The sequence below is a fragment of the Salvelinus alpinus genome, chromosome 6, assembly GCF_045679555.1.
Source record: "Salvelinus alpinus chromosome 6, SLU_Salpinus.1, whole genome shotgun sequence".
NCBI lineage: Eukaryota > Metazoa > Chordata > Actinopteri > Salmoniformes > Salmonidae > Salvelinus > Salvelinus alpinus.
In genome coordinates this window covers 17321318-17381092 of record NC_092091.1, presented here as the reverse complement: position 1 = coordinate 17381092, position 59775 = coordinate 17321318, and the positions used below count along the sequence as shown (strand labels likewise).

The 59775-nt window shown below is 42.8% G+C and overlaps 1 protein-coding gene across 1 annotated transcript; it reads right to left on the bottom strand.

Annotated features, from left to right (window-relative positions):
• Positions 1-263: 263 nt before the first annotated feature.
• Positions 264-51446, bottom strand: LOC139578266 (protein phosphatase 1H-like). The gene is made up of 10 exons (XM_071405657.1): positions 50748-51446; positions 32330-32501; positions 28208-28567; positions 19731-19843; positions 19210-19294; positions 18112-18230; positions 11388-11451; positions 9739-9846; positions 6561-6712; positions 264-4871 (listed from the first exon to the last, which is right to left on the bottom strand). Exons 1-10 carry the CDS (start codon positions 50978-50980, stop codon positions 4724-4726), a joined length of 1554 nt encoding a protein of 517 aa, XP_071261758.1. The 5' UTR covers positions 50981-51446; the 3' UTR covers positions 264-4723.
• Between the last annotated feature and the right edge of the window lie 8329 nt (positions 51447-59775).

Sequence of the window (59775 nt, the reverse complement as noted above, 5' to 3'; positions counted from 1 at the left end):
GCTCTACCCAGGAATCAATCACCACCTCTTGTAGCACCTTCCATCTGTCTAAAGCAAAACACTTAGTGCAGTCTGGGGATTGAGAGCTGAACACTCTAGACAAAGGCTTCCTACATCAGTATGTCTACTGTATCTATCTGATATATAGAACTATCTAAATCTGTTGTGGTAAATACTGTAGACACAATGGTACGTTGTGTAAATGAGTGTACCCTTTGTAAACAGTTCCTTATGAAACATTTACAAGAAAAAAGGCTTCAGAATCAGCTCATAGTATTTTTAATCCATTTGAAAAGCAATCCTTCAAATTATTTTCTTCTTTGTATTTTCCAAAACATTACAAATGCCTGTTGACTTAATTTCTTTTCTTGTGGCTTAAGAACAATGTAGAGCACATAGAGTAGTACAAAGGAGAGAATTGTTCCAGAAGTATCCTTTACATTTTATTTACACTTATGTTTACATTCTGCTTCTGCTTGAGGCTCTATTCAATACATACAGTTGAATTCGGAAGTTTACATACACTTAGGTTGGAGACATTAAAACTCGTTTTTCAACCACTCCACAAAATTCTTGTTAACAAACTATAGTTTTTGCAAGTCGGTTAAGACTTGTGCATGACACAAGTAATTTTTCCAACAATTGTTTACAGACAGATTATTTTGCTTAATCACAATTCCAGTGGGTCAGAAGTTTACATACACTAGGTTGAATGGCATTAGAAGCTTCTGATAGGCTAATTGACATAATTTGAGTCAATTGGAGGTGTACCTGTGGATGTATTTCAAGGCCTACCTTCAAACTCAGTGCCTCTTTGCTTGACATCATGGGAAAATCAAAAGAAAATCAGCCAAGACTTCAGAAAAAAATGTGTAGTCCTCCACAAGTCTGGTTCATGCTTGGGAGCAATTTCCAAACACCTGAAGGTACCACGTTCATCTGTACAAACAATAGTACGCAAGTATAAACACCATGGGACCACGCAACCGTCATACCGCTCAGGAAGGAGACGCATTCTGTCTCCTAGAGATGACCGTACTTTGCTGCGAAAAGTGCAAATCAATCCCAGAACAACAGAAAAGGACCTTGTGAAGATGCTGGAGAAAACAGGTACAAAAGTATCTATATCCACAGTAAAACGAGTTCTATATCGGCATAACCTGAAAGGCCGCTCAGCAAGGAAGAAGCCACTGCTCCAAAACCACCTTCAAAAAGCCAGACTACAGATTGCAACTGCACATGGGGACAAAGATCATACTTTTTGGAGAAATGTCCTCTGGTGAAACAAAAATAGAACTGTTTGGCCATAATGACCATTGTTATGTTTGGAGGAAAGAGGAGGCTTGCACGCCGAAGAACACCATCCCAACCGTGAAGCACAGGGGTGGCAGCATCATGTTGTGGGGGTGCTTTGCTGCAGGAGGGACTGGTGCACTTCACAAAATAGATGGCATCATGAGGCTGGAAAATTATGTGGATATATTGAAACAACATCTCAAGACATCAGTCAGGAAGTTAAAGCTTGGCTCGCAAATGGGTCTTCCAAATGGACAATGACCCCAAGCATACTTCCAAAGTTGTGGCAAAATGGCTTAAGGACAACAAAGTCAAGGTATTGGAGTGGCCATCACAAAGCACTGACCTCAATCTATAGAAAATTTGTGGGCAGAACTGAAAAAGCGGGTGCGAGCAAAGAGGCCTACAAACCTGACTCAGTTACACCAGCTGTGTCAGGAGGAATGGGCCAAAATTCACCCAACTTATTGTGGGAAGCTTGTGGAAGGCTACCCAAAACATTTGACCCAGGTTAAACAATTTAAAGGCAATGCCACCAAATACTGAGTGTATGTAAACTTGGGAATGTGATGAAAGAAATAAAAGCTGAAATAAATCATTCTCTCTACTATTATTCTGACATTTAAAATAAAGTGGTGATACTAACTGACCTAAAACAGGGAATTTTTACTTGGATTAAATGTCAGGAATTGTGAAAAACTGAGTTAACAATGTATTTGGCTAAGGTGTATGTAAACTTCTGACTTCAACTGTATTGATTAAGTTCAGCGTTACAGTGTGATTGAAATGTAAAGCCAATGTTCCCACGCTAGCGGAGACTGCATTCACGGTAAACACTGCTTAAATCGTCTCAATCTGAAAGTACCTTTACATTTCTATCACAATCTGTAACGCTTCGGCGATCCAGACTGAATAGAGCCCTGGGCCTCTTTCTGCAATGTTTTGAGCAGGTCAGTCATAGAGAAATAGATGAGTAAAGTTTGTGTTATCAGAACAAAAACACTTTGAAACAGCTTGAAAAGAAACATGCCAAATACATTAAAAGGAACAGAGACAAATTAACATGGATTAGGCCATGACTAGACTAATTTGATTGGACTCGAAACAGTGCGGTCTTAGTCAGCGACACACACATCAACACCTCCCTAACAACGGTTTTAAACAACTCAGAGATGAATCCACTTAAAACGACATCTAGCAAGTCCCAAGTTCTGACATCATTAGTGACTGTGTGAGTGTTTTTAGAGCGCCAGTGGCATCAGTAGAGGTCCCACGGCAGTAGGAGAGATGTGTACAATGTCCATTAGTGTAGTTCATGACTGGACATCCAGGAACATTGTCATCATACTGCATTGAATAAAGGAAGTGCACCTGGCATTACATCCTCTATTTTCTTATCCAGAAAATGGAAGAGGTGGAAACCCAAGAATACACTGTACATCCTTCATACTGTATCTGAACAGCAATCGATTCAGGTTAATGCCCTAAATGGTTAGTTTGCAGAGTATTGTTCAGCAAAGTGTAAATACCAGACTGCATAATAACAAGGATTCAGGATAAAATAAGAATTCCTGTAGAGCAGAGGAGGCTGGTGGGAGGAGCTATAGGACAGGCTCATTGTAATGACTGGAATGGCATTGAATGAACAGCGTCAAACCTTGTTTCCATGTTTGATGTGCTTGATACCGTTCCATTTTTCCATTCCAGTCTGTACGATGAACCGGTCCTCCAAAAGCTCCTCCCACCAGCCTCCTCTGGTACAGACACATTTTCTGTATAGCATCCGGCATGAGAATCGGTCACATAGCTCCCTGAGTTGTGACATGTTCAGTAAACTACAAGTAAAGATCACTTAAAAACAACAAAAAACAGAGAGCAACAGTTTTCATACCAGCATTCAATTTAATCTCATGTGTTCCTCCCAAGCACTTGCTAATCAATGTATCTGCTTAAGGGATGTAACTCTAGCCTTCAAGGACTGAATGTTCATTTGAGAGATCCACACTCGTAACTTGAACTTTTGAGTAAATCAAGCACGTCTCAATAAGATAAAATGACAACCATGTCTCAATTTAGGATTCAGCTGTAAGAACATTCAGTAAACCTGACCCATTTTACATCCTATTCATGTCGCTATACAGTTTCCCTAATATTTTTTACAGAGCTAAACTAAGCTATATTTGTATGAAAACTAGTGACAATTAATTAAGGAATGGCTGTTTCATATTTGAAAAGTAAACGAGCACGCAAACAGGATGATGCAAACAAGTATTTGACATATAGAAACATAAAAGGTTAAACGGGCAAGGGAAAACATGAGGTAGCTGTTTCACAATTATGTATAAAATGTGTTCCTTCACATCCTTTAAGTAAATCCACTTTCAGGGTCATCGCAATGACAAAGAAAAAACAAACCTATCAAAATTAAGAAAAAAGAAACAATGAGAGATTAACATTGTCACTGGCAATACAACGACCATAAAACTGACTTCATTCACCTTACACTTAGAGAGGAACACTAGTTCTGAAAGCTGAAGGCTATAGTTTGTCTGTGGTAGGATTGTACTGTCTAGGTCAGTGACTTATGTATGTAATGGATCATAGGGACAGGAGAGGTTTCATAACGTACAGTATATACAGACAACTCAAAACAGGTTCTTTACACTGTACAGCATGGATATCTAAAATCCATTCATTTTTAAGCATTTTTACCTGTTCATAATCAGTAATATAGTAACAATATCTCATCTAAAAAGGATAAAAAACAATCCCATAAAGCATTGCACTTTGAAAGAGTCCCTTTGTCTTTCCCCATGTGATATCCATAAGAGAAGTATTGCCTTTGTGAAAGCAATACTCTTCCATTGCATCAGAAAATATTTGGCTATGCAGAAGCCGTAGCCTACTGAAAAACAACAAAGAGTTGGTTATGAATTACTCGAAATACATGGCCCCGGTAGGCCTTTAAATCCAGAATTGTCCTTTGTTCCTTTGCAGCACAGAAACACAAGAAGAAACTGAAGGTACTGTATATTGGAACATCCTGAGATTTTCCTTCCTTTCACAAGAGACAAGAACAATCATGCTACCCTGTACTGTACAACAACCAGCAGCCATTTTGTTTCCTCAGGAAAACCGTTCGGGATGAAGCACTGTGAGAGCACCAGGGCATTGATTTTAGGACAGAGGGGATAGGATAGATGGGAGAGGGGGGCAGCCTGTCTAGAGTCCCATGGTGGGTGGTGAGCTGGTCCTTAGCTAGATCTGCCGGTTGGGAGAACACCTACAATTGCACCCTATTCCCTACATAATGCAATACTTGTCATGGCCTTGGCCTAAAGTAGTGCACTATATAGGGTGTCATTTTGGACACAGAACCTGTCTAGAGTCCCATGGTGGGTGGTGGTGAGCTGGGCCTGGGCTACGGCTAGGTCTGCAGGTTGCCGTACCTCAGAGGGATGATGTAGACAGAGATGTCGTCTCCGGAGCCCAGACGTTCGTTGGCTATCCTCCAGCCTCGGTCCTTCAGGACCCCCCGTGCCCTCATCACCAAGTCCTGAGCTGCCATCGTGTACCTGGGTCACAATGGAAGAGACAAAAGACAGTTAGAAGACACTATGGACAATATACTTTGACATAGGGCAGACAGTTAGTTGTATTCATCTCCATACAGTGTGTGAACAAAGAGCAAGAGAGAGATGACATTACAACCTACACTTTAGAAAGTCTCTACACTCTCCCACCAGTCATCTGGAGCTTACTTAACCCAGTGGTGGGCCGTCAGGGCCTGCAAGGCCTTCTCTGCTGGCCTAAACATCATCAGAATATAATTTTTTTTTTTTAAATATATTTTCCCACAAATATGTATTAAATTATTCCCCAGAGTAAGAGTTATACTCTTCATTTCATAGCTTTCCTCTTGGTTGCACTGCTTCCAGCCCCAGGTTGAGATTTGGAGGGCTGGTCTTTATGTTAGATCTTTTATCCAATCATATTCAGCCATCATGTGTTGCCAGGGGTCTAAAATCTGCCCTCGTGCCTTCAGAATCAACAGTGCGGGCGCTTTTAGCTTAAAGTGAATGGAAATGAAAATTTAGTGTCAACCAATCAGCTTTAGAGTTGGCTATTGTACGCCTGCTGGCTGGCTCCAGTGTTACACAGGAGCCAGCTAGCAGGCGTAGTGCGTGCACGTCTTTTGATTGGATTACCAATATTGAGAGGCAGGTCCTATGGGCAGGTCTATGCAGAACCTCAGAACTAGGAAACTGAATTTGATAAACTAATTAATTCGCGTACTACTAAGCTGTTTTTTCAACCCACAATGGCGGAAGGAGGAGAAGATATCGATTTGGTCGAGGATATAATTATAACGCCATTCTCAAGACAAACTTTTCAAGAAAAGTTAGACATTGTAAGGAGAGGTCGCCCGACGCCGACGCTACAAAGCCTGTCACAGGCGGGAAAGGGGTTCGTTCCCCACTTTCAAAGGTCCAACTACGAGCGCTATCAATGGCTCACAGGCTCCGAGAAGCACTGCAAACTGTACTGCTGGGAATGCCTATTATTTGCAAGTGATCGATTTGGTGTTTGGAGCCACACTGGCTTTGCAAACTTGAGTTGTCTAACCAAGGCAGCAACGAGACACCAAAGTACAGCTGGGCACTTACAAGCAATGGTGCTTTTGAAAACTTTTGGGGACACCCGAGTGGATCTACAGCTCAACGAACAAGCGCGCAGGGCAACGGAGCTGCACAATGAAAAGGTGAAGAAAAATAGGGAAATATACACCGTTTACCCACACTGTTTACCCAAAAATTTCAAGGTGACGCAACGCCTGGTTATACTGCGTTTCTGTCTAAATGTATATTGTCTAGAGCCATGGCATCATAATGATGGTAATAAGAGGTGGATTAATTCGGGTGGGACTGTGTAGGACCTCACTGAAGGCCCAGGCCCCAGGCACGCCACTGACTTAACCCCAAACTAAGAAAGGGGTAGAACATTTCAGATATGATTTCAATGTTATCACTTAAATCAACCACCATGCCATGGGATCCTCAAGACAGGAACCTTTACGTTACTAGTCTCACAAGCTCTTCATCGACTTCAGAGAATACTTTTAAAATGTGTGTAATTACGGCAAGATACTATAAGAAGCATATCCTCTCCAAATAAGAGCGAGGTGAGTGTGATTTGACCACAGCATCGGTCTGTCAGCAGCTGGACTACAGTAGTATGAGCGAAACATGGAACGTAGAACATGCCTATGCTGGTCGTCAGGGCCACAGTTGGCAAGGAAACCAGTGACTGCCTCGGCAACGTCCTGGTTGGATAGAACGTCCCACAGCCCATCTGTCCCCATCACCAGGACGTCATCCACCCCGTGTTCATACTGCGTCAGAGGGTACACTTTGACCTGTGGATGGGGAGAGAGGGAGGTAATAGTGATGTTATTACAGAGAAAATAGAAGATCACAGACACATCCGGTCTGCACTGTAGACCATTAATGGTGATAGAAAATCATCATCATTCAGAGGTATGCACTACACAATGTGTAACACCGTCTCCCTCCACACATTGTAACACCGTCTCCCTCCACACATTGTAACACCGTCTCCCTCCACACATTGTAACACCGTCTCACTCCACAAATTGTAACACCGTCTCCCTCCACACATTGTAACACCGTCTCCCTCCACACATTGTAACACCGTCTTCCTCCACACATTGTAACACCGTCTCCCTCCACACAATACTTTGGGATTTTGGCAATCAGGCGCTTTATCTACTTCCCCAGAGTCAGAAGAACTTGTAAAAAACATTTTTATGTCTCTGTTCCCAGTATGAAGGAAGTTAGAGCTACACACAATACCCCATAATGACAAAGGAAAAAATGGCATTTAGAAATGTTTGCAAATTGAAATAACTGAAATATCACATTTACATAAGTATTCAGACCCTTTACTCAGTACTTTGTTGAAGCACCTTTGGCAGTGATTACAGCCATGAGTCTTCTTGGGTTTGATGCTACAAGTTTGGCACACCTGTATTTGGGGAGTTTCTCCCATTCCTCTCTGCAGATCCTGTCAGGTTGGATGGGGAGCGTCGCTGCACAGCTATTTTCAGGTCTCTCCAGAGATGTTTGATCATGTTCAAGTACAGGCTCTGGCTGGGCCACTCAAGGACATTCGGAGACTTGTCCCGAAGCCACTCCTGCATTGTCTTGGCTGTGTGCTTAGGGTCGTTGTCCTGTTGGAATGTAAACCTTCGCCCCAGTCTGAGGTCCTGAGCGCTCTGGAGCAGGTTTTCTTCAAGGATCTCTCTGTACTTTGCTTCGTTCATCTTTCCCTCGATCCTGACTAGTCTCCCAGTCCCTGACACTGAGGAGTGTCTTCCATCTGGCCACTCTACCATAAAGGCCTGATTGGTGGAGTGCTGCAGATATGGTTGTCCTTCTGGAAGGTTCTCCCATCTCCACAAAAGGAACTCTGGAGCTCTGTCAGAGTGACCATCAGGTTCTTGGTCCTCCCTGACCAAGGCCCTTCTTCCCCGATTGCTGAGTTTGGCCGGGCTGCCAGCTCTAGGAAGAGTATTGGTGGTTCAAAAGTTCTTCCATCTAAGAATGATGGAGGCCACTGTGTTCTTGAGGACCTTCATTGCTGCAGACATTTTATGGTTCCCTTCCCCACATCCCACAATCCTGTCTATGAGCTCAACAGACAATTCCTTTGACCTCATACGGCTTGGTTTTTACTCTGACATGCACTGTCAACTGTGAGACCTTATATAGACAGGTGTGGGCCCTACCAAATCATGTCCAATCAATTGAATTTACCACAGGTGTTGTAAAAACATCTCAAGAATGATCAATGGAACCAGGATGCACTTGAGCTCAATTTCTGGTCTCCTAGCAACAGGTCTGAATACTTTCGTAAATAAGGTTTCTGTTTATTATTCTTAATTTGGAAAAATTTCTAAAAACTTGTTTTCGCTTTGTCATTATGGGGTATTATGTGTAGATTGATGAGAAAAAAACATATTTAATCAATTTTAGAATAAGGCTGTAATGTAACAAAAATGTGGAAAATGTGAAGTGGTCTGAATACTTTCCGAATGCACTGCATCTGCTCACCCATAGACTTCCAGCCATTGTGCTAACGCTACTTCGCTACTTCTGGGGAAGTAGATAAAAGGGCCTCCTTGCCAAAATCTCAAAGTATCCATTTCATGAACAGGCTATGAAGAATGACTCATCTGTACATACATTCTTCCTTTCCTTGTTCTTGATCTTGTCTTGTACCCCTGTCTTTTATGATAACAGACAGCTATAGCCTGCTGGTTCCACAAAGAGGTCTTCTAAATGCATAGATCAATGCTACTCCGTCTACTAGCACTGCTACAGCACACGCTCTTCAAGTATCTGGTATAATGAAAAGGCATCCTGCAGTATGTCACAATCAGAGAGCACTAAGTAATGCCTCTGGCTTTGGTCTTTGTACAAAGTGCCATGGTTTTGAAGTATTGTTGTTTCAATGTGCTGGTAGAGGGAGTACTGTTATGGCGATAACCATGGACATGTTGTTCCTCCATAGGAGGCATATCACGTCACCTCACACAAACTGGGAGTGCTAGTCAGTCACTGAACAAACACTACATGAAGACGGTGTTGTAATAATGGTTGTGAAAGAATCAGTCAAAAGGCTAAAGGCAAAAAATATTGTCTTATCAACCTCTGTCTGACTGGAATAATAACCAGCAATGGGAGACGCAATCTTAAGAATCTGTTTCACAATACAGTTCAAGGGAGATTTCGAAATGGAGACGTCATACTGTAAAACAGTGATGACTCTCCCACATCTTACTTTTGACCCACAACAGGAAGTGATTAACAGGAAGAGCCTTGACCTTCGGTTCACCCAATGGGAAGCAGTGGAAACCACTGACCGCTGGATTCCATAGCAATTTTACGACCTCCATCTTATATACATACTGTCTGCACATGTATTTACTGTGACTTTAAAGCAACAGTAAGGGCAGATAGACGGCAAGGAAAAAAGGTTCAAAAGAAGAGATCTTCAAAAAAAAGCTAATCTACTGTAGTAGTTGCATACTGCCTGAACCATGACTGAACTCAGAGGGTGATGAATTAAAGATCAAGAGAGTGTTGAGAGCTTCCTGACTATCAGGAGGCAGGAGGTACGTGTTCAGTGGAGGGTTGGTTGGGAGGTGAGAGCTTCTTTTAAGACTTGATGGGCCCTGGTCAAAAGCGGTGAACTATAAAAGGGATAGGGTGCCGTTTGGAACACAGGAATGGCTTCCTCTCATTGTATCATGATGATCTTGAGGTCAATAAGGATTGATGCACTGGAATGTGGAACTATTAAAAACCCACCAGGTTATTGATAGACAGGAAATAGAAAATGAGGAGTACCGTACTCTACCTCGGGACAGCAGGACAGGAAGGGCTTGATGTAGATGTTGGAGTCATGCACTTTGAGCTCGTGGTCTCCCAGGCCCCTGGTGACCCCGATAGTAGCCAACACACGGGCCTGTGGAGGGATGAGACCATCAAAGAGAGGAACTATAATCACCTCCCTCTGACCCCATGACCCTCATTCCCCAACTCTGTTTGGCAACAATAATTATTTCAAACCAATGTTTGGAATCATTTGATCTATTGAAGTCTTTTGATGTGTGTGGACCTCAGGGTCAATTCTACCGGTTTTTCAACTCGGCGGGATGGGGAATTGAAATAACAATCCTCATTTAAAATAATCTACTAAATTGAAATTCTATTTACCCTGGCGCAGATAAATCATACTCCCCTCTGAGATTCCTTATTCATCAGGGCAGAACTGAAAACTGGACCAATGATGGCCTCATGACCTTATAATGATGACCTCCAAGGATATGTTCTCTCAGAGCAAATCTGATCTTCATAAACACACACAATCCTTAACGATCTATCTCCTCTCTCCCTAGTCTGAGACGCCGGCACGGTCTACGGTCTCCCTCATTTGTACTCTGTGTGAAATTCCTTTTGATTGCTACTGTCTGCACATATCGCCTCTGTCTCTGAAAAGGACTATCGGCTCAGAGCTGGGGAGCAGTACTAATTGAATCTATATCAAATAGGAGCCATGTGAGGAGGAGAGGGAGAGAGAGGAGGGAAGCGGTGAGAGTGAGGAAGATGAGAAAGAGAATGGGCGACAGAGGGGGGCGAGGAAAGAAAGAGGGGGTAAGAGTAAAGGTAGAGGAGAGAGATTGAGGAGGCAGTCGTACAGTCCGTTGGCCTGACCGTGGATCAGTATGCAGTGCAAATGCCGCAACTAGAGAGCGATGAAAAGAGAGACTAGATAATGATGGAGAGAGACAGGGAGAGAGGGAGAAAGAGAGAGCTCCTCGGGCGGTTAAGGAGAAACATCCTGGGATTAATTGTTGAGCGTATGTACGGCCCCAACATGCTGTGCCGGGCTTTGAAGTGCTCTGGCGTTCCTCTCCAGCACAACCCATCTGCTCCCTTCTATCGCCATATCTACCCATCTCTCCCTCCCTTCTATCTACCCATCTCTTGCCCTCTCTCCCTACACTATTGCCCTATCTACTCATCTCTCTCTCCCCCTCTGTAAAGGAGGGACTGGCTTCGGCTGGCACTTGATGTTGTGGGAACAGCCAAATGTGATAGGAGGGTTTGTGTGGTGTGGTAACAGACTGCATTTGGGGGGGGATATCTTCTTGGTCCTCAACTAACGACACAACCCCCTACTGCCTACATGTCAGATGATGGGCATAGTAGCAAACTGTGATAGCCAGACTTTGGCTTGGCATCTCAAGAACCACATTAACATGATATAGGCTAGCAATCTTATCGTGTGTGCAGTGTGACTGTTATAAAGATGGTCTGTAACGCCACCATAGTGAGCCTTCCTGCAGGCTGAAACTGCTCCTTCCTCCAGTGTGACACTGGGTTGACTAATGGTGCCCTGGTGGAGCTTTGATTACAGCTTAGCAACACAAGGCTGTGGGAGTAACCCTATCAGCAGGCAGGGAGCAGGGAGAGAAGCAGGCAGTACGGCGAGAGTAGTCTTACCTTCTTCCCTTCGCCGTAGATTAGGGGAAACTTCAGGTCGTCGTCCTCAATGGTTTTATATGCCCTGCACACAGGAGAGAAGAGACTTTAATGGGTTTTTGTTTTATGGCAGCCAGGCAGGCAGTGGTTCGTACGCAGTGTGCCCGGGAGATACACCACCTCCCTCAGGGCCTGTAGACGAGACGAGCTGAGGAGACAGAGTTAGGAAGAAAAGAGAAACACCCAGACAATACAAAGAGAGAAAACATATCTTTACATATTATTATTTTTTTGCTGTTTTTGTGAAAATATACCCTTGACAAAGTGGGAAATACCAATGAATGTATGAGATGGTGTTCCTGTTTCAGATTGTGTGTGTGTGTGTGTGTGTGTGTGTGTGTGTGTGTGTGTGTGTGTGTGTGTGTGTGTAAAGAGGGGTGATTGATTGATTTTCCCCCCCTGTATAATCCTCCATATTCTCAAAGCAGTGTTTAAACAACCCCCACTCATGCATTTTTCAACAGCATGTGACTGGGAGTCGATGAAGATGCAGTACAAGAGATCAGACTGGAAAGTATTACACACGTGCTACGGAAAGGTCTTACATTTGAATCTGGGCATCTATAGTACATTCAATGTAAGACATCTATACTGGCTCCTTAAGAAAGCCAATGTACTAATGCACATGATGCCTACTGCCCATTCTTTTTCAGTGTTAAACGTTCCTTTCTAAGCAGCAGTTATGACCACATCGAAAGTAACCACCCCATGGTCACAAATCACACCATTTATACCAACTGAAAGGAGTCTGGATTTTCTATTCTAAATTCACACCTGGTCCTCCATGTGAATGTGATAAACACCAGCTTGGTAATGAAAGCCGTCCTACCATATGTTGTCAGATGCATTTCAGCTGTGCTGGTGTAGAGAGAGGAGGGTTAGACAGGACTGGAATGGTTTGTAGATTACTGGTTCCACTCTGAGACCATATGCTTCCACCCTGGGCCAGCAGGACTCACACACTCAGCACTTTCTGCAGCATGCAGAGCTAGATCTGAGGCCATGCTATCCATCCATCCATCCACAGTATTTATCTATTCATCTATCTACAGTATCCGTCCATCCATCTGCAGGTATTCCCAAACTGGGGTACGCGTACCCCTGGCCGTCGGAGGTACGCCAAATAAAAATGTGAGGCACATTTTTTAAATCACATTTTCAAAACAGTCCATTTATATTTTCCAATGAGGCCATACAGTTGGGTGGGTTTTTCCCCCCCTCGCCTGAGTAGCCTCGTTTCACTGCCAAAAATAAAATGAAACCATCTAGAGTTCAGAGAAATAACAACTATGTCAAATACAGGTAACCTAGTCAAATAATTAACATCCAATCACATTAACCGTTACTCTCTTGCGGGAATTCCACTAACCGTCCGTATGTAACCTAACATAGATGCTGCTCATGTTGGTATCTGTGCGGATGGCGCAAAAGCCATGACAGGGAGCATAGTGGAGTGGGAACTCGCATGCAAGCAGTTGCTCCCGACGCCACTTGGGTACATTGCAGAATCCACCGAGAGACTCTTGCTGCTAAGGGAATGCCTGACAGCTTGAAATACGTTTTGGACACTACAGTGAAAATGGTTAACTTTGTTAAAGCAAGGACCTTGAACTCTCATGCATTTTCTGCACTATGCAATGATATGGGCAGCGACCATGTAACACTTTTACAACATACAGAAGTGTGCTGGTTATCAAGGGGCAAAGTATGGACAATTGTTTTTAAATTAAGTGACGAGCTTAAAGTTTTCTTCACTGACCATCATTTTCACTTGTCTGACCGCTTGTGTGATGATGAGTTTCTCACATGACTGGCCTATCTAGGTGATGTTTTTTCTCACCTGAATGTCATGAATCTAGGATTACAGGGACTCTCCGCAACTATATTCAATGTGCGGGACAAAATTTAGGCTAAATAGTTGGAGCTCTTCTCGGTCTGCATTAACAAGGACAACACACAGGTCTTTCCATCATTGTATGATTTTTCGTGTGCAAATGAACAAGCTTACAGACAATGTCAAATGTTATATAGCGAAGCACCTGAGTGACTTGGATGCTCAATTATGCAGGTACTTTCCAGAAACAAAGGACACAAACAACTGAATTCATTATCCCTTTCATGCCCTGCCTCCAGTCCACTTACCGATATCTGAACAACAGAGCCTCATCGAAATTGCAACAAGCGGTTCTGTGAAAATTGAATATAAATCAGAAGCCAATGCCAGATTTCTGGATTGGGCTGCGCTCAGAGCATCCTGCCTTGGCAAATCGCGCTGTGAAGACACTGATGCCCTTTGCAACCACGTACCTACGTGAGAGTGGATTCTCAGCCCTCACTACATGAAAACTAAATACAGGCACAGACTGTGTGTGGAAAATGATTTAAGACAGACTCTCCAATACAACCCAACAGTGCAGAGTTATGTGCATATCCTCAGGAGGCTGAAGAAATTTGGCTTGTCACCAAAAGCACACAAACTGTTACAGATGCACAATCGAGAGCATCCTGTAGGGCTGTATCACCGCCTGGTACGGCAATTGCTCCGCTCACAACCGTAAGGCTCTCCAGAGGGTAGTGAGGTCTGCACAACGCATCACCGGGGGCAAACTACCTGCCCTCCAGGACACCTACACCACCAGATGTCACAGGAAGGCCATAAAGATCATCAAGGACAACAACCACCCGAGCCACTGCCTGTTCACCACGCTATCATCCAGAAGGCGAGGTCAGTACAGGTGCATCAAAGCGGGGACCGAGAGACTGAAAAACAGCTTCTATCTCAAGCCCATCAGACTGTTAAACAGCCACCACTAACATTGAGTGGCTGCTGCCAACATACTGACTCAACTCCAGCCACTTTAATAATGGAAAAATGTATGTAAAAAATGTATCACTAGCCACTTTAAACAATGCCACTTAATATAATGTTTACATACCCTACATTACTCATCTCATATGTATATACTGTACTCGATACCATCTACTGCATCTTGCCTATGCCGTTCTGTACCATCACTCATTCATATATTTTTATGTACATATTCTTCATCCCTTTACACTTGTGTGTATAAGGTTGTTGTTGTGAAATTGTTAGGTTAGATTACTCGTTGGTTATTACTGCATTGTCGGAACTAGAAGCACAAGCATTTCGCTACACTCGCATTAACATCTGCTAACCATGTGTATGTGACAAATAACATTTGATTTGCATCCTTTCAAGCACACCCTTCTCATGAACATGTGATGAGTTATTCACAATTTTCGATGAACAAATAAGGTTTTATATGTAAGATGGTTAAATAAAGAGTATAATGATTGATTATATTATTATTTGTGCCCTGGTCCTGCATGTGAGCTGGGTTGTGACAAAAACTCACACTCATTCTTACGTTTAGTAAATGTATCGTATAGTGTGTGTGGGGCAGGCTTACAATGATGGCAAAAAACAACATTTGAGAGTGCGCCGACCCTGGTGCTAGAGGGGGTACGCAGCAGGAGGTTGAACGTTTGAAAGGGTACGGGACTATAAAAAGTTTGGGAACCACTGATCTACAGTATCCATCTAGCCATCCATCGACAGTATCCATCCACAGTATCCATTTATCCATCCATCCATCCATCCACAGTATCCATCCATCCATCCATCCACAGTATCCATCCATCCGTCCACAGTATCCATCTATCCATCCGTCCACAGTATCCATCAATCAATCCATCCATCCAGTATCATCCATCAATCCACAGTATCCATCCATATCTACAGTACCCATCTATCTACAGTATCCATCCATATCAACAGTATCCATCCATATCTACAGTATCCATCCATATCTACAGTATCCATCTAGTGTTATACAAACTTGTAAGGCTGAGCACAGAAATACTGTCCTTCACTTTAGCACTTTAATATGATCTATGGTCCTTTCTGACTCATTCTGTGAGGTTCTTTTCATTCCATCATTTCACCTACAAAAACATAAAGCTTTATACTGAAAATCCCCAGCAGCCTTCATGATTTCAAAGGACATCTAGCAGACATCTTCAGACTAGTCCCTATGGGGACTGAGTCAGACTCCCAGTGAAGTTAGTGTTTTACCAGGACGCTCCCAGTCTCAGAGCGCGGTCTCTCTCTGTCTAGCTGGAGATAAAGCATGTGTGACAGCGTGACATACACACATTAATCCCCTTATAATACCTGCTCCCACTCATACCTCCGGGACTGTCAGGGACAACACTATGGTTGCTGCAAACAGCACCAGACATTCACAGGCTCATTTTCCTGACGAAGACCCAGCTTGGGGTTGAAACGTTGTCCAATGAACCTACCCCTGGGAGCATGTACCAGTGTGTGGATTTCATTGTTCATTAGACCATGGTTTTCTACAGTGTGGGGGTCTATTTCAGACAACCACACTGTAGTGTGTGACAGAGGAGAGGGGAGGAGAGGTGTTGGGTGTAGTAACTGCTAGCCTGTATCCTCCACTCTGCTGGTGATGAGAGATGGGCAGGAGAGCAGTGATCTCATCTCTTACGAGTGGGCAGGGCCACTGCTCAGTGTACTGGGGTGATAGAGAGAGACATTAGCTTTACGTGCTCAGTATACTAACCACGACTCAAACAGGCACTCACAGTGCACACACACACACACACACACACATCAATAAACTGTGGGGTGACATTGAGGGGCCGTCAGCAGCAGTCAGTCATGTATGGAGTCAGACAGATTGCGATATTAGAGAGTAAAGGCAAACCTCAAGACAACCATTTGCCCAAGTTTGATAGACTATAAATCGATGCAGTGTGTGTTCAGAATTAAAACAGGGCCAAAGTGGACAGGGGTGTGGGCCTACAGTATCTCTCCAAAAATAGACTATTTACATCACACTGCCATCGTAGGCAGGAAAGAGGGGAGTGCATACAGAGAGGGAGAATGAAGAGAGAGAAAGACAAAAGAGAGCAGTAAATAAATGTGTGACAATGATGAACGTTCTAGGATTAACCCCTCTCTCCTCTCCTTTGTCTCGGAGAACAGGAGTCCAGTGAGACAGCTTGAGTCCATTGATCTCCTGCTTCCTCTCTCTCCCTCCTTGTTTCCCTCCCTCCATCCACTGTTGGCTGCCGGGCTGTTTGAAAATGTAGAACATGCGTGCTGCTAAACATCCATCAACTGAACACGGCCCTGAAACACCACCGCCTGCCATCCTTAACAACCCCCCATCTGCACTATCAACTCACAGCCCAGCTCACTGCCAACTGGGCATGAGAGGGAGGAGGTGGTAGAGGGAGTGAGGGAGCACACAGACACACACACAAATGCAGTTACGTCTTTTTGTCTGTTATGGTACACTAGAGGCCAGTTGTAGTCCTGAGAAGTGGCCACTTTTAAAGGAATCTGTTTAAAAATACATCACAAGTGTAACCGATGTGAAATGGCTAGCTAGTTAGCGGTGGTGCGCGCTAATAGCGTTTCAATCATTGACGTCACTCGCTTTGAGACCTTGAAGTAGTGGTTCCCCTTGCTCTGCTTCGTGTGTGACTGTTGTTGATGTGTGCAGAGGGTCCCTGGTTCGCGATCGGGCAGGATCATTGACGTCACTCGCTTTGAGACCTTGAAGTAGTGGTTCCCCTTGCTCTGCTTCGTGTGTGACTGTTGTTGATGTGTGCAGAGGGTCCCTGGTTCGCGATCGGGTCGGGGTGAGGGGACGGACTAAAGTTATACTGTTACATTGATGCTGTTGACCCGGATCACTGGTTGCTGCGGAAAAGGAGGCGGTCGAAAGGGGGGTGAGTGTAACCGATGTGAAATGGCTAGCTAGTTAGCGGTGGTGCGTGCTAATAGCGTTTCAATCGGTGACGTCACTCCCTTTGAGACCTTGAAGTAGTGGTTCCCCTTGCTCTGCAAGGGCCACGGCTTTTGTGGAGCGATGGGTAACGACGCTTCGTGGGTGACTGTTGTTGATGTGTGCAGAAGGTCCCTGGTTCGCGCCCGGACGGACTAAAGTTAAACTGTTACACAGGCATGTCTGAGTCAGTGAGACAGATGGTCAGTTCTGGATTCAATAAGGAGCAGCACTGCTCTACATCGGCACATCTTAACAGCACACAGAACCGCATTGACAAAGCTCCAGCACCAATAAACCTCCCCTCAATCACCTCTTGCTCGTTCACTCCTCCCTTCAGTCTGCCTCTGTATCAAAGATGATGTGGAGCTGTGATGGGCCCTAGTTCTGTCCAGATCACTGATGAGCTGAATTGTCCCTGTCATTCATACAGACAACACAGTATGTCTGGGTCTATCAGAGCATTCCCTGTCAATCAGCTTTACTGAGTGCCGTGGATGAGAATGAGAGTTTCAGATAGACAAAGTGATTGCGGACAAAGGACATTATTTCAATAGTACTGTGTAGTTGCTTGTGAAATTGCAAACTGTAAAGTTCCAATGACAAATCATGCAAAGATGCCTAATTTGAATGATCTAATGATTATGGATCTCATGACTATGGTAAAATGGTGGGGTGGGATGATTTCCTAAATGCAGCATCTGTCTAACTTATTCCAATGAGAGGACCAAGGCCCTCATTACTTGAGTTCCAGTAATCAAACAAACCACTGGTGGAAAGAAAGACAGACACAGATAGACAGTTGGATAGAGACAGACAGACCAGACAGATAAATAGATACCCACCAGCCAGACATAGTGAAGTCCCGGTAAAGCATCCTCTTCCCCACCTCCTTCCTCTGTACACGTCTGGGGAACTCCAGATGTGTAAACTCGCCTCCTAACAGGTGCGGCTGCATGTAGGCCTTTACAGAGAGAGAGGAGAGAGAGGAGATTGCCTTCCTATCCACTGGGCATTTCAATCAAACAGTCTATTAAACCAACCAAGACACCAGGCAGGAGAGTTAAGCCTAGTAACTGTCTGTACAGGGAGTCATATGTTGTGATAACTGACAGCTGTGCTTAATAAGAACAGAGCAGACCTGGGTTCAAATACTATTTGAAATCTTTCAAATACTTTGATCGTTTTCTCTGCCTGGAATGTTAGATGGCTGGGGTTTGCACTTTTGCGACTAGTCTATTGGTTCCATTGCGCCAGTCAAGCACAGCTAAAGTTCGCTATGATTCAGGGGGTTGTAGTCGAGTTCCTCCACTTACCGGGAACTGTGGGAGCTATTACGCAGACCTGAGCAGAAAATATTAGTATTTTGTAGTTTATTTCCAAATATCAACAATACAATATTCAAAGTACTCAAAAATGTAGTCGAATATAGAAAATCAACTGAAGGCAATTATTTCCCTTGATATTCAAATAAAGGTCTCAGAAAAACAAATAACATTTAAAAGTAACCTGAATACTTCTTAGAAAAACAAATAATATTTGAAGGTATTTGAATATATGCAAGTTATTTGAAACCCCCCAAAAATTATGGCTGCTAAATATTTGATGAAGAACTAAAAAACTACAATAGTTTGTTTGATTAGTCTAAAATACTGTATATGATCATTAGGGTCGAGGTCAATAGCTGGATCTACACAACAAATGACCTGGGACATGGACTTATGATGTCCCTTTCAGGCATTTAGCTAGATCTAGGAAACCGTTTGTGAGGAACATTGACTCATAACAATAGAGCAGAACACTTTTGCAGTTTAAAATAATGACAAAAATACATTTACATAATGAGTGAGACATAAGGACACTTGACATCAAGTTCTTATACATATGTAGTGACTTTGTGGTCATGTGTTGTGATACAGTAGGAGTTGAATTCTTCCTCTTACCAGGAACTGCAGGCGCTGCCTCTCTGACTCTGGTGTGAACTCTGTAGACATGGGGATGACCTCTCCACCTCGGATAATGATCGCTCTGAAGGGCAAAGCAACAAAACAATATGTGTTTATTTCTGTTGGTGTGTGTGTGTAAATACAATGGCTCTCCCACACCACATGTCCCTGCAAGAATGACCTCAATACCAGTAGACAGCATTTTTTCTCTGTTAGCCAAATTGCAAATTAAAGGCTTTTTAAAATAACCACACATTTGTGAATCATTATATTAATCAAGTGTGCAACACTATGTGCAATGTGGTGTAGATGAGAAGCTCCTGTATAGTTTGAATTGGTATCCTTATTTTGTTTGTCTATATACTATTACAGTATGCTAATAGCTGAACTCAAACCTGAAGCCGGAATGTGGCTTCGGCCACACCACATCCAAGGCTAGCGTAAACAGAAAAGTTGAGAGAGATTGATCTCACCAGACATATTTTACTCATCGAAATCCACCCGTGTGCGTGTCTCACCTGCTGTCCCCGGCATTTCCAACATAGAGCTTTCCCAATAAAAAGAGTGCACACAGAGCAGTACAGCCCCCTGAGATGTTAAACACAGCCTTGTCTCTCTCAATCTGGGCATCCTGAAAACACAACCCAACAAACACATAAGTGTACACACACACACAGCAAAAAAACTGTGTCTCTAAACATATATTTTCCAGTTACAAAGTAGCAAGAAATAAGGACCTGATTTGGATTAAAGTCCTTGATACGGTAACATACCATATATAACATTTGCATTTTGTATTTATAATGGATCCCGATTAGCTGATGCCAAGGCAGCAGCAACTCTTCCTGGGGTCCAAACACATTAAGGACGACTCACAGGAAGAGCATTATGTCCAGGAGCAAAAAACAATAAATGAAAACCTAAAGACGTGGTGAAGTTTGAGGGAGTACTCGTTATTACACGGCTTAATTAGGTTGATTAATTTAGCACTAATTAAACCGAGAAAATTATTTTAAAAATACATGATGTTAATTCATTAATAAGGAGAATAATTAATCAGTCACTGAATTAATCAAAAAGCTAACAGAAAAAATGTAACCAACCAACCAACCTATAGCTCTACCAAAATTATGTACCATTTCACAAGTTAACCCTTTCTATTCTATACAATCGTGAGAGTCGTGGAGAAGTTAAAATGGTTTGAAGCACAAACCAGAGTATGTAGCCTTGTCCGAGCAAGAACAGCTCATAGGGCAGCAGCCAATCTTTCTGTAGCGTGAAGCAGCTTGATGTACATTGTACATCGTACATTGTACAAGGCTACATACTCCCCTGGATAGGATGCTCGTCTATCGCAGGGTCAACAATCCTACTGTGACGCTGGCTGTATGAATACGGGTCCAGACCAGGAAGTGATGAGTGGAAATGTGTACCCTGGGTTACAGCAATGTCATGAGTCTCTAGAGATATGTTAAGAGTGAAGAAATAATGCACGCTAATACATGTACTCTGTCCCTAGCATGTAGTCCGCTGTGGAAACACACAAGGTTAGTTTTACAAGACTGTGTGCGTGTGTGGTTTGTGTCAAATAAAATTGTATAGGGCCGAATACAACAGTAGACTTTACAGTGAAATGCTTACTTACGAGCCCATTCCCAACAATGCAGAGTTACAAAGTAAAACAAATATTTGCTAAATAAAAATGAAATAGTACCACAAAAACAAAGCTATACATACACTGAACAAAAATATAAACTCAACAGGTAACAATTTCAAACATTTTACTGAGTTACAGTTCATGAGAAAATCAGCCATTTTAAATAATTGAATTATGCCCTAATCTATGGATTTCACATGACTGGGAATACAGATCTGCATCCTTTGGTCACAAATACCGTAAATGGGATCACAATGGGCCTCGTCACTGTATTTCTGTGCATTCAAATTTCCAATCGATAAAATGCAACTGTGTTCGTTGTCCGTAACTTATGCCTACCCATACCATTGCCCCACCACCACAGGGCATTCTGTTGACAACGTTGACATCAGCAAGCTGCTTGCCCACATGATGCCATACACGTTTCCTCACAACTTGAGACATCTGTGGCATTGTGTTGTGACAAAACTGCACATTTTAGAGTGGCCTTTCGTCCCCAGCACAAGGTGTACCTGTGTAATGAACATGCTGTTCAGCTTCTTGATATGCCACAACTGTTAAGTGGATGGATTATCTGAGCAAAGGAGAAATGCTCACTAACAGGGATGTAAACAAATTTGTACACATCATTTGAGAGAAATAAGCTTTTTGTGCTTATGGAACATTTCTGGGATATTTTATTTCAGGTCATGAAACATCGGACCCACACTTTACATGTTGCATTTATATTTTAGTTCAGTGTACCAGGAGTACCATTACAGAGTCAATGTGCAGGGGTACGAGGTAGTTGAGGCAATACAGTATGTAGGTAGGAGTCAAAGTAGGAGTCAAAACTAGGCAATCAGGATATATAACAAACAGAGTAGCAACAGCATATGTGAAGAATGTGAAAGTGTGTCTATGTGTGTGTGTGAGAGTGTGTTTTGTGTGTGTGTGTGTACACAGTATGTGTGTTGGACTGTCAGTGTAGTATGTATGAGTAGAGTCTAGTGAGTGTGCATAGAGTCAGTGCAAGAGAGTATGTGCAAAACAATTAAAATAATGAAATAAATCATAAAAACAGGGTCAATGTCAATAGTCCGGGTAGCCATTTGATTAACTAATCAGCAGTTTTATGGCTTGGGATAGAAGCTGTTCAGGTGCCTTTCGGTCCCAAACTTGACGCTCCGGTACCGCTTGACGTACGGCAGAAGAGAGAACAGTCTATGACTTGCGTGGCTGGAGTCTTTGAAACTTTTTAAGGCCTTCCTCTGACAACGCCTGGTATAGAGGTCCTGGATGGCAGGGAATTCGGGCCCAGTGATGTACGTCGGATGTGGCAGGGCTTGCAAACTATCACAGAGGATTATAACGGGAAGCATAGCGGAGCTGCCCAGTGACACGAGCCTACCAGACGAGCTAAATGGCTTCTATGCTCGCTTCGAGGCAAGCAACACTGAACCATGTATGAAAAACAGCTTCTATCTCAAGGCCATCAGACTGTTAAACAGCCACCACTAACATTTAGCGGCCGCTGCCAACATACTGACTCAACTCCAGCCACTTTAAAAATGGGAATTGATGGAAATTATGTAAAAATGTACCACTAGCCACTTTAAACAATGCCACTTAATATAATGTTTACATACCCTACATTACCCATCTCATATGTATATACTGTACTCTATATCATCTACTGCATCTTGCCATCTTTATGTAATACATGTACCACTAGCCACTTTAAACTATGCCACTTTATGTTTACATACCCTACAGTACTCATCTCATATGTATATACCGTACTCTATACCATCTACTGCATCTTGCCATGCCGTTCTGTACCACCACTCATTCATATATCTTTATGTACATATTCTTTATCCCTTTACACTTGTGTGTGTGTATAAGGTAGTAGTTGTGGAATTGTTAGGTTAGATTACTTGTTGGTTATTACTGCATTGTCGGAACTAGAAGCACAAGCATTTCGCTACACTCGCATTAACATCTGCTAACCATGTGTATGTGACTAATAAAATTTGATTTGATTTGAGAGCACCAACTGTTCCAGACGACTGTATGATCGCGCTCTCCGTAGACGATGAGAGTAAGACCTTTAAACAGGTTAACATTTACAAGGCCGCAGGGCCAGACGGATTACCAGGACGCGTACTCAGAGCATGCGCTGACAAGTGTCTTCACTGACATTTGTGTGTGTGTGTGTGTGTGTGTGTGTGTGTGTGTGTGTGTGTGTGTGTGTGTGTGTGTGTGTGTGTGTGTGTGTGTGTGTGTGTGTGTGTGTGTGTGTGTGTGTGTGTGTGTGTGTGTGTAAAACTCTCCTGTAACAAGGCCCTAGTGACACGCCAGCAACCGTTTTCCACCACTGCTGTCGGCTTGGAGGAGAAACACATTTCTCAGGAGATGTGTGTGTGTTTGTCTGTGTACGCGTGTTTGTCTGTGTGATCGTGTGTGTATGTGTGTGTGTGTGTTACGAAAGGGGAACGACGTGAACAAATGTGTCCTTCACCCAGGGTGAGTTTTGAATCTGTAGCGGTGCATACATATTCATCCTGTCATCAAACGCCTGTGGCTGCAGGGAGGGAAGCCTTCAATAATAAAATATTTTCCGCATAAACAACTAGCTACACCTTTCTTCCCTTATGGCATCTGGTAGGCACAATGAAAAAAACTATTTCACAATTACATAGAAACAGTCAATGCAAGACAACAAGTTAGGATTAGGGTTTTTACCCCATTACAGGCATAATTGACTGTAGCTTTAGTGGGGTATATGCATGTCTTTCCAGAGCAGCAGAGAGGAAGACTAGGCTTCCCAAAGATCTGATCTTCCCCTGTTATTTCTGTCCTTCTGTAAACAGATTGCTGATAAGGCCGTCGTGAGCCATGTTTCTTTTTGATGTTTACTTGTCTCTGTGTGTTTATCAGGCTCTGGCAGCCTCCTCCAGACACGGCCCGTTTCCATAGGAATGTGGTGATTCATGTCAGCCTGAGAACTAGACTCCGTGCCGGTGGTTGGTGGTGGTTACCCCAGATAAGAGAGGGGTAAACTAGACTCCGAGCCGGTGGTTGGTGGTTACCCCAGATAAGAGAGGGGTAAACTAGACTCCGAGCCGGTGGTTGGTGGTTACCCCAGATAAGAGAGGGGTAAACTAGACTCCGAGCCGGTGGTTGGTGGTTACCCCAGATAAGAGAGGGGTAAACTAGACTCCGAGCCGGTGGTTACCCCAGATAAGAGAGGGGTAAACTAGACTCCGAGCCGGTGGTTGGTGGTTACCCCAGATAAGAGAGGGGTAAACTAGTCAGACAGAGTTACTGGCAAATATGCATATGCAATAATAATGATGACAGATTTACATTTATTTGAGAATTAGGTTAATTAAAATAAGAAGCGAGATCACGAAGAGATGGGGGAGCAGAGGGACAGAAAAGTGTTCCCTTGTCCCTGTGAAGAGAGAGTGACAGGGATAAAGAATGAGAGCGATAGAGAGAGAAAAGAGAGCAGTTTTATCACGTTGTGAAATCAAGTATGTGAATGAGCTGAATAGTGTGGAATATCATGGTACGGGTTTAACAACAAATTCTCCATAATAGACTGCTGTTGGATCAAAGCCAAAAATGTGTGTGACATCCACTCAACTGTATCGGCATGACCGTGTACTGTTTTTTGATGAAATTCTGGATTTATATATAGATGTTTAATCTTAAATTCGTGTACATCACACTTTCATTATAACACAATCGTTACGCATAAACACAGTCTGAAATGTGTACAGGTGCATGAGGAATGGTGCATTATTATTAGTCTCGATAGATTGGGTTGACAGTGACAATAGGCTGGGAAAATCACACTAACTCTCAATAAATGGCTGCACACTGCCATCTAGTGGTGATGTAGAGGAAACAGCTACCACCGCAGTACCCAGGTCTGTCTGACGTTATGTATGTTAATGTCAGCAGTTATATGGAACAGGTGAGATCAGAATGCATTTTGGCACTCAGATATCAGCATTTCAGGCTTAGATGTTATCAATTAACTAGACACCAGGAGGTGAACTCTCTCTCAGATATGTAGATAGGAAACAGCTGAAGTCAGCAGGGACAAAAGCAAGAATCCTCAATAAGAACGTTAGACAACAAGGCTAATAACCCACGACCTTTCTGACCCCTCATTGACCAATCCTGTCATGACCACTCTTTTGATTGGCTCTGTGTGTATGACCACTGGGCTGCTGACTGAGCTGAATTCAAGTCCACACATCCACTTACAGCCCCACAACCAGATGTTGAGCAGCACAGACATTTTTGGAGGGCCTGCGGGTTGGAAGGGAAAAGTCCACCAATTGCGCTACTGTGGATTGACTGGCACCATATGCTGCTGATTTGAAGGGAACAGTCACAGATAATGGATTAAAGCGATGGGGAGATAGAGAGGGGGTAACATGCCTTATCACTGGCAGCCAGCTGTTAAGACACCCACTCGTCTTAATGCTAAGGAGCTGCCGAAGAACACACAGACACAGCTGAAGATGGAGCAAATTAAAATCAAACCTGGAGTTAAGAAACATAAACTGGGTGGTTCGAGCCCTGAATGCTGATTTGCTGAAAGCCCTGGTATATTAGACCGTATACCACGGGTATGACAAAACATGTATTTTTACCGCTCTAATTACATTGGTAACCAGTTAGAAATAGCAATAAGGCACCTCGGGGGTTTGTGGTACAGTTGAAATCAGAAGTTTACATACACTTGGTTAGAGTCACTAAAACTAGTTTTTCAACCACACCACACATTTCTTGTTGACAAACTATAGTTTTGGCAAGTCAGTTAGGACATCTACTTTGTGCATGACAAGTAATTTTTCCAACAATTGTTTACAGACAGATTATTTCACTTATAATTCACAGTACCACAATTCCAGTGGGTCAGAAGTTTACATACACTAAATTGACTGTGCTTAATCAGCTTGGAAAATTCCAGAAGATTATGTCATGGCTCTAGAAGCTTCTGATAGGCTAATTGACATCATTTGAGTCAATTGGAGGTGTACCTGTGGATGTATTTCAAGGCCAACCTTCAAACTCAGTGCCTCTTTGCTTGACATCATGGGAAAATCAAAAGAAATCAGCCAAGACCTCAGACAAAAAATTGTAGACCTACACAAGTCTGGTTCATCCTTGGGAGCAATTTCCAAATGCCTGAAGGTACCACGTTCATCTGTACAAGCAATAGTACCCAAGTATAAAAATCATGGGACCACGCAGCCTTCATATCGCTCAGGAAGGAGACGCATTCTGTCTCCTAGAGATTAACGTACTTTGGGGCGAAAAGTGCAAATCAATCCCAGAACAACAGCAAAGGACCTTGTGAAGATGCTGGAGGAAACGGGTACAAAAGTACCTATATCCACAGTAAAACGATTCCTATATTGACATAACCTGAAAGGCCGCTCAGCAAGGAAGAACCCACTGCTCCAAAACCGCCATAAAAAAGCTAGACTACGGTTTGCAACTGCACATGGGGACAAAGATCGTACTTTTTGGAGAAATGTCCTCTGATCCGATGAAACAAAAATAGAAATATTTGGCCATAATGACCATTATGTTTGGAGGAAAAAGGGGGAGACTTGCAAGCCGAAGAAAAACATCCCACCCGTGAAGCACGGGGGTGGCAGCATCATGTTCTGAGGGTGCTTTGCTGCAGGAGGGACTGGTGCACTTCACAAAATAGCTGGCATCATGAGGCAGAAAAATTGTGTGGATATATTGAAACAACTTCTCAAGACATCAGTCAGGAAGTTAAAGCTTGGTCACAAACGGGTCTTCCAAATGGACAATGACCCAAAGCATACTTCCAAAGTTGTGGCAAAATGGCTTAAGGACAACAAGTCAAGGTATTGGAGTAGCCATCACAAAGCCCTGACCTCAATCCTATAGAACATTTGTGGGCAGAACTGAAAAAGTGTGTGCGAGCAAGGAGGCCTACAAACCTGACTCAGTTACACCAGCTCTGTCAGGAGGAATGGGCCAAAATTCACCCAACTTATTGTGGGAAGCTTGTGGAAGGCTACCCGAAATGTTTGACCCAAGTCAAACAATTTAAAGGCAATTCTACCAAATACTAATTGAGTGCATGTACACTTCTGACCCACTGGGAATGTGATGAAAGAAATAAAAACTGAAATAATTCTCTACTATTACTCTGACATTTCACATTCTTAAAATAAAGTGGTGATCCTGACCTAAGACAGGGAATCTTTACTAGGATTAAATGTCAGGATTTATGATAAACTGAGTTTAAATGTATTTGGCTAAGGTGTATGTGAAATTCCAACTTCAACTGTATATAGCCAATATACCACGGCTAAGTGCTGTATCTAGGAACTCAGGGCTGTTAAGTACGACACAACACAAAGGCATGATATATTGGCCATATAAATAAAATGTTATTTGTCACATACATGCGTTTAGCAGATGTTATTGCGGGTGTAGCGAAATGCTTGTGTTTCTAGCTCCAACAGTTTAGTGATATCTAACAATTTCACAACAAATACCTAATACACACACATCTAAAGTAAAGGAATGGAATTAAGAACATATAAATACTGGGCGAGCAATGTCAGAGCGGCATAAAATAAGATACAGTAGAATAGTATAGGACACAGTATATACATGTGAGATGAGTAATGCAAAATATGTAAACATTATTAAAGTGACTAGTGTTCTATTATTAAAGTGGCCAGTGATTGGATGTACCACACCCCCTCGTGCCTTATTGCTTAATTAACCTACTTCAGACATACAGGCAGAGTATGTCTTTATGTACAATAACCAGACAGTTATTATTAGAAATAAAGAAGGAAGCTGCATTCATACAATGCTTACTAGTCCTATTCCCAGTAGTTTGCGATGTTGATCTCCGTATGCCAACTGCTTATATAAATCGGCAGAAAAAAATACTGTAATTGCCAAGAGGCCGCTGATCAATGTCCATCAACTGAGCAGATAATGAACGGATAATGAATAGTTAGTGTGCTGCGATGTCTCTTAAAGTGAATGTGCTGTATTTAATTGATGCTGCGGTGTCCCTTATGCTATAATTAATGTCTAATTAATGCATGGTTAATATGTGTAGAGTCCCTTACTCTCAGAACGTCAATCAGCACAATTGAAAATACGTTCCTTCAGACCGGAGTTCAACAGGCCACAACATAGTCGTTCAGATAGAAATAGATGTAGAACAAACATACCGGTCTCTGACATGTACAACAAGGAATCACGTCCACTCTTTTCATTACACTTCCATCTACAATGTTCGCCTACTGAACATAGCCCTGAACTCACCATCTCTTTAAAGGCGTTCTCAATGGCTCCCATCACCATGCTCTCGTGATGGATCTTCTTCTCTGTGAAGAACCTGGTGAGCGGGGGGTGGCTGGGGGAGCCGGGGGCCCCTGCAGCCCCCCGCAGGGAGGCGGCCCTGGTGATGCCCCGGTGGGTGGTGGGGGTGAGGTGGTAGTTGGTGGGCTCTTCCCCCTGGATGATAGGGGCCAGCTGGGCCGGGTTCCTCAGGACATCCAGGACCTCCTGGAGGTGTTCTATGATGTGGTGCTGGAGCAGCTTAGATGCCACCACCGCTGCCCCTGAGCCCGCGTGGCCGTCAAACAGACCCCAGTAGTGGAAGGTCAGTCCGGGCTCCACGTCCTGGACACACACACACACACACACACACACACACACACAGTATTTCAGAAGGAAACAGATATTGCCCAAGCACGAACACATACTGTTTTTTTCTTTTTCTGTGGTAGACCTGAAAACTGCAGCACACACAGAGGAAGCGTGTGTACATCTCAGAGACCATCAAATATACATATATTCCTGTGTGGTCCGGCATGCACAGACACACACAGGAATTTAAGTAGAACAAAACAAACCACATGTATACAAATACATCACTTGACTTCATGTACCTAAAACACTTTCATATCCCACTGTAGCTGCAAAACTATTGTTTGCAAGCAGTCTGCAGTATATAACATAGAGCATGCCAAAAACAGTACACCATGCTTGGTATTATTTCACTGTCTGATGAAGTGATTAAATGGGGCACTTGTGTAGGTGTATATTGGTGTAGGCTTTGAGTGGGCCTGAGTAGGGCGGGTTGAGAGGGACAGGAGGCTAGACTTACAGAGGAGGTAGATACTGCAGCTCTGGAACCAACCCTGGTCATCTACAGGCCCACATCTACTAGTCTACAGCTCTGGAACTAACCCTGGTCATCTACAGGCCCACATCTACTAGTCTACAGCTCTGGAACTAACCCTGGTCATCTACAGACCCACATCTACTAGTCTACAGCTCTGGAACTAACCCTGGTCATCTACAGGCCCACAACTACTAGTCTACAGCTCTGGAACTAACCCTGGTCATCTACAGGCACACATCTACTAGTCTACAGCTCTGGAACCAACCCTGGTCATCTACAGGCACACAGCTACTAGTCTACAGCTCTGGAACTAACCCTGGTCATCTACAGGCCCACAACTACTAGTCTACAGCTCTGGAACTAACCCTGGTCATCTACAGGAACACAGCTACTAGTCTACAGCTCTGGAACCAACCCTGGTCATCTACAGGAACACAGCTACTAGTCTACAGCTCTGGAACTAACCCTGGTCATCTACAGGAACACATCTACTAGTCTACAGCTCTGGAACCAACCCTGGTCATATACAGGCACACAACTACTAGTCTACAGCTCTGGAACTAACCCTGGTCATCTACAGGAACACATCTACTAGTCTACAGCTCTGGAACCAACCCTGGTCATCTACAGGCACACAACTACTAGTCTGCAGCTCTGGAACCAACCCTGGTCCTGGTCATCTACAGGAACACAACTACTAGTCTGCAGCTCTGGAACCAACCCTGGTCCTGGTCATCTACAGGAACACAACTACTAGTCTGCAACTCTGGAACTAACCCTGGTCATCTACAGGAACACATCTACTAGTCTGCAGCTCTGGAACCAACCCTGGTCATCTACAGGAACACATCTACTAGTCTGCAGCTCTGGAACTAACCCTGGTCATCTACAGGCACACAACTACTAGTCTGCAGCTCTGGAACTGACCCTGGTCATCTACAGGAACACAACTACTAGTCTGCAGCTCTGGAACCAACCCTGGTCCTGGTCATCTACAGGCCCACATCTACTAGTCTGCAGCTCTGGAACTAACCCTGGTCATCTACAGGAACACATCTACTAGTCTGCAGCTCTGGAACTAACCCTGGTCATCTACAGGCACACAACTACTAGTCTGCAGCTCTAGAACCAACCCTGGTCATCTACAGGAACACATCTACTAGTCTGCAGCTCTGGAACTAACCCTGGTCCTGGTCATCTACAGGAACACAACTACTAGTCTGCAGCTCTGGAACCAACCCTGGTCATCTACAGGAACACAACTACTAGTCTGCAGCTCTGGAACCAACCCTGGTCATCTACAGGAACACATCTACTAGTCTGCAGCTCTGGAACCAACCCTGGTCATCTACAGGAACACATCTACTAGTCTGCAGCTCTGGAACTAACCCTGGTAATCTACAGGAACACATCTACTAGTCTGCAGCTCTGGAACCAACCCTGGTCATCTACAGAAACACAACTACTAGTCTGCAGCTCTGGAACCAACCCTGGTCATCTACAGGCACACAACTACTAGTCTGCAGCTCTGGAACTAACCCTGGTCATCTACAGGAACACATCTACTAGTCTGCAGCTCTGGAACTAACCCTGGTCATCTACAGGCACACATCTACTAGTCTGCAGCTCTGGAACTAACCCTGGTCATCTACAGGAACACATCTACTAGTCTGCAGCTCTGGAACTAACCCTGGTCATCTACAGGAACACAACTACTAGTCTGCAGCTCTGGAACCAACCCTGGTCCTGGTTATCTACAGGAACACATCTACTAGTCTGCAGCTCTGGAACCAACCCTGGTCCTGGTCATCTACAGGAACACAACTACTAGTCTGCAGCTCTGGAACCAACCCTGGTCCTGGTCACCTACAGGAACACAACTACTAGTCGGCAGCTCTGGAACTAACCCTGGTCATCTACAGGCACACAACTACTAGTCTGCAGCTCTGGAACCAACCCTGGTCATCTACAGGAACACATCTACTAGTCTGCAGCTCTGGAACCAACCCTGGTCATCTACAGGAACACATCTACTAGTCTGCAGCTCTGGAACCAACCCTGGTCCTGGTCATCTACAGGAACACAACTACTAGTCTGCAGCTCTGGAACCAACCCTGGTCATCTACAGGAACACATCTACTAGTCTGCAGCTCTGGAACCAACCCTGGTCATCTACAGGAACACATCTACTAGTCTGCAGCTCTGGAACTAACCCTGGTCATCTACAGGAACACAACTACTAGTCTGCAGCTCTGGAACCAACCCTGGTCATCTACAGGAACACATCTACTAGTCTGCAGCTCTGGAACCAACCCTGGTCATCTACAGGAACACAGCTACTAGTCTGCAGCTCTGGAACCAACCCTGGTCATCTACAGGAACACATCTACTAGTCTGCAGCTCTGGAACTAACCCTGGTCCTGGTCATCTACAGAAACACAACTACTAGTCTGCAGCTCTGGAACCAACCCTGGTCATCTACAGGAACACATCTACTAGTCTGCAGCTCTGGAACTAACCCTGGTCATCTACAGGAACACAGCTACTAGTCTGCAGCTCTGGAACCAACCCTGGTCCTGGTCATCTACAGAAACACAACTACTAGTCTGCAGCTCTGGAACCAACCCTGGTCATCTACAGGAATACATCTACTAGTCTGCAGCTCTGGAACTAACCCTGGTCATCTACAGGAACACAGCTACTAGTCTGCAGCTCTGGAACCAACCCTGGTCATCTACAGGAACACAGCTACTAGTCTGCAGTCTTTTGTTCCCGTCCATCACCTACACTCCCCTTTCAGCTAACCATAATTTTGCAGATTAGTTGACATGGTCAAGTGTGTTAGCGCTGGGCTGGAATGGCAGTCTTCACATCCTGTGTGTTAGTGCTGGAATATCACAACCCTGCACACCGCACCCTGCAGCTCGCTCTAGAACCAGGACCTCCTCCGGGTGGTAGGGGGCCTGTTGGAGGTGGAGTTGCCCCCGGCACTGGGTCTACTCGTCACCACCACCACCTCACAGCACGCTTGGTCTTCGTTCAGATGGCTCTTCCCCGAGGCCACTGCTGTAGCTGGAAGGCAGTGGACTGTAGCCTCATTTCACCTTGCTTACCAGGCTTATATGTCAGGCTGGATAAGAGACTATGGATGATGTGAGGCCGAGGAATAGAAGAGTATACAGGTCCTGATGTGATAGAATGAGAGGGAAGGCCCCAGGGTGTTAGACTACATCTGGAAAGGGGGAGGGGCTACTCACAGCGTTCTCCCTGAGCCCCAGCCCCTCTCCATTGGGCAGAGAGGACCTCCTCCGGGTGGTAGGGGGCCTGTTGGAGGTGGAGTTGCCCCCGGCACTGGGTCTACTCGTCACCACCACCACCTCACAGCACGCTTGGTCTTCGTTCAGATGGCTCTTCCCCGCGTTGATCACCCTGTGGGAGAGAGAGGCCAATGGGAAGCAGACACACATTCATTTCTCTCGTAAAGTAAGGGCAGCAGGTACATCTGAACCAGTGGATACTTTATGTAAACAAACAATTCATACAATGCAACAATAAATGAGCAAGAATTGGCGGGAGGAAGCTGAGCGCATTCTGGAGAGCTGAGCACCTGATTTCTGGAGAGAGACGTGCCATGTCTTCGCCACACACCTCTCCCCTTCTTGCCTCAACATTTTAAATTACACTTCAAGACACATTATCTTCAAAAACATTTCAGTGGTCACAGTGGTCACCAACCAGTCCATCACGGTCGACTGGTCGTTCTCCAAGGCATTCCTAGTCGATCACCAAACATTTCTGTAAAAACCCAACAATAATGCCTTGCATTCCTATATATTCTTTATTTTTTCATTTCATGTTGTTGGCGGTAGGTGCACTTGATTCAGTAGCCCTAGTGCCGGGAAGGCAACGTGTTCCCATTTTGAACGATTTCATGTGTGAAGGTAAAACTCCACCTACCCGGCAGGACCAGAGAGCAAATCAAGTGCACCTATAGGCCTACCGCTGGCCAATCAGATAGCTCAGATCACCATGTCTGCAGTTTCCTCGAGCCATGGACTGTAAAAATAAGCTTTGAACGCACAGCAAAGTTGATACTGTGATATTACAAAACCACGACTAGAGACTCAATGAATACAGCAAAGGGCTGCTGTTTTTATGAGTAAGTTCATGTGTAAGTTGTTATTCAGCACTGTCAACACTTTGTTCAACACTTTTAAAAGCCATAAAATATGCCTTCTCCCTACTTCCACTCACGCCACAACCAGCACTGCAGCTGTAATGAATGAATATAGCAAACTCTTCCGATAATCCTGCTTTGCTACTATTATTAGCTTGTGTCTGTTAATATCAAGGAATATTTCACTTTCTCTGGTCATAGGAGTAGCAACATGAATTGGTGCATGAGGCAGAAATAATGCAGTGAGACTTGAATTTCACCAACAGTAGAGGGAGAGCGGAGAGATGGTGAGTCAGGTGAGAGGCAGCCTCACAGCTGCTCCCTCCCCTCAAACTGACCATCAGATGCAGGCCATCAGTCCAGAAAAAAGTACATTATAATTATATATTTATATATGTTGCTATATATATATATATATATATATATATATATATATATATATACACACACATACATACACACACACACACAGAGTTGAAATCGGAAGTTTACATACACTTAGGTTGGAGTGATTAAAACTAGTTTTTCAATTTCTTGTTAACAAACAATAGTTTTGGCAAGTCGGTTAGAACATCTTCTTTGTGCAGGACACAAGTAATTTTTCCAACAATTGTTTACAGATAGATTATTTCACATATAATTCAATGTATCACAATTCCAGTGGGACTGTGCCTTTAAATAGCTTGGAAATTTCCATAAAATTATGTCATGGCTTTAGAAGCTTCTGATAGGCTAATTGACATCATTTGAGTCAATTGGAGGTGTACCTGTGGATGTATTTCAAGGCCTACCTTCAAACTCAGTGCCTCGTTGCTTGACATCATTGAAAAATCAAAAGAAATCAGCCAAGACCTCAGAAAGAAAATTGTAGACCACAAGTCTGGTTCATCCTTGGGAGCAATTTCCAAATGCCTGAAGGTACCACGTTCATCTGTACAAACAATATCACTCAAGTATAAACACCATGGGACCACACAGACGTCATACCGCTTAGGAAGGAGTTCTGTCTCCTAGAGATGAATGTACTTCGGTGCAAAATGTGCAAATCAATCCAAGAACAACAGCAAAGGACCTTTTGAAGATGTTGGGGGAAAAAGGTACAAAAGTATCTATATCCACAGTAAAACAAGTCCTATATCGACATAACCTGAAAGAACGCTCAGCAAGGAAGAAGCCACTGCTCCAAAACCTCCATAAAAAAGCTAGACTACGTTTTGCAACTGTACATGGAGACAAAGATCGTACTTTTTGGAGAAATGTCTCTGGTCTGATGAAACAAAAATAGAAATGTTTGGCCATCGTTATGTTTGGAGGAAAAAGGGGGAGCCTTGCAAGCCGAAGAACACCATCCCAACCGTGAAGCACGGGGGTGGCAGCATCATGTTCTGGGGGTGCTTTGCTGCAGGAGGGACTGGTGCACTTCACAAAATAGATGACACCATGAGGCAGGAAGATGATGTGGATATATTGAAGCAACATCTCAAGACATCAGGAAGTTAAAGCTTGGTCACAAATGGGTCTTCCAAATGGACAATGACCCCAAGCATACTTCCAAAGTTGAGGCAAAATGGCTTAAGGACAATCAAGTCAAGGTATTGGAGTTGCCATCACAAAGCCCTGACCTCAATCCTGTAGAACATTTGTGGGCAGAACTGAAAAGGCGTGTGCGAGCAAGGAGGCCTACAAACCTGACTCAGTTACACCAGCTCTGTCAGGAGGAATGGGCCAAAATTCACCCAACTTATTGTGGGAAACTTGTGGAAGGCTACCTGAAATGTTTGACCCAAGTCAAACAATTTAAAGGCAATGCTACCAAATACTAATTGAGTGCATGTATACTTCTGACCCACTGGGAATGTGATGAAATAAATAAAAGCTGAAATCAATCACTCTACTATTATTCTGACATTTCACATTCTTAAAATAAAGTGGTGATTCTAACTGACCTAAGACAGGGAATTCTTACTAGGATGAAATGTCAGGAATTGTGAAAAACTGAATTTAAATGTATTTGGCTAAGGTGTATGTAAACTTCCGACTTCAACTGCATGTTCACTCAGCTGTGCCTCACAAGTAATACAACAAATGTTCTATACCAGTGTAATCATATACCTAAAATGTTTAAATATATTTTCTAAATGGTCTGAGAAGAACAATGTCTGCAGGGCAATTCAAGCATAGCCAATATGCAGTGATAATGTATTGGGCCTATAGCCTACTGCACAAACCTAATTGCTACAGAACTGTTTTTAGTTGGTGAATGTTGCATAGGCTTACGTTTAAATATGGTTTAAAAAAAAAAAAAATCGGAGCAGTACATCTCAGCTTGCATTTTGACTCCGAAAGTGATCTGGACTCAGAAAAGGTTGGTGACCGCTGTTAAGGTGCTTTTCACTGACAGCCGCAACTCAATCAGCTAGGCCTACTGCCACGCACGCTGCCCAAATTGCAGGCTTTCCAATGCCTAAGCACTTGTGATTTGAAATAATCCACAGCAACAAAAAAAATTACAGAAGCTAATGATCCTCTGTGACTAAGTCATGCTCTCTGTTAAAGTATTTTCAAATGGTTTTATTTGGACAGCAGTAATTATATAATTTTGGCAAAACATAAATTTACTTTAGGGGAAGCCAGCATCCAAACTGCACAACCATCAACTTTCCTTTCCTTTCTAAAACCAGAGATCTGTAGGGTATGTAATGACAAGATGCTCATGTCTCCGCCCTAACAATGGGAGGCATTGTTCTAAAGGCGCGAAGGCAGGCGACAAGCTTAGGTCTGCATATTATGCCCATAGAAACACATTAGGCTTATTCTGGACAGATTTTGGTGAGAGTGAGCCCTCTCGCTTCCTCTTCCTCTCTGCTAAAACTCTTTTACCGGAGAGAACAGCACAGCGAGCGAAACAGTGCCCCTCTGTCTCAGTATGTGTAGACCATGTATCTGATGCGGTCTGGCCAGAAATAGTATGACATTCCATCCTCTATTTGTCCAGACAGCATCAGATACATGGTCTACACATACTGAGACAGAGGGGCGCTGTTTCGCTTACTCAGCTGCTTTATCTGAGAGTGATGTGTCTTTCTGGTGTAGGCATGGATGGGCTTTTCCTTTGGCATAGACATGGGTGGGCCTCCCTTCTCAGATTGAGCAAAAATAAAATACATTGTTATTAAGATGTCTTCAATAATATTGTGGATAATCATGCTCCGTTCAAAAAATGAAAGGTTGAAGGGATGCCTGGTACACTCCGGCATTATCAGAAGAAGTCTTTCATAAAAGAGATGATGCTTGGGTCAAGGCCAGGAACACAGGGTTAGGCCGGACTCGCAAGCTTTTAAGCAACTGAGGAATCATTGTGTAAGACAAATCAGAAAGGCTACATCTGATTATTATGTAACCGTTCTTTCAGATTGTAATGGGAACCCGGCTATATTCTGGAAAACTGTCAAATCACAAAAAAAGCGTTCTACTTCCTCCTCTTTGCCACAACAAATAAATTCAGACACTGGCCTCATTACAGGAAAAATGCCATCATTGATGCTTTTAAAGAACATTTTATTTCAGCAGGCTCTCTCTTTGAAAGAACTTCTATGCCAATTCACAATGATATTGGGCTGGAAGCTGATCGGGGAAGCCTACTGAATGATAAGAGAAATTAGTCAAACCTTTTCTTTTAGGCTATTTACAGAAAATAAGTTCTGGACGCTTTGCTACAGCAATAGACAACAAGAAATCCACAGGGGCCGACTAATTGGATCCCGGTCTGCTTAAGTGTGCAGCGCCCATCATTGTTTGCTTAATAACCCAGATGTTTTATTTAACGTTGTTATCAAGAAAAATTCCAAAAGTATGGAAATCAGCTCTTCTTGCCACTCCATAAGGACGGGATAGTAGTGATCTTAATAATTAATCGCTACATTTCAAGGCTTCCTTGTCTAGCTAAGATTCTTGAATTCTTAGTAAATGCACAACTTTACTCTTTTTTAATCTGAGAAATGTATTTTCAATGTAAACCAATCAGGGCATTGCACTATTCCAGCAACCACTTTAGCTGTTAATGATCTTGTCAATGCTTCAGACACTAAAATGAAATGTGCTACTTTGCTTGTGGACCTGTCAAAAGCTTTTGATACTGTTGATCATGCTATTTTATTGAATAAGTTGTCCTCCATAGGCCTGAGCTTTGACGGCAGTTAATGGTTTCATGATTATCTTAGTGACAGAACTCAGGCTATCGGGATCGGAATTTCCCCGACGGCGTCCCTTGCGTTTACGGACATATTCAATCTCTACCTATCCCAGTCTGCTGTCCCCACATGTTTCAAGATGTTCACCATTGTTCCTGTACCCAAGAAAGCAAGGTAACTGAATTAAATGACTATCGCCCCGTAGCACTCACTTATGTCATCATGAAGTGCTTTGAGAGACTAGTCATGATCTTATCACCTCTACCTTTCCTGACACCCTAGACCCACTTCAATTTGCTTACCGCCCCAATGGACTATGCAATCGCATTGCACACTGCCCTATCCCATCTGGACAAGAGGAATACCTATGTTAGAATGCTTTTCATTGACTATAGCTCAGCATTCAACACCATGGTACCCTCCAAGCTCATCATTAAGCTTGAGGCCCTGGGTCTGAACCCCGCCCTGTGCAACTGGGTCCTGGACTTCCTGACAGGCCGCCCCCAGGAGGTGAAGGTAGGAAAACAACACCTCCACTTCACTGATCCTCAACACTGGGGCCCCACATGGATGCGTGCTTAGCCCCTCCTGTACTCCCTGCCTTCCTGGACACTTACTTCACCCGAAGTCACAGGAAGACCAAAAAGATAATCTAGGACTACAACCACCCGAGCCACTGCATGTTGACCCCGCTATCATCCAGAAGGCGAGGTCAGTACAGGTGCATCAAAGCTGGGACCGAGAGACTGAACAACAGCTTTTATCTCAAGGCCATCAGACTGTTAAATAGCCATCACTAGCACAGAGGCTGCTGCCCTATATACATAGACTTGAAATCGTCACTGGTCACTTTAATAATGGAACACTAGTAACTTTAATGTTTACATATTTTGCATTACACATCTCATATGTATATACTGTATTCCATCCTATTCTACTGTATCTTCATCTATGCCGCTCTGACATTGCTAGCACAAATATTGATATAGTCTTAATTCCATTCCTTTAGATTTATTTGTGTGTATTGTTAGATATCTAACAAGTAATATTACTGCACCGTTGGAGCTGGAAACACAAGCGTTTCGCTACACCCGCAATAACATCTGCTAAACACGTGTGGCAAATAAAACTTGATTTGATTGGGAGAAACTCCCCAATCAAAGACTCGCTGCTGTAATCACTGCCAAAGGTGCTTCAACAAAGTACTGAATAAAGGGTCTGAATACTTACGTAAATGTGCTATTTCAGTTTTTTATAAATTAACAAACATTTCTACAAACCTGTTTTTGCTTTCTCAATATTGGGTATTGTGTGTAGATTGATAAAACAATTTAATACGTTTTAAAATAAGGCTGTAACGTAACACAGTGTGGAAAAAGTCAAGGGGTCTGAATACTTTCCAAACATGTTCCTGCATATATATATACACTTAGGCATTTGGATCGATATGGATTTGACATTTAAAAAACAAATGACTGGTTAAGAAGCTAAGATTTAAATTTGGCTTTTTCTACACAAACATATTGTGCCTCTCTCTAAGCAGTAGTAAACAGATTATTCAATCAACCTTTTTATCTGTTCTTGATTATGGTGATATTATTTATCAAAGTGCAGCTGTTACTCTTAAACCATTGGATGCCATCTACCATTGTGCCTTTGTTACACGTAACAGTTTTGATCCTCACTACTGCATCAAAAGGTTGGCTGGACTTCGCTAAAGACCCGCAGATCACCACATTACTCCTTTTTGTTTACAAGGCCCTACTTCATAAACTAACCAATTCCGTCTTAGCTAACTTTGCTGTCGAGTAGATACACCCGAGTTGCCTAACCCTTTCACAGGATTGGTTAACTCGAGGTTCCTAGGGTCTCCATTGAGCTAGGTAAAGCTGCTTTTAGTTTTAATGCACCATATTTTTGTAAACAAAATTCAAAGTACATTTCATCTTGATGTTCTGGTACCGTTCGGGCAATTTAAAGCATTGATTGGGGACTTATTTGTGGAGGAATGTAACAGTTTTTCTAGTTGATTTGTGATGGTTTTGTTTGTACTTCCCATGACTGTTTTTGTATTGTAATGTGTGTGTGTGTGTGTGTGTGTATGTAAACTCAGCAAAAAAAGAAACGTCTCTTTTTCAGGACCCTGTCTTTCAAAGATCATTCATAAAAACTCAAATAACTTCACAGATCTTCATTGTAAAGGGTTTAAACACCATTAACATGCTTGTTCAATGAACCATAAACAATTCATAAACATGCACCTGTGGAACGGTCGTTAAGACATTAACAGCTTACAGACGGTGGGCGATTAAGGTCACAGTTATGAAAACTTAGGACACTAAAGAGACCTTTCTACTGACTCTGAAAAACACCAAAAGAAAGTTGCCCAGGGTCCCTGCTTATCTGCGTGAACGTGCCTTAGGCATGCTGCAAGGAGGCATGAGGACTGCAGATGTGGCCAGGGCAATAAATTGCAATGTACGTACTGTGAGACGCCTAAGACAGCGCTGAACCCACCGTCGCTGGACCAGACAGGACTGGCAAAAAGTGCTCTTCACTGATGAGTCGCGGATTTGTCTCACCAGGGGTGATGGTCGGATTCGCGTTTATCGTCGAAGGAATGAGCGTTACACCGAGGCCTTTACTCTGGAGCGGGATCAATTTGGAGGTGGAGGGTCCATCATGGTCTGGGGCGGTGTGTCACAGCATCATCGGACTGAGTTTGTTGTCATTGCAGGCAATCTCAATGCTGTGTATCTCAATCCCATTGAGCACGACTGGGACCTGTTGGATCGAAGGGTGAGGACTAGGGCCATTTCCCCTAGAAATGTCTGGAAACTTGCAGGTGCCTTGGTGGAAGAGTGGGGTAACATCTCACAGCAAGAACTGGCAAATGGTGCAGTCCATGAGGAGGAGATGCACTGCAGTACTTAATGCAGCTGGTGGCCACACCAGATACTGACTGTTATTTTTGATTTTGACCCCCCCCCCCCCTTTGTTCAGGGACACATTATTCAATTTCTGTTAATCACATGTCTGTGGAACTTGTTCAGTTTATGTCTCAGTTGTTAAATCTTGTTATGTTCATACAAATATTTACACATGTTAAGTTTGCTGAAAATAAACGCAGTTGACAGTGAGAGGACGTTTCTTTTTCTGCTGAGTTTATATATAGTGTATAATGTTATATTATACAGGGCACATTTGAAAAATAGACCTAGGTCTCAAAATGTCTTCCCTGTCAAAATAAACAAATATTTTTTTAAGCACACACCCCTGTGTGTGCTTAATATGGGGGGCCCATATTAAGAGTCAGCATGGCGGAGGTTTTGTTGCCTACCCTCATCACCTGGAGTCTGCCCGTCAGGAAGTCCAGGGTCCAGTTGCAGAGGGAGGGGTTCAGTGTACTGTATGGTTTAGGATACTTTTTTAGTTTAAATAGTGTTTCTGGTACCAGGCAGATTACACAAAATGACCTCCACCTCAGCAGAGTTTCCCATAGATCAGGGATTCCCAACTCGGTCATGGGGCCTCCCAGGGGTGCACATTTTGGCTTTTTCCCTAGCACTACACAACTGATTCAAATAATCAACTCATCATTAAGCTTTGATTATTTGAAAAAGCCATGTGCTAGGGTCAAAAATCAAAACGTGCACCCCTGGGAGGCCCCAGGACCGAGTTTGGGAAACCCTGACACAGATAAAGAAGATACTGTAATGAATGATCCCTAGGTGTTTGAGCCCAGACTGTCTGAGATGGAGCTACAAGGAGAAGGAGCTGCAGAACTGGACCCCCGACCATCAAGTGTTACACTTTTGTCTTGATAAGTCTGATCTGAGTGGAATGGGCAGCCAGGTCAGGCCTAAGTGATGAACAGCATCTTCTGAGACAGTGATTGTGGTATTCAGTTGGTTACCTCATTCCACTTCCTCTATATTTGGCCTCACTTACTCGGTCTGACCTTAAATAGACCCGAATGCATTTGGACCCGTCATTGTGTACCATTGCCTGGTCCTAATAATAGGGCAGTGGCTGTGTTCCAATATCCACAGTCAACACGAGCATATCACGTCGAAACAAGTCAATGTATTGGACATTGCTAAGTGTTGTGCTTGTGTGGATATGGGAACGTAGCCAGTGATATGCTTGGCTTTGAAGTCAGAATTGGACTGTTACGCAGTAGAATACTACAATCAATGTGCATCAGTGTTGGGAAAGCTATTCAAAATAGTTGACCAAGCTACAGTACCAAACACTTCACACTGGAGGAAGTTAAGCAACACTAAAGCTACCCTTAAGAAAATATAAATCAAATCGTATGTCACATGCTTCGTAAAACAGCTGTAGACCGACAATGCAGAGCGAAAAAAAAAGAAAGTAAAAACTACTTGTAAATCTGAAATGTCAGACTACAAATTCCAAGAACCAATCTCTTTGGGGTCATATGTTAATAGGCCAAATAACACCTTCTGTTAAAACAAACAAAAAATGTTTCAAGTGAGAATTAGGCAGGTCTGAACCCGAAAAGGAAAGGAAATGATTGCCTACTTCACCCATATTTTCTTTTTGCAGAAAAAAGTGTGTAGTTCCAGTAGTTAGCTACACCGCTACATTGTTAACTGTAGTTAAATGACTAATTGAACTACATGTAGTTTACTACTCCCCAACACTAATGTGCATGTGAAGGGTGCGATTGTGTCATCACAGTCATACTCTGAACAAAGCCGGTGCAGAGAAGAGCAAACCACCAGTCTCCATTGTGAAAATTGCATCTGAGGAGAAGTACAATTCTCTTATCACCAGTAATCTTACTTCACAAGCAGACCTTGATCATTCGACAGAATAGACATTTCTCATGTAATGAAATTCCTCTCTTATACATTCTGATTACATTGTCAGGATCTATTTAATGACAAAGGCACGAATTGATTGATCATTTGAACCCAAAGTGAGTGATTGGATCACATTTAAGTCACACTCAAACCATAACATTATATTAGGAGAGGAGAACACTTAAAATGATGACACTGATGCAGTTCCTGTGTATAACAGTCGCCGTGATTGGTGGACAATTGAACTGAAACTGCTCTCATTTCCGTGTGGACATCAGCTTTGTTACGAGATAGAAACTATGTACAGTAGAAACATTATGCTACTACATCATGTGCTACCCCATCCACTATCTATGTGAGTACAGTGATATGTATGGCTACTCTGAAGTTGACCGACATCCCCTTAGACATGCATGTCTGCCTGCCTCCACTCATCAAAGTAGCAGTGTTCATGCTACATAGACACACATATCGACTGATGTATTGATCCTTATCCATTCATGAGTGCTATGTAAATGCAGGACAGGAAGCAGGGAGAGAGGGAGAGAGAGAGCAGGAGTCTCTGCCCTTCTGAAATGTTAGCGCTAACAAGACCTGACAGCAGACCGGGAGAGAGCGTGCGAAGCGGCCGGGTCAGGGGAGGGATGCTGCTTTAGTTTAGACTGCAATATCCATTATATTCTTTCTCCATCCATCAGTTAAATACAACAGCCTGCACCCAGCTATTATAACACAGCCTATGACTAGGTTATCACAGTTAGAGGGTGATTCCTTGGCACAGGACTGTTTATTCTCTCCCTAAGTGGATCAGTAGATATCACATCATCTCAATATGGCCTGGCTTCCGGCTGGGAGGAGATGGGCCAGATCTCACCACAACAACACGGCCTGCTGGTCAACCAGCTGTTGACAAATCCACTGCAGTGTAGCAGTGCCATGCCTACACGGAGAGCTGGCAGAGACATGTTGGGCATAGCCTCACATGGACTAGATTGCTTTTATTTGTAGTGGCATGTAATCTGGTGCTTTGCAGCATGCATGCTGAGTAGGTGCTGAATGACCATGGTTGTCCAAATGGGATCTTCCGCTGTCCCAAGAGAATAACCTTTTTTGGTTCCAGGTAGAACCCTTTTGGGTTCCGTGTAGAACCCTCTGTGGAAAGGGTTCTTCATGGAACCCGAAAGAGTTCTACCGGGAACCAAAAGTGTTCTAGCAGGAACCGAAAATAGTTATTCGAAGGGTTCACCTATGGGAGCAGCCGAATAACCCTTTGAGGTTCTAGATAGCACCTTTTTTTCTTATGAGTGTAGGCTGCTAATCCTTTTTTCATTCTTGTTATTTAAATGTCTCCATACCTAGTGGCTAGTTGAGATGATTGAGATGATATTGAGATGTGATCTCTAATCCTGAGGGAGTAAACGGGTATCACCCTCAACATTCCACAGTCAAGGGGTGCAGACAGAGGGGTTTTGGTGTCATTTAAAATAACACAGATCCATTGAAAACCTTTTTGTTCTTTGAAGTTCAAACCATGACGATCTTGAACATCACTCACCACTGCATTAGGCCTAAATACTGTATATTGTACTCTTTTGCACTGGGCGAAAATGCTATGGTCAGTTTTGTGGATTGGTGCCAGTAGTCATGTCTAGCTTGAGATGAAGAAGCATTTGCACATCTAAATTGGGTTAATCGTCGGGACATGGGAGTTGAAGCTGTAACATCCATGCAGAGGAGAGCTCCTTCCTGCACACTGTGTCCTTGTATTACAAATTGCATTTCATTATCATAGACAGATAATATGTCAGTCTACCAGGGCTGGAAAACTGTGGAGAATAGTTGGACAGATTAAGCTTGAGAGAAAATAGTCTAAAATCTAATGACAGACAAGGAACAGACATTAAAACTATTTGTATATATACAGTTGAAGTTGAAGTTAGCATACACTTATGTTGGAGTCATTACAACTCGTTTTTCAACCACTGCACAAATTTCTTGTTAACAAACTATAGTTTGGCAAGTCGGTTAGGACATCTACTTTGTGCATGACAAGTAATTTTTCCAACAATTGTTTACACTTATAATTTCACTTATAATTCACAGTACCACAATTCCAGTGGGTCAGAAGTTTACATACACTAAGTTGACTGTGCCTAATCAGCTTGATAAATTCTTGAAAATGTCATTGCTTTAGAAGCTTCTGATATGTCAATTAGCCTCATTTGAGTCAATTGGAGGTGTACCTGTGGATGTATTTCAAGGCCTACCTTCAAACTCAGTGCCTCTTTGCTTGACATCATGGGAAAAATCTAAAGAAATTAGGCAAGACCTCAGAAAAAAAATTGTAGACCTCCACAAGTCTGGTTCATCCTTGGGAGCAATTTTCAAACGCCTGAAGGTACCACGTTCATCTGTACAAACAATAGTACGCAAGTATAAACATCATGGGACCACGCAGCCATCATATCGCTCAGGAAGGAGACGCATTCTGTCTCCTAGAGATGACAGTACTTTGGTGAGAAAAGTGCAAATCAATCTCAGAACAACAGCAAAGGTCCTTGTGAAGATGCTGGAGGAAACAGGTACAAAAGTATCTATATCCACAGTAAAACGAGCCCTATATCGACATAACCTGAAAGGCAGCACAGCAAGGAAGAAGCCACTGCTCCAAAACCGCCATAAAAAAGTCAGACTCCGGTTTGCAACTGCACATGGGGACAAAAACTTTCTGGAGAAATGTCCTCTGGTCCAATGAAACAAAAATAGAAATGTTTGGCCATAATGACCATCGGTTGGAGGAAAAAGGGGGAGGCTTGCAAGCCAAAGAACACCATCCCAACAGTGAAGCTCGGGGGTGGCAGCATCATGTTGTTGGGGTGCTTTGCTGCAGGAGGGACTAGTGCACTTCCCAAAATAAATGGCATCATGAGGTAGGAAAATTATGTGGATATATTGAAGCAAAATCTCAAGACATCAGTCAGGAAGTTAAAGCTTGGTCGCAAATTGGTCTTCCAAATGGACAATGACCCCAAGCATACTTCCAAAGTTGGGGCAAAATGGCTTAAGGACAACAATGTCAAGGTATTGGAGTGGTCATCAAAGCCCTGACCTCATCCTATAGAAAAATTGTGGGCAGAACTGAAAAAGTGTGTGCGAGCAAGGTGGCCGACAAACCTGACTCAAAAACAAAACAAAAATAAGTTTGTAGAACAAACATTTAAAAAATCTAATGTCAAGGCCTTTAATCACTTATTGGACAATAATTGTAAAAAATAAAAGCATTTTATTGTATCTGACGAAGCCTTCAGAAAAATAGTGGTTGTTCCTTTACATGGTGTGATAGCTGATACTTTAGTCTATCAAAATATATATTTAAAATGTTGTTAATATTAAGACAAAATATTTGTGGGGGAAAAGTTGAGAAATTCCCATCTTTCAAGAATCCCTGACCTCTAAAACAGCAACATTTTCTCTCAGCCTCATGGCTAAACGTGCAAAATAGCCCGAAATTACTATACAACTGCACATTTGTCTCTCTGCCCCATGGCAGCAACAAAAATCCACACAAAAAAAGTGAATGTTTTATTTATTTTGGAGGGGGGCGCAAAACTGTGCTTCGCCACTGAGCCAGCAGGTATGGCACATGTCAAACTCATTCCCCGGAGGGCCGAGTGTCTCCGGGATTTCACTTCTCCCTTGTACTTGATGAATTAAGGTCACTAATTAGTAAAAACTCCACACTTGGGTGTCTAAGTCTAACTTGAAAGGGAAAATCTAAAACCCACAGACACTAGGCCCTCCATGGAATGAGTTTGACATCCCTGAGGTATGGTATGGGTAAATGCTAGAGGTCGACCGATTAATCGGAATGGCCGATTACAAGTTTTCATAACAATCGGAAATCGGTAATTTTGGACGCCGATTTTGCTCTTTTTTTTTTTTTTTACACCTTTATTTAACTAGGCAAGTCAGTTATGAACACATTCTTATTTTCAATGACGGCCTAGGAACGGCCTTGTTCAGGGGCAGAACGACAGATTTTTACCTTGTCAGCTCAGGGATTCAATCTTGCAACCTTACGGTTAACTAGTCCAATGCTCTAACCACCTGCCTCACGAGGAGCCCGCCTGTTACACGAATGCAGTAAGAAGCCAAGGTAAGTTGCTAGCTAGCATTAAACTTAACTTATAAAAAACAATCAATCAATCATAATCACTAGTTATAACTACACATGGTTGATGATATTACTAGTTTATCTAGCGTGTCCTGCGTTGCATATAATCGATGCGGTGCGCATTCGTGAAAAAGGACTGTCGTTGCTCCAACATGTACCTAACCATAAACATCAATGCCTTTCTTAAAATCAATACACAGAAGTATATATTTTTAAACCTGCATATTTAGCTAAAAGAAATCCAGGTTAGCAGGCAATATTAACCAGGTGAAATTGTGTCACTTCTCTTGCGTTCATTGCACGCAGAGTCATGGTATATGCAACAGTTTGGGCCGCCTGGCTCGTTGCGAACTAATTTGACAGAATTTTATGTAATTATGACATAACATTGAAGGTTGTGCAATGTAACAGGAATATTTAGACTTATGGATGCCACCCGTTAGATAAAATACGGAACAGTTCCGTATTTCACTGAAAGAATAAACGTTTTGTTTGAGATGATAGTTTCCGGATTCGACCATATTAACGACCTAAGGCTCGTATTTCTGTGTGTTATTATGTTATAATTAAGTCTATGATTTGATAGAGCAGTCTGAGCGATGGTAGGCACCAGCAGGCTCGTAAGCATTCATTCAAACAGCACTTTCGTGCGTTTTGCCAGCAGCTCTTCGCAATGCTTCAATGCTTCAAGCATTGCGCTGTTTATGACTTCAAGCCTATCAACTCCCAAGATTAGGCTGGTGTAACCGATGTGAAATGGCTAGCTAGTTAGCGGGGTGCGCGCTAATAGCGTTTCAAACGTCACTCGCTCTGAGACTTGGAGTAGTTGTTCCCCTTGCTCTGCATGGGTAACGCTGCTTCGAGGGTGGCTGTTGTCAATGTGTTCCTGGTTCGAGCCCAGGTAGCGGCGAGGAGAGGGATGGAAGCTATACTGTTACACTGGCAATATTAAAGTGCCTATAAAAACATCCAATAGTCAAAGGTATATGAAATACAAATCGTATAGAGAAATAGTCCTATAATTCCTATAATAACTACAACCTAAAACTTCTTACCTGGGAATATTGAAGACTCATGTTAAAAGGAACCACCAGCTTTCATATGTTCTCATGTTCTGAGCAAGGAACTAAAACGTTAGCTTTCTTACATGGCACATATTGCACTTTTACTTTCTTCTCCAACACTTTGTTTTTGCATTTTTAAACCAAATTGAACATGTTTCATTATTTATTTGAGGCTAAATTGATTTTATTGATGTATTATATTAAGTTAACATAAGTGTTCATTCAGTATTGTTGTAATTGTCATTATTACAAATAAATACATTAAAAAAAAAAAAAAAACGACCAATTGATCGGTATCGGCTTTTTTTGGTCCTCCAATAATCGGTATCGGTGTTGAAAAATCATAATTGGTCGACCTCTAGTAAATGCAATAACAATAGGATAGGACTACTAATTGTAACAAGCATGAGCTCTTGAATGCAGTCTCATGGCCTGTTAGGTGTTCCTTGTTGTTAATTAAGAGCGTGGCCTCAGGTTTAAATGTTTGGCCATCAGTTAAAAATGCACTATGCAGAAATCGCACCTCCATTTCCTAGTTGCTCAAATTCAAACAGTTAGCCTAATTTGAGTTTGTGACAAAACAAATATAGTTTAGAAAATAATTGTACCATCTAAACCGCTGTGAAATACCTTGACATTTTTCCCCTCATCTGTTTGAAGCTGGTGTACAAAACCAAAAGTAAAAGATGCAAAAACTTAAGAATAGGAAACATAGAAATATAGCACACATAGAACAGATCTACCACTTCTTAGACTTAATTTTTATGAAAACTCACATTTCTATGTGAATTTGGTCAGGTTGCCCAAAAAGTAACATATTGCAGCTTTCAATCAGGGGATCCCCTTACTTTGTGTCAGTTGGCATAAACTGGGAGAATGGGAATGGGTTTTATCTATTTGTAAGAGTTGTGTTTTAATGGGAATGCCTCGTCAACCTATATCTGCTCTCCTTCTCCCTGGGCACGCCTATCAGTTAGTGTTACAAAACTATCTATGTTTGATTGAAGTTAATTTATATTGTCAGATACCCTCTAAATGTAATCATTGTCTTGTTGGTGGTGGTTGCTCTGTTGTTGTTGGGTCATAAGACTGGCATTTCCATGAAATGTCATTAAGTAAATACAAGCGTTTTTATCTGTTTGCGTTTCAGACATCAAGGGGCAACCTTTGCACCCACTATTGCATGGGTAGGCTCAGTGGCGATTTTATCATGGGTAGGCTCAGTGGCGATGTAAATCTTGGTGGGGCAAAAAAATATATAAAGTGGGATGCATGCCAGCAAAGCCACAACACTAAACAATACATGAATTTCACTATAATTATGACAACGGTACCCACAAACTGTTAGGGCCTACATAAAGCTGTCTCAACATCTTACCACTGCTACACCTGGCTATTAGCGGAGCCTTGACTGGAAGCGAAACCGTTCATTCAGCCTCATTTACCACCTCAAAAAAAAAAGACATAGCTGATATACCTGACTTGCTTAAATAAATGTGGTTTCTACTGACAATTGAGATGAACAAATTATGGCATAAGGGAACGATGAGTGGATAAGAGGCAATCCGTAATTTCGATTAAGACATTAATGAGCGACGACGGACGTAGTCAATATAACTATTTGTTCTCCTCGTGCACCAAGTCAGAACCGTAGGGCAAATAAGGGGGGCATATAAGCAGACAATGAAAGCTCTTACAATATTCAATGATTACATTTCTCTAAAACAGGTTATAGGCTACATGTGCACCACCAAGTCAGAACAGTAGGCGAAATGAAGAGGGGTAAATAGACCAAATTATTAAGGTGAGGCACATGGGCTACTAACATCTTACTACACAACATACACTTAGTATTACTTTCTTAGCTACAGTATACATGTCTCCCTGGCATATTACACCATTTATGCAGCAGCATACAATACATTTTTGGATCACCTTGTTGTGCTCACAGGAAGGTGGCGTGGCGGTCATTTGTGGGCAAATTTTTTCATCAGTCTGGCATTTTCTGGATTTATGGTGCATTCAAAACAACTGGGAACTCGGAAAAAAACAAGGTTGAATCATGATGACGTCATTGATATTCAGGTCTTAGCTCTAGAAAGCGGAACGGATTTACAATTCCGAGTTGGATGACCTTTCAAACCATATTTTAAGAGTCAGAGCTCCTTTATTCCCGACTTCCCAGTTGTCTTGAACTCACTGAAGTCAAGTTTTCGCAGATCCGAGTTAAGTTGTTTTGAGTGTGGCACAAATCATGCTTCATTGACAGCATGGCCAATGTTGAATGTTTATTATTTTAAACTTGGAAAAGAGCCCCTTACTCCCAGATTTCAGACCACACAGCCACTCCACTAAATAGCAGGCTAGTGATTGCTTTACAATGCTGGCAGTTAGCCACTGTCACTGATTCCTTTCAAACCACTCATTGTTGAATTTGAGATTTCCAACTTGTTGTGTAATGTTTATGTCCAATGGCCGATGAGCACCGATACGTTTGATCTATAATTTCACTTCATATAAAAAGGATTTGCCAGTAGATTGTCGACTTGATTCATGATGATGACTGCTAGCTAAGATTGAAAGTATGATGTTGACATGATCAGTCCAATCAAAGCGACTGTACATGTAACATGATTTGACATAATTTTATCTGTGGCCAATAGTCTTGAGCTTTCTTGGATTGGCACTTCTAATGCAACTCTATGGCAGCACCCAAGAGGCTAGAATTTTCGAGCTCTACCCTTAGACTTGGTGGTGATGTAGTGTCCTCATGGGTGACATAACACTGGGTAAGCAACTAGATTAAGCTGCTGGACGATTTTTGTCTGAATGGATGGTCGGGTCAGAACATAATTATAATAATTTGTACACTACAAATTGACCATAACAAAGCCACAAAATAGATTGTATTTGAAAATGAAAATAATTTCAAACCTTGATTACATGGCGAAACAAATGTTTACCTGGATTCCTGGTGATTTGACAATCTTTGACAAAAAAACGTAAATCCTAAATAAATAAAAATCACTTACAGGCAAGTTTTGGCACAAGGGCTGCCTGTTGCCAACCCATGTACTAGTGTGGCAGGCTACGCTGACAGACGCAATTATAGCCTATTCCCATGGAACTAACCGGGGCATAATCAAATGAGGCTGATGTTTACGCTTCCTCTGGTGCAGGTAGTGCAATGTGCATGCTATAACCTGCTGCGATTTAATAAAGATGGACGCATACTTACTCTGCATAACCAGTGGCCCACGGCAGCCTCTTCGTCTCTTTCAGAATGAGTATCGGCCGAGCAACATGATCCGCCGAGCACTCGATTTCATCCGGTGACAGTCCCAGAAACTCCGGTCTTGTGTACGGGTATTTCAGCGGTAATTCGGAGCCACCGAGAGGTTCACTGTTCGAACTGCCAGCCATCATACCGCCCATAAAATTGGCCACAGCTGATTTCACCCGGGTGAGCATGTTCTTGCTGCAGCGTGTGTCCAAGCAATGCTAATGCCGGGGTCCCCTTTCTCGGAATATCGCCAAGGCTCGGCGGCGCGTTTTGCGGACCGCAACGGTTCAGGTATGCACCTCTATCTATCAAATCATTCTGTACCGAATGAACGCGGAAATAAACTCATGGTGAGCACAGTCATGTGACAAACCGTTTGCTTGCTGGATTAGGTCGCGTACCTATCGCGCTATGACGGTGAGCAGCTGTTATTGGCAAAGCGCCAGTAGGTGAAAAATGTAGGCTAATTATCCTGGAATGCCGTGGCAGGTAGGCAACAGTAGACTGCTACAACAAGAACCGACGGCAAGGTACAGTGAAAGGCACTTCAAACCAAGTGTTTGCTTGACCCTCAAAATATGGTGAGTGAAGTCAGCTGACAGATAGCCTATATCCTCTTTGGAGTTGCCTACATCCTCTTTGTAGTAAGTAGCCTAGTTGGTCTCCTTTTCTGCACGACAAAGCATTTTCTGCTTATTCTATTTGAGACTCTCCCACATCACATGCTCTTCTCAGTCATGTCAAAGTTGTCCTTGTCCCATTTTAATTTTGTGTAATGGGAATAGAACTTCCACTAGCCTATGTGTCTTTAATTAGGCTATTATGGAATAACCAGGTAAATACCAATGTTATAGTAACCATACCTATCGAGTTATGATGTTCTATGATCAATACATTTTTTGTTGTTGCTGTGACTAGGTGACGGGATGATTTGACTATATTAACTCATGTATTACGGTAGTATTTTCCAGATCTAGGTTCTCATTATGGAAGGAGCCTCTCCAATGAGAATTAAGGAACTCCTGAGACACTGCAGATGCCAAACTGGCAGCATGGAGCAATCTTTAATTCATGGGTTTGTCTTTTAAGAGGTTCATTGACCTAATTACAAACAGCCAATCAGAGAAAATATATCAGACTATCTAGAGGTATATATTTCTATGCAGACAGTCAAAGTGATGCTGCCGGTGATTATGTTCTATATAAAGCAAGTGTTAGTCCCTATACAGTGCCTTCAGAAAGTATTCATATCCCTTCACTTTTCCTGTATTTTGTTGTGTTACAGCCTGGGTTTAAAATGGATTAAATTGGATGAGAAAAAATTCACTGGCCAACACACAACACACAATGTCAAAGTGGAATTATGTTTTAAAAAATGTATACAAATTAATTAAAAGTGAAATGTCTTCAGTCAAGTATTCAACCCCTTTGAAATGACAAGCTTAAATAAGTTCAGTAGTAAAAAAGTCAGATAACAAGTTGCATGGACTGAGTGCAAAATGTGCCTAACATGATTTTTGAATAACTACCTCATCTCTGTACCCCAGACATTCAATTATCTGTAAGGTTCCTCAGTCGAGCATTGAATTTCAAACACAGATTCCATCACAAAGACCAGGGAGATTTTCCAATGCCTCGCAAAAAAACGGACATTTTAGCATGGTGAAGTTATTCATTGAACTTTGGATGGTGTATCAATACACCCAGTCACTACAAAGATACAGGCAATTTTCGTAACTCAGTTGCAAGAGAGGAAGGAAACCGCTCAGGGATTTTACCATGAGGCCAATGGTGACTTTAAAACAATTAGTTTAAAGCTGCAATATGTAACTTTTTGGGGCAACCCAACAAAATTCACAGAAATGTGAGTTATAGATCTGTCATTCTCATTGAAAGCAAGTCGGACGCGGTAGATCTCTTCTATGTGCTACAGTATTTCTATGCTTTACGTTTTTAACTTATGTTTTTGTGTCTTGCTTAATTTTTTTACTCCAGCTTTAAACAGCTGAAAATACAATATTTTATTATAAACATGCATCCTGTTTGCAACAAGGTGTAACAGTATAACTTTACGTTGTCCCCTCACCCCGACACGGGCGCGAACCAGGGACCCTCTGCACACATCAACAACGGTCGCCCAAGAAGCATCGTTACCCATCGCTCCACAAAGGCCACGGCCCTTGCAGAGCAAGGTGCAACACTACTTCTAGGTTTCAGAGCAAGTGACGTAACTGATTGAAACGCTACTAGCGCGTACCCGCTAACTAGCTAGCCATTTCACATCCGTTACAAAGGCACTAAAGTAAAACTACAAAACATTTGGCAAAGAAATTCACTTTGTTCTGAATACAAAGCATTATGTTTGGGGCAAACACAACACATCACTGAGTACCACTCTTCATATTTTCAAGCATGGTGGTGGCTCCATCATGTTATGGGTATGCTTGTCATCGGCAAGGACTGGGGAGTTTTTCAGAATAAAGAAATGGAATGGAGCTAAGCACAGGCAAAATCCTAGAGAAAAACCTGGTTAAGTCTGCTTTCCACCAGACACTAGGAGATGAATTCACCTTTCAGCAGGGCCAAATCTACACTGGAGTTGTTTACTAGGAAGTCAGTGAATGTTCCTGAGTGGCCAAGTTGACTTAAATCTACTTGAAAATACAGTACTGTATATGGCAAGACCTGAAAATGGTTGTCTAGCAACGATCAAGAACCAATTTGACAGAGCTTGAAGAATTTTGAAAAGTATAATGGGCAAATGTTGCGGAATGGTGTGGAAAGCTCTTAGAGACTTAGACGAAAGAGATATATCATTCTGTATTTCATTTTCAATACATTTGCACAGAAAAAAACATGTTTTCACTTTCATGGGGTATTGTGCGTAGATGGGTAAGCAAGAAAATCTACCTAATCCATTTTGAATTCAGGCTATAACACAACAAAATGTGGAATAAGTCAAGGGTTATGAATACTTTCTGAAGGTACTATATATCCTAGTTTCAAAAGGAAGTCTGGATGATTTCCCTTCGTGCTGCTGCCAGACGCTTTATCAGAAATATGAAATATGAGGCTGCAGTATTACTGTATGAGAAAATGTAAGGAAATGACGACGCAACACCAGATTGCAGAAGGTGATGTGGTATTGATGATGAAAATGATTACAAATCAATTATTACGGACTTCTGTTGTCTGCAAAATGAGCTCAAATCAATCAGGCTCTTCTTTCCTCTGACAGACAAGTATTGAAATCCAGAATCAACCCAGTCAACTCACTTATATTGCTGGTTGAATTTAAAGGCTAAGCATCTTCAGGATTGTTGTTTTATATCATTATTATTATTATTATTTCTGCTCAGGTCTGTGATAGGGTGTATTCAAGCACACTAAGGTCAGAACAAACATGCTAGGGTCTTGGGCATGCACCCATGACTGGGTAAGTGATAGCTGAGATTGATCTGAATTGTTTTAGTTCACCTTTATTTAACCAGGTAGGCTAGTTGAGAACAAGTTCTCATTTACAACTGTGACCTGGCCAAGATAAAGCAAAGCAGTGTGACACAAACAACAACACAGAGTTACACATGGAATAAACAAACATACAGTCAATAACACAATAGAGAAAAACAAGTATATATACAGTGTGTGAAAATTAGGTAAGGCAATAAATAGGCCATAGTGGCAAAATAATTACAATTTAGCAATTAAACACTGGAGTGATGGATGTGCAGAAGATGAATGTGCAAGTAGAGATACTGGGGTGCAAAGGAGCACAAAAAAAATATAACAGTATGGGGATGAGGTAGTTGGATGGGCTATTTACAAATGGGCTATGTACAGGTGCAGTGATCTGTGAGCTGCTCTGACAGCTGGTGCTTAAAACTAGTGAGGGTGATATGAGTCTCCAGCTTCAGTGATTTAAAAAAAAAAAGTTTTTTATTTTATTTTTTATTTTTTTGCAATACGTTCCAGTCATTGGCAGCAGAGAACTGGAAGGAAAGGCGGCCAAAGGGGGAATTTGCTTTGGGGGTGACCAGTGAAATATACCTGCTGGAGCGCGTGCTACGGGTGGGTGCTGCTATGGTGACCAGTGAGCTTCGATAAGGCGGGGCTTTACCTAGCAAAGACTGACAGATGACCTGAAGCCAGTGGGTTTGGCAACGAATATGAAGCGAGGGCCAGCCAACGAGAGCATACAGGTCGCAGTAGTGGGTAGTAGATGGGGCTTTGGTGACAAAACAGATGGCACTGTGATAGACTGCATCCAATTTGCTGAGTAGAGTGTTGGAGGCTATTTTGTAAATGACATCGCCGAAGTCCAGGATCGGTAGGATAGTCAGTTTTACGAGGGTATGTTTGGCAGCAAGAGTGAAGGATGCTTTGTTGCGAAACAGGAAGCCGATTCTAGATTTAATTTTGGATTGGAGATGATTAATGTGAGTCTGGAAGGAGAGTTTACAGTCTAACCAGACACCTAGGTATTTGTAGATGTCCACATATTCTAAGTCAGAACCGTCCAGAGTAGTGATGCTGGACAGGCGGGCAGGTGCTGGTAGCGATCGGTTGAAGAGCATGCATTTAGTTTTACTTGCATTTAAGAGCAGTTGGAGGCCACGGAAGGAGAGTTGTATGGCGTTGAAGCTCGTCTGGAGGTTAGTTAACACAGTGTCCAAAGAAGGGCCAGAAGTATACAGAATGGTGTCGTCTGCGTAGTGGTGGATCAGAGAATCACCAGCAGCAATAGCAACATCATTGATGTATATAGAGAAAAGAGTCGGCCCGAGAATTGAACCCTGTGGCACCCCCATAGAGACTGCCAGAGGTCCGGATAACAGGCCCTCCGATTTGACACACTGAACTCTGTCAGAGAAGTAGTTGGTGAACCAGGCGAGGCAATCATTTGAGAAACCAAGGCTGTTGAGTCTGCCGATAAGAATGTGGTGATTGACAGAGTCGAAAGCCTTGGCCAGGTCGATGAATACAGCTGCACAGTATTGTCTCTTATCGATGGAGGTTATGATATCGTTTAGGACCTTGAGCGTGGTTGAGGTACACCCATGACCAGCTCTGAAACCAGATTGCATAGCGAAGAAGGTATGGTGGGATTGGAAATGGTCGGTGATCTGTTTGTTAACTTGGCTTTTGAAGATCTTGGAAAGGCAGGGTAGGGTAGATATAGGTCTGAAGCAGTTTGGGTCTAGAGTGTCTCCCCCTTTGAAGAGGGGGATGACCGCGGCAGCTTTCCAAACTTTGGGGATCTCAGACAATACAAAAGAGAAGTTGAACAGGCTAGTAATAGGGGTTGCAACAATTTTGGCTCATAATTGTAGAAAGAGAGGGTCCAGATTGTATAGCCCTGCTGATTTGTAGGGGTCCAGATTTTGCCGCTCTTTCAGAACATCAGCTATCTGGATTTGGGTGAAGGAGAAATGGGGGAGGCATGGGCAAGTTACTGTGGGGGGTACAGGGCTGTTGACCAGGGTATGGGTGGCCAGGTGGAAAGCCTGGCCACCCGTAGAAAAATGCTTATTGAAATTTTCAATTATCGTGGATTTATCGGTGGTGACAGTGTTTCCTACCCTCAGTGCAGTGGGCAGCTGGGAGGTGCTCTTATTCTCCATGGACTTTACAGAGTCCCAGAACTTTTTGGAGTTTGTGCTACAGTATGCAAATTTATGTTTGAAAAAGCTAGCCTTTGCTTTACTAACTGCCTGTGTATATTGGTTCCTAACTTCCCTGAAAAGTTGCATATCGCGGGGGCTATTCGATGCTAATGCAGTGCGCCACAGGATGTTTTTGTGCTGGTTAAGGGCAGTCAGGTCTGGAGTGAACCACGGGCTATATCTGTTCCTGTTCCTACATTTTTTAAATGGGGCATGCTTATTTAAGATTGTGAGGAAAGCACACGTGAAATTAACGTCAATGTCTGCTGTCTCCCACAGATATGGTATGGAGTTTTGTCTGCAGTCACCAAGAGAACTGGCATGTAGTGGAACAAACGAGAGGAGAATGCCAGAAACAGTCTGTGTGTGATGGAGAGGAGATCTCAATTGACAATGATAAGTAATAGTGTTTAACATCTGGTGTTTGAGGTTTGTTACAGAAGTTAGATACAGTACAGTAGTAGATTTGTTCAAGGGGTTTACAGTTGACTTCTTGGCATTATGGGTGTGTGTTATTCCCAAGGGGAAATAATACCTTTGCTACCTCCCTGTTCTACCAACCTGCATGAATATAAGGCTATACCCTAGACATGTGTTGGTTTCAACTATAGAGCCATTTAAGTATTTTTCCATTGTCAGCCAAGAGTGTCTGAAAATGTTCCTACTTTTTGACATTATAGTCATTTAGCAGACAGTCTTATCCACACCAGTGAACAGTGACCTGACTGACAAACAGCTGGATGATTGGTCAGGCAGCTTGTGTTGTTGTATTGTGAGTCGTGTCTTGTTGGCTGTGATCCCATCTCCACACTAGAGCTTTATTTATTTATTCTGGTCCAGCAGAAGGAGCTCTGGCTGTGATTTTATCAGCTCACCAATGTTTTTTCCTTCAATTTTAACGCTTTCAACGGCTTTTCTTGCGTCACAAGAATGTTATTTTTCCATTAATTTAGGGTCAAATCCTTACTTGACCTCTGTGTGTTAAACTAACATTGGATTGATGTCAATGCCTAATGCACAGGAAAATCAGTTATGTTGAATACTGTATTCACACTATAGAAACATCTCATCAGATTTGTGATCTCTCTCTCTCTTTCTCTCTATCCCTCTCCCTCTCTGTGTTTTGTTTGAGTTGGAGGTCTGTCTTCAGAGAGGGATAGACCATCTCTGTTTTGTCATGAGTGGATTATGCCTGTGATGAAACAGTGAGGGGATTGAGGGAAGAAGCCACTGGCCTGGCCTGCCCTTGTCATAAGGTGTGTGTGTGAGTGAGACACCAGAAGTCCCCACAAGAATAGTAAACAAACAAAACATTTACCAACTGGGAACATTTTGTTTGTCCTCACAGGGTCAAATGCTATTTCTAAGGGGGTTAAGGTTAGAATTAGGGTTCACGGTTAATGTTAGGTTTTTGGGTTCATGTTAGCGTAAGAGTATGAGTTAGGGTTTAGGAAAAATAGGATGTTGAATGGGACTGAATTTTGTGTCCCCACAAGGTTAGCTGAGAGAGTGTGAGGATCTGTGTTTATTGCACTATAACCCAATACTATATCACATGTGATATAATATTAGCAACTGGATTGTCCACAAGAAGGCGCCATTGGACATTTTAAGCTGATTTTAAGCATATGGGCCTGGGAACACAATGAAAATTAGTTAGGATACGTTTTTTTTAAATAAAAGGTAGACTCATGTTAAGTATTTAGAACATATTTTAAGCCAACAGGGCAGGAAAAAGATGAACATAGAAAAATAGTGATTTTATAAGGCTAACCCATGTTATTGTTAGATAAAATACAGTGGACTCCTGAAGGAGATATTTCATTAGTACAGAAAGCATATGATATGGTTAGCATTCGTTTTGGCCTCATTTGATCATAGTGTGAATAGTATAAAGTGGACGGGGATATATGACATCTGTGATGATTCAGGATTATTGATAGGATCGAGATAACCTTATTTAACCTATGTAAGGACTTTCGAAATTGCCACCATAGACACGTTTTTTTGTTGTTGTTGTTTTGTAATTCCATGGGTTCAGATAACAGTGAGACACTTAGTTAATGTTTGGGACCAAGCTACAGACAGATAAGGGAAAGGGCAGACAGAGGGGCCCTCCCCACACTGCTGAGACCTTGAAGGTTGGGAACAGAGAGATAGGAGTGACACAGACTGGGTCACGGTTACTGAGGGGAGACAGAGGGAATGAAAACTTAGTTGGGTTCAGGAACTAAGGGGCAGCACTGATAACTTTTAAAGTAGATAAGATACTTGACAGAGAATTGTTAGATTTGCGCCAGTATTGATACAAGGGCGGAGCCATGTATCAAAAGGGGGATGGAATAGGGCACTTTGTGGTGTGGCCTATTAGTTAAATATCCCTACAGTTGGTTTACTAGGATAATAATGGAGGACATTCTAGCTAATCAGATAGAATAAATGAGAAATTGTTTGTTAACCAAATCTGTATGTCCAAGATTTTATGCACTACAGGTGAATTACAGGAGAAGGTGATTCATGCAATCCAGTCCATGAGGAGAATAGGTGGAATGCAGCCCCGTTGGGAGGGGCCATACCAAGTATTCCTGGTGACAGCCTTTGCGGTGAGAATAGCTGAAAGAACTACCTGGGTTCATATCGCACATTGCAAGAGGGTAAGACACACTGACACTGCCGAACCATCACAGAGTTAAGGAGAAGAACCGTAGCTAATAAAGTTTGGGGGTCAACTCCTTATCGAAGATTTCCCTCATCACTGTGTACGTTCATAGAAGTGGAAGTACTGTCTGGCCTCTGACTGCTGATATGTTTTCTGGGAGAGGATGGGGCTTTACAGGACTGCTGGTCGTCCTGAGCTGTCTGATTGGGATACGATGGGGATGGTTGCCATCACAGTGCTGCCAAAACCACCACCAGTTCCAACAGGCCAAGGCCAGGTTCAGCCGAACTCCTCCACTACTTCAAGACCGGGTTCCACTTCGTCACCTAAGCTCTCCAATCCGGTACAGGTAATAAATGTAAAGGATATCTCAGATAGCGACCAATTGGGGACTGAAACTGGCTATGAGGGTAGGGATAATATGTGGTTAGCCTATATGAGGTATACAGCCAAAACACTTAACAGAAAAGACTGTGTGATCTGTGGACATGCTAGACCTGTTCTGGCTACTCACCCATTTGCCCTTAGCAGTGGGGAAGGTTGGATGTGCATATTGGAAAGTTTCTACCATAATAAGCCAAATTCAACCCTGTGTAAAGCTCTGAGTCTTGTGTTCCCAGAAGTGCCCCCCCAGAAGGCACCGTGGGGGGTTAAGGCATAT

What these genes read in the sequence shown, in the direction of transcription:
- LOC139578266 (XM_071405657.1), bottom strand. Translation starts at nt 50,980, where the DNA reads ATGCTCACCCGGGTGAAATCAGCTGTGGCCAATTTTATGGGCGGTATG. An exon ending in TGGGGCTCAGGGAGAACGCT is followed by an intron (nt 28,568 to 32,329) that starts GTGAGTAGCCCC and finishes GTGTGTGTCCAG; the next exon opens with GACGTGGAGCCCGGACTGAC. An exon ending in GGCCCTGACGACCAGCATAG is followed by an intron (nt 4,872 to 6,560) that starts GCATGTTCTACG and finishes ATTGTGACCCAG; the next exon opens with GTACACGATGGCAGCTCAGG.